This window comes from Schistocerca cancellata, chromosome 8 (genome assembly GCF_023864275.1).
Source record: "Schistocerca cancellata isolate TAMUIC-IGC-003103 chromosome 8, iqSchCanc2.1, whole genome shotgun sequence".
NCBI classification, from domain to species: domain Eukaryota; kingdom Metazoa; phylum Arthropoda; class Insecta; order Orthoptera; family Acrididae; genus Schistocerca; species Schistocerca cancellata.
The window spans coordinates 202,376,738-202,448,826 of record NC_064633.1 but is presented as its reverse complement, the minus strand read 5'-3'; positions in this window follow the sequence as shown (position 1 = coordinate 202,448,826).

The following is a 72,089-nucleotide window of genomic DNA, read 5'->3' as shown; positions in this document are numbered from 1 at the left end:
GCGCGCTCCCTCCCGATTTCACGCCTGCGAGAATGAAATATTCACAACATCCCTCATATCACCTAAACCGCTCGAGACATCGAAACGATATTTTGGCGAATGACAGCACATATCGTGAAGGGTATTTTGCCAATTCCTAAACGCACGGGACTTTCTTATCTACGGCGGTATATCAATTGTTATACTTCCTTTTTCATTTTTTCACTCCAGTGCCTGTAATTTTTATGAGTTATTGACAGCTAGTGAAACAACAGTTTCCTAGTACGAAAACAAACAAGAAATTTCTTCTCTTGTATTACTGCAAACCGACACACTGAGGTTTTTCGTAAGTTATGGAGCTCTCTGGTTGCCAGTTACTTGTTTAATGACGCACTCTGTTTCAGAATTCTGTCGCAATAGCTGCTGTAAGATGAGTTTGTGGAAATTATACTGTGTTTTATCAAAGGAAGTACAATCAATTCTGTCAACAAGAGAAATGTGGCCGTTACTCATAAATGGTGATGCCTCTTCAAATAAGGAACAATTCACACAAAAATAACTTGGCAATTCTTTTGAAATTTTGATTGAATCCCCATAACCCATCGTATTTTCAACACCGAACGACTGGAATGGAAAATTACCAAAGGTTTTTCTTCCTTTTCTTGATCTGAGCAGTATTAAAACAATAACGACCGTACCCTTCAGGCGGAACTACACGTACATGCCAGATACTGGTTACTCACCTACGGCTTGCCAAACTGACAACGTGTGATTCGCGAATAAAATGGTTGTTACTGAGAAAAATAAACAATTTATCTGTCGCACAACACAATGGTCAGTGTATTGTCAGCATCTGAGAATAATGCTCACGACAGGAATGCTGAAGCTGACCACGTGTGCCTTGTGAGCGCGAGTTCATGTCGTTGGAAAAACATTGTCATGAAAGTAGATCTGCTTTTGTCAGCAATAGATTTAAACAAATTAAATATATCATATTAAATATATCAAATCACCGCCCTCTTTCAGGATACTCATAATTTGTAATACTAATGACAATTTTTTCATTTGTGCAGCCTGTTGTATTGTTAGTTTATTAATGCTGATAATGTTCAAGCAACAACTGAAATGCTTTTCCTCGGCAACAACTTAAATGCTTTTTCTAGCCACGGCGAGACAATTAAAACATAGATATTCGTTAGGGCTTCCCGACTGTTTCTAGCTTGCATTGCAAATGTGATGTCCACATGTACATAGTATAATTATCTCTTATTACATCCATACCCACGTAATGACATTGAAACTTAGGTACTTCACATCTTGGACACTTTTTACCAGACGTTCAAAGCGGTCATATCTGCGGAAATTACGCTTTTTCGACTTTTTGCAACACATCGTAGATTCCTTGCTTCCTTATTCACTACCCTCACTATGAATCCTCTGTCGTTCCTTACGATCTGTAAACATTGTGGAGGCAGAAGATCATACTAGTGGCTAATAGCTCACCAGTTATTGAACTGTGCATTGTTCTTGAGAAAAGAACAAACAAAACAAAAGAATTGCACAGATGTATTTAAATTAAAACTGCTACACCAAGAAGAAATGCAGATGATAAACAGGTATTCATTCGACAAATATATTATACTAGAACTGACAAGTGATTACATTTTCACGCAATGTGCATAGACCCTGAGAAATCAGTACCCTGAACAACCACCTCTCGCCGTGATAACGGTCTTGATACGCCTGGGCATTGAGTGAAACAGAGCTTGGATGGCGTATACAGGTACAGCTGTCCATGCAGCTTCAACACGATACCACAGTTCATCAAGAGTAGTGACTGGCGTATTGTGACGAGCCAGTTGCTCGGCCACCATTGACCAGACGTTTTCAGTTGGTGAGAGATCTGGATAATGTGCTAGCTAGGACAGCAGTCGAACATTTTCTGTATTCAGAAAGGTCCGTACAGGATCTGCAACATGCGGTCGTGCATTATCCTGCTGAAATGTAGGGTTTCGCAGGGATAGAATGAAGGGTACAGCCACGGGTCGTAACACATCTGAAATGTAACGTCCACTGTTCAAAGTGCCGTCAATGCGAACAAGAGGTGACCGAGACATGTAACCAGTGGCACCCCATACCATCACGCCGGGTGATACGCCAGTATGGCGGTGACGAATACACGCTTCCAATTTGCGTTCACCTGCTGCAAACGTCGTCGAACTGTTCGTGCTGATGGTTGTCTTGCAGACGTCCCCATCTGTTGACTCAGGAATCGAGACGTGGCTGCACGATCCGTTACAGCCACGCAGATAAGATGCCTTTCATCTCGACTGCTAATGATACGAAGCCGTGGGGATCCAGCACGGCGTTCCGTATTACCCTCCTGAACCAACCGATTCCATATTTTGCTAACAGTCATTGGATCTCGACCAACGCGAGCAGCAATGTACCGATACGATAAACCGCAATCGCGAAAGGCTACAATCCGACCTTTATCAAAGTCGGAAACGTGATGGTACGCATTTCTCGTCCTTACACGAGGCATCACAACAACGTTTCACCAGGCAACGCCGGTCAAATGCTGTTTGTGCATGAGAAATCGGTTGGAAACTTGCCTCATGTCAGCACGTTGTAGGTGGCGCCAACCTTGTGTGAATGCTCTGAAAAGCTGATCATTTGCTTATCACAGCACATTCTTCCTGTCGGTTAAATTTCACGTCTGTAGCACGTCATCTTCTTGGTGTATTACGTACTAACGAAAAGAGGTGGTACGCGTAAACAGTGAAAACCGAAACACTACTCAGTGACAATAAAACTCACTATACTAGAATGCTGTATGTTTCGGATGGACGATACTTTCATTGGCCATAGGCGCCATGCCGAAGTGAGCGAGTGGCAGGACTGCCTCCCCTCTCCCCCAGCTCCACATCTCCCCCCCCCCCCCCCCGTAGTGCTCGCGTGGCGCGCGGAGCGAGATACTATGCCGCAACCTCAACGGCGCGCGACCTGGCACAGGTGTGTGTCGCGTCCCAAATTGTGCGGTCCCATTTGAACATGTGAAGTAACAAAAAAGCGCGGTGCGCTGTCCCGTGCCACACGCGCTATACGCCTCTCAATTTGCACCTAGCGTGACAAGGAGTCCGCGCCTACTCGTCATCACCAGTTTCGTCCACATTTATACTTTAAGTATATGCGGCGTTGAGTCGGAAATGGAAGTGACGGAAGGGGAAGCTCCAAATGATCGAATGTTTAGAAAAAATAGGTACTGTTCGAGTGAGTAATGAGCCATTTGTGTTAGCGTAATTTTGAGACAGCCTTTGGCTCAGTTGAGAATAACTACTGCAACGTATGTCATTCTGAAACTGCTTACTGTCATATCTTGGACTCCATCTACAATTCCCCCCCCCCCCTCCCTACCCGCACACACTTTCCTCCAGTACTCAGCTGGTGATCCCTTGATATCTCAGAATGTGTTCTATCGACTGATCCCTTCTCCTAGTCAGGTCTTTACTCCCCAATTCTGTTCAGTACCTTCAAAAAATGGTTCAAATGGCTCTGAGCACTATGGGACTTAACATCTCAGGTCATCAGTCCCCTAGAACTTAGAACTAATTAAACCTAACTAACCTAAGGACATCACACCCGTCCATGCCCGAAGCAGGATTCTAACCTGCGACCGTAGCAGTCGCGCGGTTCCATACTGAAGCACCTAGAACCGCATGGCCACCGCGGCCGGCTCAGTACCTTCCCATTAGTTATGTGATTTATCCATATAATCTTCAGCATTCTTCTGTAGCACCACATTTCAAAATCTTCTACTCTCTTCTTGTCTAAACCCTTTGCTATCCATGTTTCAATTCTATACATGGCTACATTCCATACAAATATTTCCAGAAAACACTTCTTAACACTTAAAGCTAATCCGATGTTACCAAATTTCTCTTTTTCTGAAACGCTTTTTTTGCCATTGCCTGTCTACATTTTATATTCTCTTTACTTCGGCCATCATTAGTTGTTTTGCTGCCCAAATAGCAAAACTCATCTACTGCTTTAAGAGTATCGTTTCCTAATCTAATTCCCTCAGCATCACCTCATTTAATTCGCCTACATTCCGTTAACCTTGTCTTGTTTTTGTTGGTGTTCATCTTATATCCCCATTTCAAGAGACTGTAAATTCCGTTCAGCTGCTCCTGAAAGTCCTCTGCTGTCTCTGGCGGAATTACAAAGTCATTGGCCAACTTCAAAGCAGTCGTAAAAGACATGGAAAGGTAAGGCAAAGGAAAATTTGTAATTACAAATAATTTCAAAGAAAGGAATGTACTTACAGCGCCCACGAGGTATGTGCAAATAACTTTCCAAGTACGGTTTGTAATTAAAGGGTGCAGTGCTTCGTTTTCCGTTAGTTTCATTACGACCTTTGAGCAGCATTTCCGTGAAAGGAGTATACTTTACAGCGTCCACGAGGACTCTGCAAATAACTTTCCAAGAAGGGATTTAATTAAAGAGTAAAGAATTTCTTATTCCTGCAGCTGCACGTGAACAATAGATTCCCCTGTTTTTACGATCAACATCACCTCATCACGTGTAAATCATGAGATGTAAAATAATAATAGAATTTATTTTTATATACAAAGCTCTAGTGTAAGCATTAGAATATGTCCCAGTAAATTTATTTAGAATTTCAAATTTTCCTTTGCCTTTGCTTTTCATGCCTTTTATGTGCACATTAATAAATACAATACATTGAGTATTATTTCCGATGATTTTCAGTATAAATAACGTAAAATGTGAGAAGAACAAATGTTTCCACATAGGGACGCGACCCCACAACAATGTATTAACGGTCTGAAGTCTTTACGCCTCTCCATCCGCTATCTGGTAACTACCTTAACGGCAAAGGGGTATGCCTCGCCCGACCCGCGCGAAAAATGCTGTTTCTCAATCGGTAAAAACGGAACCTTTACGGGATCACCTCGTTCTCTCTCTATTTCTCTCTCTCTCTCCTCATTCTCTCTGCCTGTCTGTCCGACTGTTAAAAACTCCTTTTCTCGGGAACGAATAGCCGTATCAAGTTGAAACTTATGCTACGTACTCTGGTCTACGATCACTTGACTATGCAAAAGATTCACCCTTCTAAGTCGATAAATCAAAAGATACGGCCACTTATGGTATGTATTTTGACACTAGCAAACTCACTCATCAGAACTTGTATGATACTTCCCGTTGACCTACAAACATTAAATTTGGCAAAAAGCTAGGTTCCACGGTACAACTAAAGGAAAAAAATCCGAAAACTGTTAATTTGTAATTATACCACATTAAAAGAATTTTTTTTTTCGTTTAGACATTTGTTATCCGAGTGTCTCTCAGTGCATCTGTGAAAACCGTCTTTTCTCAGGAAGCGATGGACGCAACAAATGGTTCAAATGCCTCTGAGCACTATGGGACTTAACATCTGTGGTCATCAGTCCCCTAGAACTTAGAACTACTTAAACCTAACTAACCTAAGGACATCACACACATCCATGCCCGAGGCAGGTTTCGAACCTGCGATCGTAGCAGTCGCGCGGTTCCGGACTGCGATGGACGCATCAAGTTGGAGTTTGTCACATACTAAGGTGTGTGCCCCCCCCCCCCCCCCCATGAACCATGGACCTTGCCGTTGGTGGGGAGGCTTGCGTGCCTCAGCGATACAGATAGCCGTACCGTAGGTACAACCACAACGGAGGGGTATCTGTTGAGAGGCCAGACAAACGTGTGGTTCCTGATGAGGGGCAGCAGCCTTTTCAGTAGTTGCAGGGGCAACAGTCTGGATGATTGACTGATCTGGCCTTGTAACAATAACCAAAACGGCCTTGCTGTGCTGGTACTGCGAACGGCTGAAAGCAAGGGGAAACTACGGCCGTAATTTTTCCCGAGGGCATGCAGCTTTACTGTATGGTTAAATGATGATGGCCCCTCTTGGGTAAAATATTCCGGAGGTAAAATAGTCCCCCATTCAGATCTCCGGGCGGGGACTACTCAAGAGGATGTCGTTATCAGGAGAAAGAAAACTGGCGTTCTACGGATCGGAGCGTGGAATGTCAGATCCCTTAATGGGGCAGGTAGGTTAGAAAATTTAAAAAGGGAAATGGACAGGATAAAGTTAGATATAGTGGGAATTAGTGAAGTTCGGTGGTAGGAGGAACAAGACTTCTGGTCAGGTGACTACAGGGTTATAAACACAAAGTCAAATAGGGGTAATGCAGGAGTAGGTATAATAATGAATAGGAAAATAGGAATGCGGGTAAGCTACTACAAAAAGCATAGTGAACGCATTATTGTGGCCAAGATAGATACGAAGCCCACACCTACTGCAGTAGTACAAGTTTATATGCCAACTAGCTCTGCAGATGAAGAAGAAACTTAAGAAATGTATGATGAAATAAAAGAAATTATTCAGATAGTGAAGGGAGACGGAAATTTAATAGTCATGGGTGACTGGAATTCGAGTGTAGGAAAAGGGAGAGAAGGAAACGTAGTAGGTGAATATGGATTGGGGCTAAGAAATGAAAGAGGAAGCCGCCTGATAGAATTTTGCACAGAGCACAACTTAATCATAGCTAACACATGGTTTAAGAATCATGATAGCAGGTTGTATACATGGAAGAACCCTGGAGATATAACTAAAAGGTATCAGACAGATTATATAATGGTAAGACAGAGATTTAGGAACCAGGTTTTAAATTGTAAGACATTTCCAGGGGTAGATGTGGACTCTGACCACAATCTATTGGTTATGACCTGTAGATTAAAACTGAAGAAACTGCAAAAAGGTGGCAATTTAAGGAGATGGGACCTGGATAAACTGAAAGAACTAGAGGTTGTACAGAGTTTCAGGGAGAGCATAAGGGAACAATTGACAGGAATGGGGGAAAGAAATACAGTAGAAGAAGAATGGGTAGCTTTGAGGGATGAAGTAGTGAAGGCAGCAGAGGATCAAGTAGGTAAAAAGACGAGGGCTAGTAGAAATCCTTGGGTAACAGAAGAAATATTGAATTTAATTGATGAAAGGAGAAAATATAAAAATGCAGTAAATGAAGCAGGCAAAAAGGAATACACACGTCTCAAAAATGAGATTGACAGCAGGTGCAAAATGGCTAAGCAGGGATGGCTAGAGGACAAATGGAAGGATATAGAGGCTTATCTCACTAGGGGTAAGATAGATACTGCCTACAGGAAAATTAAAGAGACTTTTGGAGATAAGAGAACCACTTGTATGAACATCAAGAGCTCAGATGGAAACCCAGTTCTAAGCAAAGAAGGGAAAGCAGGAAGGTGGAAGGAGTATATAGAGGGTCTATACAAGGGCGATGCACTTGAGGACAATATTATGGAAATGGAAGAGGATGTAGATGAAGATGAAATGGGACATACGATACTGCGTGAAGAGTTTGACAGAGCACTGAAAGACCTGAGTCAAAACAAGGCCCCGGGAGTAGACAACATTCCATTGGAACTACTGACGGCCTTGGGAGAGCCAGTCCTGACAAAACTCTACCATCTGGTGAGCAAGATGTATGAAACAGACGAGGTGCCCTCGGACTTCAAGAAGAATATAATAATTCCAATCCCAAAGAAAGCAGGTGTTGACAGATGTTAAAACTACCGAACAATCAGTTTAATAAGCCACAGCTGCAAAGTACTAACACGAATTCTATACAGACGAATGGAAAAACTTGTAGAAGCCGACCTCGGGGAAGATCAGTTTGGATTCCGTAGAAAAATGGGAACACGTGAGGCAATACTGACCTTACGACTTATCTTAGAAGAAAGATTAAGGAAAGGCAAACCTACGTTTCTAGCATTTGTAGACTTAGAGAAAGCTTTTGACAATGTTGACTGGAATACTCTCTTTCAAATTCTAAAGGTGGCAGGGGTAAAATACAGGGAGCGAAAGGCTATTTACAATTTGTACAGAAACCAGATGGCAGTTATAAGAGTCGAGGGGCATGAAAGGGAAGCAGTGGTTGGGAAGGGAGTGAGACAGGGTTGTAGCCTCTCCCCGATGTTACTCAGTCTGTATATTGAGCAAGCAGTAAAGGAAACAAAAGAAAAATTTGGAGTAGGTATTAAAATCCATGGAGAAGAAATAAAAACTTTGAGGTTCGCCGATGACATTGTAATTCTGTCACAGACAGCAAAGGACTTGGAAGAGCAGTTGAACGGAATGGATGGTGTCTTGAAGGGAGGATATAAGATGAACATCAACAAAAGCAAAACGAGGATAATGGAATGTAGTCGAATTAAGTCGGGTGATGCTGAGGGTATTAGATTAGGAAATGAGACACTTAAAGTAGTAAAGGAGTTTTGCTATTTGGGGAGCAAAGTAACTGATGATGGTCGAAGTAGAGAGGATATAAAATGTAGACTGGCAATGGCAAAGAAAGCGTTTCTGAAGAAGAGAAATTTGTTAACATCGAGTATAGATTTACGTGTCAGGAAGTCATTTCTGAAAGTATTTGTATGGAGTGTAACCATGTATGGAAGTGAAACATGGACGGTAAATAATTTGGACAAGAAGAGAATAGAAGCTTTTGAAATGTGGTGCTACAGAAGAATGCTGAAGATTAGATGGGTAGATCACATAACTAATGAGGAAGTATTGAATAGGATTGGGGAGAAGAGAAGTTTGTGGCACAACTTGACCAGAAGAAGGGATTGGTTGGTAGGACACGTTCTGAGGCATCAAGGGATCACCAATCTAGTATTGGAGAGCAGCGTGGAGGGTAAAAATCATAGGGGGAGACCAAGAGATGAATACACTAAGCAGATTCAGAAGGATGTAGGTTGCAGTAGGTACTGGGAGATGAAGATGCTTGCACAGGATAGAGTAGCGTGGAGAGCTGCATCAAACCAGTCTTAGTTCTGAGGACCACAACAACAACAACAAGGTGTGTGGTTCTTTGGCGGTGTTAAAATCTTAAGCTTATGAGTAAATGCATAGAACCCTGACAGCACAAGGTCTGCTCGCCCCTGGCCAGTTTTTTTCTGAATGTCTGGAATACCACTTTTTCCAATTTCCGTTTGGCTCAAGCCGAGCATTCGCTATAAATTTGTACGAAGTCGAGTAGGTGCGGTCCCCTTGTAATACATTACATTATTACGCCACACTTGAATGCCTCCATGCATAACGCCTTCCCTGGCAGCGATGGCTCTCCCAGCACGATAACCTATTTGCGTTACAGTGTTTCGAGGATGGTGATAATGAACTCACGTTGATGTCTTGGTCATGAAATTCAGCCGATCTGAACCCAGTGAAAGAGATCTGGGACGCTATCTACAAGTCCATAAACCAGCAGTGGGCAGTTTACTGGAATTTCGTGACTCGTCCCTATCGTCCGTAGATATCTGGTGCTATGCGCTTCCGGAAACCCGCCAAGGACTTGTCGAATCCATGTCACGAAGAATCGCTGCTGTATTGCACTCTAAAAGTTGACCATCCCACTATTAAGCGTGCGGTCGGTATGTTTTGGCTCCCCTGTGCAGTTGAAAGCCAAACACACAAAGTGATGCTTTCGTGCACAAGTCTGAGTGTAGGTGCTCCAGTATGTCTGAAGGCATCCGAATCAACGCCAAAGTAGCAATTCATGAACAAATGTTTGTCTATTACAGCGAATGTCTCTGTGCAGAGCATGCCACAGCCCCAGATTAGGATTCTCGATGGCACCATCCACCATGGGCGATCAATATTACAGCCCTCCAGCAGGTAACAAGGAGACTCTAGCAACGATACAGCCGTCATCACCTTAGCTGCGGCCGGGTCCAAACCGGAGCGTCTCACGCTACTTTGAACTGATGTTCATTTCTACAGGCAGCTCTCCTGTTAAGTGAACAGCAGATTTGACTATTAAGCATATGGACAAAATACACTACTGGCCATTAGAATTGCTACACCAAGAAGAAATGCAGATGATAAACAGGTATTCATTGGACAAATATATTATACTAGAACTGACATGTGATTACATTTTCACTCAATTTGCGTGCATAGATTCTGAGAAATCAGCACCCAGAACAACCACCTCTGGCCGTAATAACGGCCTCGATACGCCTGGGCATTGAGTCAAACAGAGCTTGGATGGGGTGTACAGGTACAGCAGCCCATGCACCAACACGATACCACAGTTCATCAAGAATAGTGACTGGCGTATTGTGACGAGCCAGTTGCTCGGCCACCATTGACCAGACGTTTTCAGTAGGTGAGAGATCTGGAGAATGAGCTAACCAGGGCAGCACTCGAACATTTTATGTATTCAGAAAGGCTCGTACAGGGCCTGCAACATGCGGTCGTGCATTATCCTGCTCCAATGTAGGGTTTCGCAGGGATCGAATGAAGGGTAGAGCCACGGGTCGTAACACATGTGAACTGTAACGTCCACTGTTCAAAGTGCCGCCAATGCGAACAAGACGTGACCGAGACGTGTAACCAATGGCACCCCGTACCATCACGCCAGTTGATACGCCAGCATGGCGATGGCGAATACAACGTGCGTTCACCGCGATGTCGCCAAACACGGATGCGACCATCACGATGCTGTAAACAGAACCTGGGTTCATCCGACGTTTTGCCATTCGTGCACCCAGTTTCGTCGTTGAGTACACCATCGCAGGCACTCCTGTCTGTGATGCAGCGTCAGGCGTAACAACAGCCATGCTCTCCGAGCTGATAGTCCATGCTGCTGCAAACGTCGTCGAACTGTTCGTGCAGATGGTTGTTGTCTTGCAAACTTCCCCATCTGTTGACTCAGGGATCGAGACGTTGCTGCACGATCCGTTACAGCCATGCGGATAAGATACCTGTCATCTCGACTGCTAGTGATACGAGGCCGTTGGGATCCAGCACGGCGGTCCGTCTTATCCTCCTGTACCTAGCGATTCCATATTCTGCAAGCAGTCATTGGATCTCGACCAACGGGAGCAGCAATGTCGCGATACGATAAACCGCAATCGCGATAGGCTACAATCCGATCGTTATCAAAGTCGGAAACGTGATGGTACGCATTTCTTCTCCTTACACGAGGCATCACAACAACGTTACACCAGGCAACGCCGGTCAACTGCTGTTTGTGTATGAGAAATCGGTTGGCAACTTTCCTCATGTCAGCACGTTGTAGGTGTCGCCACCGGAGCCAACCTTGTGTGAATGCTCTGAAAAGTTAATCATTTGCATATCACAGCATCTCCTTCCTGTTGGTTAAATTTCGCGTCTGGAGCACGTCATCTTCGTGGTGTAGCAATTTTAGTGGCCAGTAGTGTACTTTTATGTGGTAATTTCACGTACTGACACGTTCCATGACCTTGGAGATTTGCTCCTCAATTTGGTCCTACGGAACTCATCACAACAACGACTCCACTATTTGCCGCTTTCCCCGACACGAATTATGTAGCCTCCTCCGCTAATGCTGCCAGTTGCCGTCTGTGAGTGGTTATTGCACGTTGTCGCTAACATAGGCGGTCGTCATATTAATGGGACTGGACCGTACATAATGTCCTTCATTCCTTGAAACTAGGTATTTACATGGAAATAAATGTTGTCAGTTTTTCTTCACGGTAAATGATAACAGCCAAACAGTTGCAGAATAAAGATTTATTGAAATCCACGGTTTCGGTATATTAAATATACCTTCATCAGAAGCAAAAATACACTAAAGCACATCCTGCAGTGGAGGTGCATAAAAAAATCATGCCAAAGGCGTCGTCAGTAGTTAAATCATCATACAGCATAATTATAAAGAGGAGCCGGCCTCGGTGGCCGAGCGGTTCTAGCCGCTTCAGTCCGGAACCGCGCGACTGCTATGGTCGCAGGTTCGAATCATGCCCGGGGCATGGATGTGTGTGATGTCCTTAGGTTAGTTAGGTTTAAGTAGTTCTAAGTTCTCGTGGACTGATGACTTCAGATGTTAAATCCCATAGTGCTCAGAGCCATTTGAACCATTTCTATAAGGAGGTGAATTATTGACGACGTCTTTGGCACGATTGTTTTATGCATCTCCACTGCAGGATGTGATTTTAGTGTATTTTTGCTTCTGATGAAGGTATATTTAGACATGCCGAAACCGTGGTCAAGGATTCAATTAATCTTTATTCTGCAACTGTTTGCCTGTTAGCATTTACCGTGAAGATTTTCAACAGTTGCTGCTTCAGCCATGTTTAAAATTTTGCTATCACTTTTTGCATAAAGAAGTATTAATTGAAGCCCAGTCTGGGCTCTAGAGTCCTGCATGACCGAGCAAGCGGTTACAAAATACGAAATGGGGCGAGCACACCCTAACTGGATAGGCTGCCCGCACTGGTTATTGTGACCGAGCATAGAAGCCGTGACCGAATACGTAGCACATAACTTCAAACACATTACACCTGTCATTATCTGTGTGAGACTGCAGCCAGTACGGGCTTCTCATTTGTGGTGTGTCTCTCTCTGTAATCACGCAGCACGAGGAAGCCAGTGCAGTAAAACGTAAGACTGAAACCAATGTTTACAGATTGAAGAAACGAGAAGGTCTAAAAAGCCAAGTATGGAGTACATTTCTGTTGGTTGTAGACGAAAATAGTGCGTCTAATCGGTATGTATCGTGCATACACTACTCCACATTAATGTGTTTCCAGTCGGCAACCACTCACTTAAAGAAAGGCAGCTGCAAGAAACCCCACAAAGATACAGCTCCTTCAGGGATACCGGCAGTAATAAAAAATAGTATTATAGCAAAGTGTGTTGCAATGTGTGCTAAAGATATGAGACCTTTTAATGCTGTTTGCGGTGAAGGTTTCAGAGTACTAGGCCAAGAATAAATACATCTAGGTGCGCATTATGGAGAAGTTAACGTGGCAGATGTCATGCCACATCCCTCTACTATAAGCAGACATGTCAAAGAACAAGCTGATGCAATATGAAACAGCATAATGCCTTTTGTTATTGCGGAGGTTATTAATAAAAAGTGTGCTGCGACAGTTGATATGTGGACTGATTCGCATTATCAGGTGCACTATTTGACGCTTACAACACATTACATTAACACAGATTGGTCTCTTGTGAACAATGTTTTATTTACAACAAAATTCCCGGACGTTAAGAAGACGGGGGTAAATATTATGAAAGAAATGGAAGATGGCTGATTGGGACATTTCGCCGGACATGTTGCACAATTTTGTTTTTGTTTCTGACCAGGGTGCCAATATAATAGAGGCTTTGGAAGATCACGAAGGGATTCCTTGTGCTGCTCATTGTATAAACACAGCACTTAGCCATACATTCGATGAAGATAACTTCTTGTTAAATCATACCCCGAACATCGCATCAACAATAAATACTGCAAAATGCATTGTAAGGTACATTAAGAAAAGTGGTCTCTGCTCGTCTTTGAAGTCATCGTTGAAACAAGAGATCTGCACACGCTGGAACAGCTTGTACACTATGCTGGAATCGTTACGTACTCAGTCTAACGAAGTTGCTGCTTTGCTGATGGAAAAGGACTCCGCTTACAGATTGCAAGGATATGGTAACGAGCTTGCAGGAAAAACTGCGCATTTTCTGAGACCATTTAAAGAGGCCACAGATGAATTAGAAGGCGAAAAAGAACCGACAATCCGGTTAGTTCTTCTTTGGTTTCACAAACTGCAACAAATTTGCAGTGTTGATGACACTGGCTGTCGGTGAGTAATTACTGCAGTTAAAAGTATGTTGCATTATGATACACGATAGATTTATAATTAACTAGCGTAATTGATGCGTAGTAACAGACATGTATTTTTTAACAGGAGGTACAAAGGATGAAACATCGAGCCTTGACATTCGTTTGTGAGAAGATTGTGATGACATCCAGACATAAAATTGCTACGTTTCTTTGGCCGTCTTTCCGTGAAATATGCTTGAAATAAATGAAAAGTAGGAAATTCTTAGCAATGTGCGACAAATGTGTGCTACTTACGCAGGTACAACATGCAATCATTAAAATAATCGTTTTTTCATTGTTAGGGGATAGTGTACTATAGAGAAACGGGAATGCTATAATTCGTATAATATTTCATTAGCGTAAAACGCCTCGTTTTTACGGGAACGTTTCGATTATTTTCACATCAGTTTTGTTTTACTTGTCTCTTTTGTTTAGTATCATAGATCGTTCAATTACTGTGTTACCACCACCCAGAAAGAGAGATCGTTTCAAGGAATTGAGGAAAAACAGATCATCCGCAGCATATGAAGTAGATCTCTACATTTTAATGCACTCCGGAGATGATGATGACATCTTAAAGTGGTGGAGCAGACATGATACAGATCTGCCAGGCCTGGCTGCAGTTGCAAGACGTACTTTATGTATCCCAGCAACAAGCGCACCTTGTGAAAGATGCTTTTGTAAAGCCGGCATGTTACTAACAAATCGCCACAGGCCATTAAATCCGGAACGCGTTAGTGATTTACTGCTGATCAACAATAACTATAATTTTGTTTCTGTTGCAAATAAGTGAAAAGTATGACAAGTTACCTCAGTAAATGTTTAATGTTCTTTGTATGCTTTCTTTATGAAGACGGTTGTCTTCTAGATTACAGGGACATCACTCACTTCTCACGTATTTAATGTTTCCTATTACTGAAAGGAGAAATATATCTTCTGTTTGTAAATGAGACTCGTCTTCTATCCGCGATTTATTGAAATATCATTTTACTTTCCAAGTGCTTTATGAATTTAGCTGTGTCACGTACCCATTCTTGGAAACGTTACTCTTATATTAAAAGATAGAGAGACAGAGATAAATACACAGTGTGTACAGTGCAGTGAACCGAGGCAAGGCGAGGTGAGACGTCAGCGGTGACCGGTCATGCTCGGTTATCCGCGTGTCCGGAATCCGAACAACAGAACATGGGGCGAGTACGTGACCGAGCCGAGTCGTATGGGGCCGGACACGAGCGGCTCGGTCCCCCCGTCAACATGCGAGACGTGGCCGGTCAAACATTGAGCGCTGCAGCACTCTACTGGGCTCTGTCGCCCGTACTTCTTTGGCTGCGAGCACTATGGGACTTAACATCTGAAGTCATCAGTCGAAGTGCTTCTTTACCAGTACAGTTCGTGTATTAAGCATTTTGAACTCAACGGCCCATCTTTCAAGGATATTGAAAGTTTCGACTTTTGTTTAATGAACCTTTGATGCCAGCTGTTTCTGAGAGCATCCGAAAGATATGTCTCAGTAGTGAAACACTGGACTCGCATCTGGGAGGACAGTGATTCAAATTCCCGTCCGAGCATCCAGTCTGACGTTTTAAGTGGTAACCTACCCCCCCCCCCCCCCCACCCCTTCGCCAACGCCGAATCGTTTGAAACACAAGCCGGGATGTGCCTTTGAAAAATATTCGGACTATTTCCTTACAAATATGAAGATGATACGTGTTCTTTCGGACATGGTAACTATATGAAGATGCTACTATATGAAGTTGGTACTATTTCCGAAAGAACAGATACCATCTTCATATAGTTAAGGCTAACCAGCCATTGACCTTCTTCTGTGCTGGATGCACACGCATGCCCGAACTCCTACGGGACTCGGTAAGATTGTCTGCCGCGAGTAATGAGTGTAATGGGTAGGGCGCTAACAAGGGAACATCCCCATCGCACCCCCCTCAGATTTAGTTATAAGTTGCACAGACGATAGGCCTTGAAAAACTGAACACAGATCAATCAAGAAAACAGGAAGAAGTTATGTGGAACTATGAAAAAATAAGCAAAATATACAAAGTGAGTAGTTCATGCGCAAGATAGGCAACATTAAGGAGTGTGTAAGATCAGGAGAGCCGTGGCCCCGTGGTTAGCGTGAGCAGCCGTGGAACCAGAGGTCTTTGGTTCAAGTCTGCTCTCTAGTGAAAGATTTTAATTTTTTTATTTTCAGACAATTATTTATCTGTCCGTCCGTTATGTTTCCATCAGTTTTTTGGGAGTGATTATCACATCCACAAGAAATCCTAAATCGGACAAGGTAGAAGAATCTTTTTACCCATTCGCCATTCGACAACATATTCCTGTCATGTGACGCACATGCCGTCACCAGTGTCATATAGAATATATCAGACGTGTTTTCCTGTAGAGGAATCGGTTGACCTATGACCTTGTGATCAAATGTTTTCGGTTCCCATTGGAGAGGCACGTCCTTTCGTCTACTAATCGCACGGTTTTGCGGTGCGGTCGCAAAACACAGACACTAAACTTATTACAGTGAACAGAGACGTCAATGAACGATAACTTTGCGAAAATAAATAAAGTAAAGTTGTCGCTCGAGGAAAGACTTGAACGAAGGACCTCTTCATCCGCAGCTGCTCACGCTAACCACGGGACCACGCCGTCCCTGGGCTCAGACTATCCTTAATGTTGCCTATCTTGCGCATGGACTACTCAGTTTGTATATTTTGCGTATTTTTTTCATAGTTCCACACAACTTCTTCCTGTTGTCTCGATTGATCTGTGTTCCGTTTTTCAAGGCCTATCCACTGTGCTAACTTATAACTAAATCTGAGGGGGGTCCGATGGGGAGGCTCCCTTGTAAGAATGTAGTGTATGTACATTAAGTTGGGAATGTGGGTCTCACGGGGAGCGCGCAAGGGGTAAATCCCTGCAGTCGCACTATCTTCTGTGCCCTCGGTGGCTCAGATGGATAGAGCGTCTGCCATGTAATCAGGAGATGCCGGGTTCGAGTCCCGGTCGGAGCACACGTTTTCAACTGTCCCAGTTGATGTATATCAACGCTCGTCGACAGCTTAGGGTCTTGATTTAATTATCATTTCATTTCCTTATCCATCCTTCCCCTACCAGTGCCGCGCGGGGTAGACGCGTGGTCTCGGGCGCCTTGACATGCTGTCGGAGGTTCGAGTCCTTCCTCTGTCATGGGTGTGTGTTGTCCTTAGTGTAACTTAGGTTAAGTTACATTAAGTAGTGTGTCACCCTAGGGACCGATGACCTCAGCAGTTCGGTCCCGTAGGAACTTACCACAAATTTCCAATTTCCCCTACCAGCAACTGCGCTCCTTCCATAATAACCAAGTCCTCGACGGCACAATTAAAGCCTAATCTTTGCTCCTGACAGTGGCTCTTCTTAATAGGTTACATGCAGCTGTGACACCCATACTCCAGACTGCAAGGCTACAGATGGTCTGTTAATTTACGCTAGTGGCTTACATTGTCCATGGAAACGATAAGATTATTTTTGATGACCTATTGCAACTCTTCGTTCGTTACATTTCGTAGTGTTACGAATTATGTTTGTCAGAGCTTTACAAACGGCGCTGAATCTCTTCACATCTACACTACTGGCCATTAAAATTGCTACACCACGAAGACGACCTGCTACACGCACGAAATTTAACAGACAGGAAGAAGATACTCTGATATTCAAATGATTAGCTTTTCAGAGCATTCACACAAGGTTGGCGCCGGTGGCGACACCTACAACGTGCTGACATGAGGAAAGTTGCCAACCGATTTCTCATACACAAACAGCAGTTGACCGGCGTTGTCTGGTGAAACGTTGTTGCATTGCCTCGTGTAAGGAAGAGAAATGCGTACCATCACGTTTCCGACTTTGATAAAGGTAGGATTGTAGCCTACAGCGATTGCGGTTTATCGTATCACGACATTGCTGCTCGCTTTGGTCGAGATCCAATGACTGTTAGCAGAGTATGGAATCGGTGGGTTCAGGAGGGTAATACGGAACGCCGTGCTGGATCCCAACGACCTCGTATCACTAGCAGTCAAGATGACAGGCATCTTATCCGCATGGCTGTAACGGATCGTGCAGCCACGTCTCGGTCTCTGAGTCAACAGATGTGGACATTTGCAAGAGAACAACCATCTGCAATAATAGTTCGACGACGGTTGCAGCATCATGGACTATCAGCTCGGAGACCATGGCTGCGGTTACCCTTGACGCTGCATCACAGACAGGAGCGCCAGCGATTGTGTACTCAACAACGAACCTGGGTGCACGAATGGCAAAACGTCGGATGAATCCAGGTTCTGTTTACAGTATCATGATGGTCGCATCCGTGTTTGGCGACATCGCGGTGAACACACACTGGGAGCGTGTATTCGTCATCCCCATATTGGCGTATCACCCGGCGTGATAGTATGGGGTGCCATTGGTTACACATCTCGGTCACCTCTTGTTCGCGTTGACGGCACTTTGAACAGTGGACGTTACATTTCAGATGTGTTACGACCCGTGGCTCTACCCTCATTCGATCCCTGCGAAACCCTACATTTCAGCAGGATAATGCACGACCGCATGTTGCAGGGTCTGTATGGGCCTTTCTGGATACAGAAAATGTTCGACTGCTGTCCTGGCCAGCACATTCTCCATGTCTCTCACCAATTGAAAACGTGTGGTGAATGGTGGCCGAACAATTGGCTCGTCACAATACCCCAGTCACTACTCTTGATGAACTGTGGTATCGTGTTGAAGGTGCAATGGCAGCTGTACCTGTACATGTCATCCAAGCTCTGTTTGACTCAATGCCCAGGCGTATCAAGGCCGTTATTACGGCCAGAGGTGGTTGTTCTGGGTACTGATTTCTCAGAATCTATGCACTCAAATTGCTTGTAAATGTAATTATATGTCAGTTCTAGTATTATATATTTGTCCAATGAATACCCGTTTATCATCTGCATTTCTTCTTGGTGTAGCAATTTTAATGGCCAGTAATGTATATGGTTTCTTATCTTCCATGCCAATGCGCTTTATTTGATGCGTTAAGCGTGACCAAGGGAGTTGTCCTGGTAAGCTCTTAAAGCCTACCACAGTAGCGTGCTGTGATGAGAAAATGCATTGATGTACCACAGCTATTCTCAACTATCTGGAAATAGATAGATGTTTCTTAATTAGTGTCTTAGCCTCCACAGCGCCTTTATGAACTAAACTTAAACTGTGACTTGGTTGTTTTTTTACTCTTCACTGAATACATCACTTACGACGGGTGCTCTGTCATGGCCTTAGACGAAACACTTCCTTAAACCCAGTCCTTTTCCGTTCATAAAATTCAGTTAACTGATGTTCATATGCTAAAGCAGATTGATCTTTGACCTGGGTAACAATGATTCGCCATACCTTTACTTCAGAATTTTTTCCCAAACAATATTTCATCATTTTAACACAGCGAAAGAATTCTCTTGACTGATCGGTTCTATCAAATTTTCCATTTTTCTTTCTCGTTTAAACTTCTCCTTCTTTAGTGTTCTGGGCCTGAATCTGTAAAAAGAAACCTTTATAGAATCGCTTTGTTGTCTGTCTGTCCTACTGTTAAGAACCGTTTTCCTCAGGAAGGAGTAGACGCACCAAATTTAAATTTATGTCATATACTAAGGTCTACTGTTCGTTGGCGGTGCAAAAATTTTAATCTTCTAAGCCAATTCATTCAAAAGATGTGGATATTTATGTCACGTACTTTTATGCTCAAAAACTCAGTCATCAAAACCGATAGAGTGCTTCCCGTTGATCTAGAATCATAAAATTTGGCAAGAACAAAAAATGATCGTGTGGCATTGATGCTCGGGAGATCGCTATACGGGGAAGTTCGGCCGCCGGTTTGCAAGTCCTATTTCAGGTGACGCCACGTTGGGCGACTGGCGTGTGGGTGGTGATGAGGACAACACAACACCCAGTCCAAAGAGAGGAGAAATCCTCCGACCCGGTCGCTACTCGAACGCGAGCCCGCTGCATGGTGGACAATCACGTTACCACTCAGTTACGCAGGCGAACATTTGGCAAGAAGCAAGGTTTCGCAGTACAAGCAAAAGGAAAAAACCCGAAATTGTTAATTTTGAATTATATCACACGAAAAAATATTTCTTTTGTCATTTGTTATCCGGCTTCGAACTTGAAATTAAAACCTTCTCTGAAGTCTTGGAATCTCTATGGCCGACATCCTGCGAGTATCAACATCGATAACAGGAAAAAAATGCATTTCTACGGACCACAACCCCATCTTCCACCCAGCTCTTGCCCAATCTACTACAATACTCGTACTGTACAACACACGCGACCACCAAAGACAGCGCGAAGACCATATATATGATAAACAATTACCTATCATCATTAACACAGTTTACATTGAAAAGTGTATTGGATTTTAATACAATTATTGTAAATGTTTCTATTCAATATTTTGTGTTGCACATTTAACATAATTATTGGTCAAATGTTTGAGCGCATAGATTTTTGTCCAAACTTTTATAGCCAAACGAGGAGTGGGAAATGAACTAATGATATATCAAATTGAACAGCGTGAGGTCTAGGTCTGGGTATAAGTAACTGAGAACAAAATTAGTTATTGATTTGAGGGAAAGTTGAAATATTTCACGGACAGCTGCTGCTAGCTGTGCCAATGAGATGTCAGAAAGTTCACCTCTTATTTGAGCACAAAGAGTTCCATTGGTGCGATATTCAACTGCAAAAAGTTTGAAAATAAAAAAATTGGAAAAAAAAGCCCGGTCCAATGTTTTGCGAAATTGTCTGAAACTAGGTACTAAAGTAAGTTAGAGAAACATTTGAAACTTCCTTGAATGATGCTCTAAATACCCTCGATTCCTGGATTTGATAAACTGGCTCTACGCATAATTAAGTTCGTACGGAACACTCAGTGCGCGAATCCAACTCACACCTGAGCAATTTTTTTCCTCTTATTTTTCCAGAGGCACGTTATTCTCTGGGGAAATAACCTCAACCTTTTCAGCATAATTGTGATCCTGCTTTCATCCCTGCGTAGCTTTTTTAATTGCGTGGTGATCATTTTCCGCATCTCCTCTTAAACAGCAACATATCGCGCCACCCGCAGTTGTCAACAATACAGGGATCCCTGAAGCGGCCGATGCCGTTGCTGCGCAACAGTCTGAGGCGAAGCGACTGGCGAGCGATGTGAATGTGTCCGTGCCCAGTCATCAGAACCTTAAGAAAACCGTGAAATACAGTAAGAGGGCAGAGCAGCAATAGCAGTCAAAAGGTAAGCGACCAATAAACATCTAAGCTTCGCCAATCTGTCGCATGAAAAACACAGGCGTCAAATCGATTGAAACTTACGCGTTGCATTAATTCTCACAGTGACGCATTTTGGTAATTTCCAAAATGTTTGCCTATCGAAGCTGCAGACTGCAAACGATAGATATAGAACGTGTGATGCTAGATCGATCAAACGACAGTGGTGGAGCGATTTATGATAAATTATTTGTGATTTGCTACGAAAACCTGTACGATTTTTGTCGGCACTGAGTTGGGTTTCTGGTATCGTAGACGTTTCTTCGGCGATTGCCTGCCGTGGAAGAATCTAATTCCATGGTTATGTAATGTAGAGAGTAGTTTGAATTTCTGTCGGAAATATGGGCAAATACCGGGTGGCGAAAAGAGGATTGTATAGACTGTAGTGGGGCGAAATCCATAAATGTTCGTAAGAAGAGTTGTGATAGTGAAATACTTTTACAATTTCATTGTGAGAACTGTGGTGAAAGAACGACTATCAGGAAAAATACATGATTTCACTGTACAAAATTATCGATCCAGACCAGTATAATTAGCCGTCCGGTGTGTCCGATCAGTTCTAGGCGCTACAGGCTGGAAACGCGCAATCGCTATGGTCGCAGGTTCGAATCCTCCCTCGGGCATGGATGTGTGTGATGTCCGTAGGTTAGTTAGGTTTAAGTAGTTCTAAGTTCTATGGGACTGGTGACCTCAGAAGTTAAGTCCCATAGTGCTCAGAGCCACTTGAACCATTTTTGAACCAGTAAAATTCCTTTATCTTGCTGGACTAGAGAGTACACCCTGCAAGGTGCAGCATCAGAAAGTGACTTATCTACCTACACTGTCCGCAACTACTTCGGGTTTTGCAGAGAACTCTGTTATGTAATAGTGACGAACGGCAGTGTACCGTTTGGTGCACCAAAAAAGTTGTGCGGGTGCACAAGTCGCACATAGCAAGAACGAAAACCGGAGAGGACGACCTTTAAAGAATGTAATCGAACATATTTGGGTATTCGGTGGCATAAACCAGAGTCCCGGAAGTGCTTTGTTGTAAGTGAGTTCACCAGAGACAAGGTAGCTGTAGTCGGATTGATAAAGCATTTTATACTGCCCGGTAGCAAAGTGTTTACAGATGGCTTTCAACCCTACAAGGCACTAAAAGCAGAAAGATTCAACCACGAGTTGATCATCCTTGTGTAGAGTTCGTGTCTTTCGATGATCCCAGTGTCCAGACGTAGAACATCGAGGGGCTGCGGAAATCAGTGAAATTTTCCCTTAAAAGAGAAGTGCGTCCAGGAGAAAAAGACTAACTCTACTTGTTTCAGTATCTGTATTTCCGTAACTATTGGTTGCGAGGAAAAGTTGACACATATGACACTGTACTCACATTATTACGTGATTTTAGGCAGTATCTATCCAGGTTACAGCGAAAAGGGAAGGCTTCCGTACCATCAAATGGACTTTTTCATGACGACAATGTGGATGACGAGTGTCGTAAATCATTTCGTTTGTAGTTACAAGTATATTAATCAGCATTCTTCTTTTGTCGTTGCTGCAGAAACCACTGCAACCACTGCTCATAACTCCTGCCACCACAGTCGCATTCGCGTTGTTGATTTGAAATTTACGCGATCGATATCTATCGTTTCCGGCCCGCGGCTTCGATAGGCAAACACTCTTGGAAATTACCGAAATTTTTACAGTCGTATATATGTAATGAAAATGGACATCTTGCTCACTGCAGTTTTATGCAGGGCAATTTGATCTTGCAAACCAGTGATACAGGCTGTTTCTCAAGAGATGTCTGAGATAGTTCATGTTAGAGGATCATAAATTTTGTGAATCTTGTAATTACAGGAAAACCAGAATACTACAAACTATACATTATGTAGTTAATTTCTGTGACAAATATCAGAATCGTGCAGATATTTTGTTGTAACAGGTTCTTGTAAAACTTCAAATAAAGCCAATGGTCGTATTTTTGCTAACTAACTTCCATTCGTTGACAAGTAAAGCAAGGCTGTGCCAAAGTAACAGAATATTGCACAATGACTGACATTACGACGTCACATTTGTTAGAGGAGAGCATATCTAGAAAAGCGTCTCCTCGGGATGACAGTACTAAATAAAATCTCTGACCGTGCCTCAGCATCTCAAAAGGGCTGACACTGCAAGTTTCGATTAAATAATTACATTTTGACCTCCTTATCCAGGTGATTAACGAACCACAACATTTGTGATAAAAACTTATCAGATGCTGATTCTTTCATCGTCTACTTCAGTAATTATTTAAACATTATTTGATATGTAACTATAATTTATATATTTTGCATTTTCGAACGCAGGAACTTTAAACTAAGAAGTTGTATCGAAATTCTCTAGACAAAATTACAAATGGTTCAAATGCCTCTAAGCACTATGGGACTTAATATCTGAGGTCATCAGTCCCCTAGAACTTAGAACTACTTAAACCTAATTAATCTAAGGACATCACACACATCCATGCCTGAGGCAAGATTCGAACCTGCGACCGTAGCAGCAGCGCGGTTCTGGACTGAAGCGCCTAGAATCGCTCGGCCACAGCGGCCAGCCGACAAAATTACATTTTAAAGCAAGCTTTCATCTTTATGAGGTTTGTCAAGCATTTTGCATTATTTTAATTGAGCAAAAACCCAAAACCACTAATAGTGTTAACAATTTTATAAATAGTGTGTTCCGTAATTTTTAGTTACGACGCAATTTAAATAATTAATATTTCAGCATTGACACAATCCAGGAATCTGACAAAATACTGTATAAAATGTATTCCCGATACTCCGCCTCCTAAGCTTCCTGTTGAGATGTAAATTGTTAAAAATGTAATTCCTTTTTGTGAGAAGTATGTTTCTAAATTATGTGTTTCGTTAATTTACGTTCCATTTCTATCCTTTAGTATTTAAAATTGCTGTTTAAATGTTGTGGTCAGCATCAGACTGATCTGGGTGCTATTCTGATCTCAATTTAACGGCAATTACTGGTTTTGGATTATTGTGTCTTTTCAAACTTGGAGCCGGCCGGAGTGGCCGTGCGGTTCTAGGCGCTGCAGTCTGGAGCCGAGCGACCGCTACGGTCGCAGGTTCCAATCCTGCCTCGGACATGGATGTGTGTGATGTCCTTAGGTTAGTTAGGTTTAATTAGTTCTAAGTTCTAGGCGACTGATGACCTCAGAAGTTAAGTCGCATAGTGCTCAGAGCCATTTGAACCATTTTTTCAAACTTGGCTGTAACTATAGTTTGTTAATAAACTTTGTTAACTGTAAGTTGACTGTTATGATATTGAATAAGTATAGGTACCACAGATAGTACATCGAAAATTGTCATTTCAATAACAACTATTATTCGCTGAAATAGAGCCTGGAAACTTCAAACGAAGATCGATGCCCAGCGACATGTGATTCCGTGCTCGACAATCTACCCGATTACTTACTGAATCGACCGATATCCAGCCTACAGCGTTATAAGTTGTACACTGTAAATCACTGTGTTGTGTATGGCAAAGGTTGATTAGTTCCCATTGTGCCAAGTAGTATGTAGTATTCTCATGGGGCTTTGATGTAGAAAACATGCCGCGCTTTCGCACATTCTTTCGTGCGTTTTCAGGCGTGGAATTTCCTGTCGTGAGTCATTGCTAATTCAAATGGACTGAAGTACCTACTAACAAGGGAATGTTCAGACTTGTCATGTCGAAACCTGTGTTGCTTTTTTTACCACTGTGAGTTAACATTGCAAGAAGTCTGTATGCAGAATTTCAGCTGCTGACATGACCTGGAAGTCTGTAAACAATTTTATGAAGTAAGACATTATTGTCGCATGGTTTCCGCGCTTATAACTGCCTCTTGTACAACCCTGACCTCTCGCTACGTTATACCAACGCCATCTATGGACAAGGTGGCGTTAGCTACGTGCCGCTCTCTTGCCACAGCAGTGAGAGAGCTGATTCCCCCAGTGAAAGCGATCGTATGATAATTAAACATTCGTTGACAAATATGGCTGATATGTTATCTACAACATTCTTTCCAAATAGCTACGAAATAGACACAAATAAATATACGGTTTAGAACACATCCAAATTTTATTTCTTGTAATCACCGCAAAAATGCGAAATATGGATACAATGTTCAAAACATAGTTTTTTTGTGCACCAAGAACATACAAGCGAAGACGACATATGGCAGCCCTGCGAATCACAGACGTTGTTAGATGTCCGTAGACAAAACTGGGCTCGTGTTAGGAATGAATCAGGCCTAGTATCAGTATATTTCGAGGAGTGCCACGCGTATTTAATCAAATTCTGAAACCGTGGGGAGGAAAACTGATGATGTACTACTGATTGCAGCTTGAGAATATTGTCACGGTGATAGACAGGAAATTGCAGTGATCTGCACACAATAATTTTCTCTGTTAGTTTTCTGTAAAAGGCCTTCCACTGACGAAAAAATTCTCTATCTAAAGGTTGAATTACGTTCGTCGTGCCGGGTGGAATCTGAAATATCTCTACTTCTTTGTTAGGGTGGGCTCGAAATACAGCTTTTAATGATTCAGACCTTTTATGACCTGACCACGAATCTAGAAGGAGAAGAGATTTGTTCCCGCAGAACGGAAGAAAAGCATGACGCATGAAAAGTGTAACGTTTTAATTTCCCGTTTTTCAAGACTTCGATGCGTCTACCACAAGATTGTTTGCGTAGAACATTGTTCTTCTGACACGTGGTCCAAAACGTCCAGTTGGTTCTTGAAGACACACATATAGTTTAGGCAGCAATGAACCATCCAGACTAATTACGGGCATTATAGTGCATGAATGGGTGAGTGCAGTCGTGGACTGCGCAATCACCTCGATATGTTTTTCCCCTTTGAATGACAGTGTTCATTTCGCACGCATTTCTTTTTGAAAACCTGACTGATCTGCATTGTACATGTACGATTCACTAAAACTAGCGATCTTATTTTTTGCATTCGTAAGAAAAGCTTCTATCATTTCGATTTGTGTCACTTCATTTTCCGACCTGTTTCTCGATACAAATTTTGTTATTTTTCTTGCCACAATTTTATGCGATCTTTTGAAGCGACTAATCCAACTTTGAGAAGCTGAAAATTCTTTAGCGCCTATCGCGTTGGCAATTTCTAACGCCCAATCACGCAAAGTTGTATCGCTGACACTAAATGACTGTTGTCTGGCATCGGTAAATAGCTCATAACGTCGCGCATTTATCTCCGTAGCAATTTCCAGTCAACTCTTACGTCGTCCAGTGACTTCCTTTTTCCATCTATACAATTCACGTTCAGAACGGACAAAGCGATACTTATTTTGAACAGTATTGACACGTAGGCGTTTCTTACCACTTTTGTTCAACCAATACGTCACCGCTTTTTCTTTGTCTGATCAGGTAATTGTAGTTGCTGGTGTTACTTTCGGAGATAATTGATGATGGTACGTGGCACTATCACTCGAAGAGTCTTCATGAGTGCAACTTTCGTCGGTGTCTTTGCCTTCTGTAGATTCACGGTCTGCAATATCGAGTGTTTCAGTTGTTTCTAGCCACATGTCTGCGCCATTTACATGCTCGTCTAGAAGTTTAACAACCATGTCGCACAACACATAGTCTTCCGCGTGTTTTCTGTTGATTGCTTCATTTGGCGTCTATGGTATATCTCCATCGCAAGCAGAAAAACATTTATAGGGTTCGCCATCACCTGTGAGGGGAGATTGAATGTTCACCGTAAAGTGGCTTGCGGAGTATAGATGAACATGTACAGAACATCTTTCACATCTCTAACCAGTTTCAGGACGGTATGTTTCGAAATACGTACCAGAAATTAAAAGGACGTGCATGCCACAGAAACGAATATTCGTTTCCCCTTTCCACCAAAACCGTGCAGCGATATTCCTCTTTAGCGAACGCCGCGATAAGACAGCCGCATTCCCCGACCATGCGCACAACGCTCGCGACTCGCCATTTCCAGGGGTGGCCAGCCGTCACTGCAAGCGCCAAGCAGGAAACACAGCCATGTTCGTGATTTTTTTTAGGTGACTTCCAGTTCATGTCAGCAGCTACAATTTTGCACACGGACCTTTTGCACAGTTAAATAACAGTGCTAAAAAAAGCAGTACATGTTTCGGCATGACAAGTCTGACCATTCCCTTGTAAGACGTACCTCTGTTTGTCATGGAAAGCCGACCATGAACGAGCTCTACATACGAAGTAGTCCACTAGCGAGTTTAGGTTGTATTGCTATTTTAGCACAGAGAATGACTCTGGTGACGAACGCAAAACAAAAGCGGAAGAAAAGAGAATTATGGGTTAAGAAGTCGATCTTGAACAGAGTATCAGTATCACACACTAACGCGCCAAAGAAACTAGCATAGGCATGCGTATTCAAATACAGAGATGTGTAAACAGGCAGAATACGGCGCTACGGTCGGCAACCCCTATATAACAGAACAAGTGTCTGGCGCAGTTGTTAGATCGGTAACTTCTGTTACAGTGACAAGTTAGTAAAATTTAAGTGAGTTTGGACGTGGTGTTATAATCGACGCACGAGCGATGTGACACAGCATCTCCGAGGCAGAGATGAAGTGGGGATTTTCCCATACGACCATTTCATGAACGTACCGTGGATATCAGGAATCCGGTACAACATCAAATCTCCGACATCGCTGAGGTCGGAAGAAGGACCTACAAGAACAGGGCCAACGACGACTAAAGAGAATCGTTCAACGTGACAGAAGTGCAACTCTTCCACAAACTGCTGCAGATTTCAGTAAGTGTCAGCGTGCAAACCATTCAATGAAACATCATCGATATGGGCTTTCAGAGTCGAAGGTCCACTCGTGTACCCTTGATGACTGCCCGACACAAAGCCTTACGCCTCGCCTGGGCCCGTCAACAACGACATTGGACTGTTGACGACTGGAAACATGTTTCGTGGTCGGACGAGTCTCGTTTCAAATTGTGTCGAGCAGCTGGACATGTACGGGTATGGAGACAACCTCAAGAATCCATGGACCCTGCATGTCAGCAGGGTACTGTCCAAGCTGGTGGATGCTCCGTAATAGTGTGGAGCGTGTGAAGTTCGAGTGATATGGGACCCCTGATGCGTCTACATACGACTGTGGCAGGTGACACGTATGTAAGCATCCTGTGTGATCACCTGCATCCATTCATGTGCATTGTGCATTCCGACGGAGCTGGGCAATTCCAGCAAGACAGTGCGCCACCATACACTTCCACAAGTGCCACAGAGTGTCTCCAGGAACCTCTTCTGAGTACAAACACTTCCGCTGGCGACCAAACTCCCCCCATATGAGCATTATTGAGCGTATCTGGGATGCGTTGCAACGTGCTGTTCAGAAGAGATCTCTACCCCCTCATACTCTTACGGATTTATGGACAACCCTGCAGGATTCAATGGGCGAATTCCCTCCAGCACTACTTCAGACATTAGCCGAGTCCATGCCACGTCGTGTTACGCCACTTCTGGGTGCTTGCGGTGGCCCTACACGATATGAGGCAGGTGAACCAGTTTCTTTGGCTCTTCAGTGTATAACATGGTTGGTATGGAACCCTGCGACAGGTGCCCAAACGATTTCAAGAATTCACTGCGAGTGTCTCTAGACCAATTTGACCACCTTCTGGAACCCGTTTCAGCACTGACTGCCAAATCAGATTCTAATATAAGACAGGCAATAAGTGAAAAACAAAGCTCCATGTCACTTTTAGCTATTTAGCCCCAGGAGACACATTGATTTACTATTTCGTATTACAAATAATACAGAACAATGAAAGATTCTTTTGGCGGAATCAGAAGACGTTCTACAACTACATCTACGTGATTACTCTGGAATTCACAATTAAGTCCCTAGGAGAGGGTCCATCGAACCACCTTCAAGCTATTTCTCTACCGTTGCACTCTCGAACAGCGTGCGGGAAAAACGAGCACTTAAATGTTTCCGTGGGATCTCTGGTTTCTCTTATTTTATTACAATGGTATCATTTATCCCGATGAAGGTGGGCGCCAACAAAATATCTTTGGATTCGGAGGAGAACGTTGATTATTGAAATTTCATGTGAAAACACTGCCGCAATGAAAACGCCTTTGTTTTAATGATTCGCATGTCATATCTGTGGCACTCTCTTTCCTCTATTCGCGATAATACACAACGAACAACCCTTTGAACAATTTCGATGTCCTCCGTCAATCTTATCTGATGTGGATGCCTTACCGTGCAGAAGATACTCCAGAAGGGATCGGACAAGCATAGTGGAGGCAGTTTCTTTAGAACATCAGTAGCATGGTATAAATATTCTGCGAACAAAACGCAATCTTTGGTTTGCTTTCCCCACAATATTATGTGAACGTTCCAGTTTAAATTATATGTAACTATAATTCCCAAGTATTTATCTGAATTCACAGCCATTATATTTCTGTGCTTTTTGTCTACATTTAGCGAATTCCTTTTAGTACTCGTATGGACGATTTCAAACTTTTCAATATTTAGAGTCAGCTGTCACTTTTCGCACCATACAGATTTCTCGTCTAAATCATTTTGCAGTTAGTTTTGGTCACCTGATTGCTTTGCAAGGTGGTAAATGATAGCAACATCTGCAAACAATCTAAGAAGGCTGATCAGATTGTCTCATTTATGTAGGCCAGGAGAAGCAGAAGGCCTATAACACTTCCTTGGGAAAACTTTTACTCACTTACTTCTATTTTACTCGATGACTTTTTGTCAGTTACTACGAACTGTGACGTTTCTGACAAGAAATCACGAATCCAGTCGCACAACTGAGATATTGCTCCATAGGCACGCTATGTGGTTAGAAGTCGCTTGTGATGAACGGTGTCAAAAACCTTCTGGAAATCTAAAAATATGGAATTAATCTGACGTCTCATGGCGACAGCACTCATTACTATTTGAGAATAAAGAGTTAGTTGGGTTTCACAAGAACGATGTTTTCTGAATCCTATCAGCTATTTGTTGACAAATCGTTTCCTTCGAGGTAATTCATGATGTCCGAGCACAGTGTGTGTTACGGTACGTTACGGTATAGTACAGGTACGCAAACTTCATCAGTTAAGTATCCTGCCCGCTCTGCATCAGATATCTTCTTCAACTCCTGGCAAAGGCTACTCCTCAAGGTTTTAAATGTTGAAATGAATTACGCTACTGGGCATTAAAATTGCTACACCACGAAGCTGACGTGCTACAGACGCGAAATTTAACCGACAGGAAGAAGATGCTGTGATGTGCAAATATTTCTCATACACAAACAGTAGTTCACCGGCGTTGCCTGGTGAAACGTTGTTGTGATGCCTCGTGTAAGGAGGAGAAATCCGTACCATCACGTTTCCGACTTTGATAAAGCTCTGATTGTAGCCTATCGCGATTGCGGTTTATCGTATCCGGACATTGCTGCTCGGTTTGGTCGAGATCCAATGACTGTTAGCAGAATATGGAATCGGTGGCTTCAGGAGGGTAATACGGAACGCCGTGCTGGATCCCAACAGCCTCGTATCACAAGCAGTCGAGATGACAGGCATGTTATCCGCATGGCTGTAACGGATCGTGCAGCCACGTCTCGATCCCTGCGTCAACAAATGGGGGCGTTTGCAAGACAACAACCATCTGCACGAACAGTTCGACGACGTTTGCAGCAGCAAGGACTATCAGCTCGGAGACCGTGGCTGGGGTTGCCCTTGACGCTGCATCAGACAGGAGCGCCTGCGATGGTGTACTCAACGACGAACCTGGGTGCACGAATGGCAAAACCTCATTTTTTCGGATGAATCCAGGTTCTGTTTACAGCATAATGATGGTCGCATTCGTGCTTGGCGACATCGCGGTGAACGCACATTGGAATCGTGTATTCGTCATCGATATGCTGGCGTATCACCCGGCGTGTTGGTATGGGGTGCCATTGTTTACACGTCTCGGTCACCTCTTGTTCGCATTAACGGCGCTTTGAACAATGGATGTTACATTTTAGATGTGTTACGACCCGTGGATCTACCATTCATTCGATCCCTGCGAAACCCTACATTTCAGCAGGATAATGCACGACCGCATGTTGCAAGTCCTGTACGGGCCTTTCTGGATCTCTCACCAATTGAAAACATCTGGTTAATGGTGGCCGAGCAACTGGCTCCTCACAGTACGCCAGTCACTACTCTTGATGAACTGTGGTACCGTGTTGAAGCTGCGTGGGCAAGCTCTGTTTGACTCAATGCCCAGGCGTATGAAGGCCGTTATTACGGCCAGAGGTGGTTGTTCTGGATACTGATTTCTGAGGATCTATGCACCCAAATTGCGTGAAAATGTAATCATACGTCAGTTCTAGTATAATATATTTGTCCAATGAATACGCGTTTATCATCAGCATTTCTTCTTGGTGTAGGAATTTTAGTGGCCAGTAGTGTATTTTAGTTCGAAACTAGTCCAATAAAAATTCTTTTTGCTGCTGTTATATTTACTTGTCTGTCCTATAAAGCTACACGCCTACATCATACACAGTGATTCATCTCCATACGACTGCACAGTTTTACTCTCTTGTAATTTTACCAGCCGACCCGTTGTTGACGTGCAGGAGGCAACCTCACGATTGAGAATCCAACACGGTTGCCTGTGGGGTCACAGGATTTGCCGCGACATTTCGTTCATATGGGTCGTAGTCCACGAAAACGTGCCTGACGCTAGTATGGCAAGCACAGTGGGAACGCATCTTTAGGGCTTCTTTTCGATCCAGTCACGAACGGAGCGTGGGAAGAATCATAGCTTAAAAGACTCTGTGCACGCTATAGTTACAGGGTCATTCGAAAAGAAGGAGCATATCTCAGACATTTATATCTTCCAAATTACAAAAGGTAGCACCATAATTGCAACGTTCCTGGACGGATAACCGTTTAAAATTTGAACAGTCCGGCTAGACGTAGCAGCATGTCTCCAAACCTCACACCTTCCTACATAGACTCAAATGGTTCAAATGGCTCTGAGCACTATGGGACTTAACTTCTGAGGCCATCAGTCCCCTAGAACTTAGAACTTCTTAAACCTAACTAACTTAAGAACATCACACACACCCAAGCCCGAGGCACGATTCGAACGTGCGACCGTAGCGGCCGCGCGGTTCCAGACTGTAGCGCCTAGAACCGCTCGGCCACCCTTTCCTACGTAGGAAATGAGCCACGTCTTGTTGTTTGTCGTGTAACACATGGTGCTCACATAGAACACATAAAAGTTTGAACTTTTCTCCTTCCAGGAACGTTGGAATTGTCTTTCTATCTTTTGTAGTTTGGAAGCAATAAATGTTGGAAATTTGTCCTTGTTGAATAGCCCTGTATTCTAATCTTATGTTCACAGTCAATACACGAGTGACATGTAAGGGTTTGTAGAACACATTTAAATTCCTCACAAAATGCTGTCCTTTTTTCACTTTGTCAGTAGGCTATCACTGAATATTGGCGTCTGTCTTCAAGTGTGTGTCATATCAGGGTTTTCGGCATCTCCGCAACTGTCTCCCCTAGGTCAAGGCCACACTCTCGGGCAATAGTTTAGGGTGCGTCGCACGAGTGTTTCGCAGTAACCTCCTTGGCATCCTTATTGCATTTTCCCATTACCACACCAATGAAGCGAAGTCTACTACTTTTTTTTAGACTGAGCTTGAGCCACCAATCCATTTTATATCTGTAAAAATCTTCCCACAATGGTACTGATGAGTTAAATGATTCCATTTGCAACGCATTTGTTCAAATGGTTCAAATGGCTCTGAGCACTATGGGACTTAATATCTGAGGCCATCAGTCCCCTAGAACTTAGAACTACTTAAACCTAACTAACCGAAGGACATGAAACACACCCATGGCCGAGGCAGGATTCGAACCTGCGACCGTAGCGGTCGCGCGGTTCCAGACTGAAGCGCCTAGAACCGCTCGGCTACTCCGGCCGGCTACGCATTTGTATTATAATCACAAGACACGACATGTTTGCCCATTTTGAAGCTTGGACGTTTACTTTCCTGAATATACGAGTAAGAAGCAAACTGTTAATCTGTGCCCCTGTTTGGAATCTTATGAAGATATGACAGCATATTTGTGCATCTTTTTCAGACAGTATTTCGTTAACATTAACTCCATTATCTGCAAAATATCTGAGGCTACTGTTAATATTTTCTGCCAGGTTATTGATATGCAAAATGAGCAGAAAGAGTCCCAACACATTTCCGTAGGCATACCTGAAGTCACCTGTACATCTGTCGGTGACTGACTAAGATAACATGCTCTATCCCCCGTCCTGAAAAACCATTAGTCTAAGCACAAATTTCATGTGATACTCCTCATGGTAGTCCTTCCATTACTAACTGTTAGTGTCATACTCAGTGGAACGCTTTTAGCAAATCAAGCAATATGAGACATATTCGTCTTTAAAATGTATACACTTTTTTTCTGAAAACATTTGTTCCACTCTTGCGTTGATACGCGATATGAGACTGCGGAAATACCCTCAGACTTCGAGAAGAATGTAATCATTCCAATTACAAAGAAAGCAAGCGCTGACGGTTGTGAATATTATTGAACTATTAGTTCAATAAGTCATGGTTGTGAGATACTGACAGAAATTACAGGAGATCGGAAGAACTGGTAGAAGCCGATCTCGCGGAAGATCGGTTTAGGTGCCTGAGAAATATAGGAACACGCGAGGCAATTTTGGACCAATGACTTACCTTAGAAAATAGGTTAAGGAAAGGCAAACTTATGTTTATAGCATTTGTTGATTTGGAGAACGCTTTTTTAAATAGTAACTGAAAGACACTCTTTAAATTTCTGAAGGTAGAGGCGGTAAATAAAGGGAGCGGAATGCAACTTGTACAGAAAGCAAACGACAGTTGTAAGACATCTTCAACTTTTGTAGTCCTGTCTTCCTCAGTTGCGTGTAATATTACGGTATATTGATAATTTTTACTTATGGACCGTCTGACAGCAACTGAATAAAACACAATTTTAGTGCCATACGCGTTTCGCCTTTATTTTCTGCAAGGCATCGTCAGTGGCATTGCATTGAAACAAGCGTTCAGTTCATAGTGCTGTGAAATGTGGGAAAAAACCGCAAATTGGCATTCCTAAGAAGAAGAACAACACCAAAATGCAACAGGAGCGTAATATGTAAGAAATTGTCCACGCAACCTGCCACTGACGATGCCTTGCAGAAAATAAAGGCGAAACGCACTACAATTGTGTTTTATTCAGTTGCTGTCAGACGGTCCATAAGTAAAAATTATCAATATACAGTTCTAAGAGTCGAAGAGCACGAAATGGAAGCACTGGTTGAGAAAAGAATCAGACAGGGTTTTAGCGTATTCCCAACGTGATTCTGTCTGTACAACGAGCAAGCTGTGAAGGAAACCGAGAAGAAACTGGGAAAGTGAATTAAAGTTCACGGAGAAGAAATAAAAACTTTGCGGTTTGCCGACGACGTTGTCATTCTGTCAAGCAAAGAACTTGGAAGAGCAGCTGAACGAAATTACAGTGTTTTGAAAGGAAGATAACTGAACAGTAACAAAAGCAACAAGGATAATGGAATGTAGTCGAATTAAATCAGGTGATGCTGAGAGAACGACATTATGAAAGGACACACTAAAAGTAGCCGATGAGTTTTGCCATTTCGGCAGTGAAATAACTTGTGACGGCCAAAGCAGAGACGATATGAAATGCAGAATGCCACTGGCAAGAAAACCATTTCTGAAGAACAGAAATTTGTTAACATCGAATATAAATTTAAGTGTTAAAAAGTCTTCTCTCTAGACATTTGTCTGGAGGGTAACCTCGTGTGTGGAAGTGAAACGTGCACGATAGGCAGTTCAGACAAGGAAAGAATAGACTCTTTTGAAGTGTGGTGCTGCAAAAGATTGCTGAAGATTAGATACGGAGACCGCGTAACTAACAGGGAGTTACTTAATAAAACAACCGAGCGGGATGGCGCAGTGGTTAGACACTGGACTCGCATTCGGGAGGACGACGGTTCAATCCCGCGTCTGGCCATCCTGATTTAGGTTTTCCGTGATTTCCCTAAATCACTCCAGGCAAATGCCGGGATGGTTCCTCTGAAAGGGCACGGCCGACTTCCTTCCCAATCCTTCCCTAATCCGATGAGACCGATGACCACGCTGTCTGGTCTCCTTCCCCAAACCAACTAACCAACCAACTTAATACAACTGTGGTGGAGGAAACAAATTTGTGGCGCAACCTGACTAAAGGGGGGATGGGTTGATACGGCACATTCTGAGACATCACAGAATCCTCAGTTTAGTATTGGAGGGAAGTGTGGGACTAAAAATTGCAGAGGGTGTCCGAGATGATGATGAGCGTTTGGCGTCATTGGCCGGGAGGCCCCTCGCGGGGCAGGTCCGGCCGCCTTGGCGCAGGTCTTATCACATTCGGCGTCACATTGGGCGACCTGCACGCCGGATGGGGATGAAATGATGATGAACACAACACAACACCCAGTCCCTGAGCGGAGAAAATCTCCGACCCAGCCGGGAATCGAACCCGGGCCCGGAGGACGGCAATCCGTCACGCTGACCACTCAGCTACTGGGGCGGACGGTGTCCGAGAGACGATTACAGTAAAGAAGATCCAAATGGCTCTGAGTTGCAGTAGCTATTCGGAGATGAACAGGCTTGCACGGGATAGATTAACATAAGGAGCTATCTTCGAACCGAAGCCGACAGCAACAACACATGCTGATACCTCAGAAACATGGTTGTGAAAGATTTCGACAGCCTCCTGAGATGATGCAGACGGCTGTCCACTCATTTTTGTTTCACATAATGCAACACTAACTAGATTTTTTTTCAATGCATGAATTAACTGTTTCATGCGACAGCTGGAATTATCGTGATGATGAATGATACAGCGCGACAAGGTTACAGCATGCTTCAGTTTTTTTTTTTTTTTTTTTTTTTTTTGCACTACGCTATTAATGACGATTCGCTGATGACATTGCTATCCTGAGTCAAAGTGAAGAAGAATTAAATGATCTGCTGAACGGAATGAACAGTCTAATGAGTACACAGTATGGTTTGAGAGTAAATCGGAGAAAGACGAAGGTAATGAGAAGTAGTAGAAATGAGAACAGCGAGAAACTTAACATCAAGACTGATGGTCACGAAGTCAATGAAGTTAAGGAATTCTGCTACCTAGACAGTAAAATAGCCAATGACGGACGGAGCAAGGACGACATCAAAAGCAGACTCGCTATGGCAAAAAAGGCATTTCTGGCCAAGAGAAGTCTACTAATATCGAATACCGGCCTTAATTTGAGGAAGAAATTTCTGAGGACGTACGTCTGGAGTACAGTATTGTATGGTAGTGAAACATGGACTGTGGGAAAACCGGAACAGAAGAGAATCGAAGCATTTGAGATGTGGTGCTATAGACGAATGTTGAAAATTAGGTGGACTGATAAGGTAAGGAATGAGGAGGTTCTACGCAGAATCGGAGAGGAAAGGAATATGTGGAAAACACTGATAAGGAGAAGGGACAGGATGATAGGTCATCTGCTAAGACATGAGGGAATGACTTCCATGGTACTAGAGGGAGCTGTAGAGGGCAAAAACTGTAGAGGAAGACAGAGACTAGAATACGTCAAGCAAATAATTGAGGACGTAGGTTGCAAGTGCTACTCTGAGATGAAGAGGTTAGCGCAGGAAAGGAATTCGTGGCGGGCCGCATCAAACCAGTCAGTAGTCTGATGAAAAAAAAAAAAAAAAGAAAAAAAAACGCTATTAGACATGAAGCAATTGAACAAGTTCAATTTCTTTCTGTTGCATGATTAATTACAACGGTCCTAATTTTAATAAATGACAAAGGACTCATTCATGCAACGGATAACGCGACAAGCACACAAAGGAGTCCCTAGATAACAGGACGCAGCATGTTATTCTCAATGGAGAGAAGTCTTCCGATGTAAGAGTGATTTCAGGTGTGCCGCAGGAGAGTGTCATAGGACCGTTGCTATTCACAATATACATAAATGACCTGGTGGATGACATCGGAAGTTCACTGAGGCTGTTTGCAGATGATGCTGTGGTGTATCGAGAGGTTGTAACAATGGAAAATTGTACTGAAATGCAGGAGGATCTGCAGCGAATTGACGCATGGTGCAGGGAATGCCAATTGAATCTCAATGTAGACAAGTGTAATGTGCTGCGAATACATAGAAAGATAGATCCTTTATCATTTAGCTACAAAATAGCAGGTCAGCAACTGGAAGCAGTTAATACCATAAATTATCTGGGAGTACGCATTAGGAGTGATTTAAAATGGAATGATCATATAATGTTGATCGTCGGTAAAGCAAATGCCAGACTGAGATTCATTGGAAGAATCCTAAGGAAATGCAATCCGAAAACAAAGGAAGTAGGTTACAGTACGCTTGTTCGCCCACTGCTTGAATAGTGCTCAGCAGTGTGGGATGCGTACCAGATAGGGTTGATACAAGACATAGAGAAGATCCAACGGAGAGCAGCGCGCTTCGTTACAGGATCATTTAGTAATCGCGAAAGCGTTACGGAGATGATAGATAAACTCCAGTGGAAGACTCTGCAGGAGAGACGCTCAGTAGCTCGGTACGGGCTTTTGTCAAAGTTTCGAGAACATACCTTCACCGAAGAGTCATTGCTCCCTCCTGCATATATCTCGCGAAGAGACCATGAGGATAAAATCAGAGAGATTAGAGCCCACACAGAGGCATTCCGACAATCCTTCTTTCCACGAACAATACGAGATTGGAATAGAAGGGAGAACCGATAGAGGTACTGAAGGTACCCTCCGCCACACACCGTCAGGTGGCTTGCGGAGTATGGATGTAGATGTAGATGTAGAACCAACGCGCTCAGTAATGGTTGCGTTAAGCTCTCGCTCTACTCAAGTCTGACAGCAAATTTGTACCGAAATTGCGAGGGGGAATGGCTATTTACTCCAGCACCACCTAAGACTGTTACAGGGGGTACCTACATGTGTTCGAACATTATGAATTACCTCGAAGAAAACGGTCTATTGACACACAGTCAGCATGGGCATAGAAAACATAGTTCCTGTGAAACACAACTAGCTCTTTATTCACATCAAGTGTTGAGTGCTATTGACAAGGGATTTCAGATCGTATCCGTATTTCTGGATTTCCGGGAGGCGTTTGACACTGTACCACACAAGCGGCTCGTAGTGAAATTGCGTGCTTATGGAATACCGTCTCAGTTATGTGACTAGATTTGTGATTTCATGTCGGGAGAGGTCATAGAACGTAATAATTGACGGAAAGCCATCGAGTAAAGCAGAAGTGATTTCTGGCGTTCCACAAGGTAGTGTTATAGGCCCTTTGCTGTTCCTTACATATATAGATGATTTGGGAGACAATCTGAACAGCCGTCTTAGGTTGTTTGCAGATGACACTGTCGTTTATCGACTAATAAAGTCATCAGAAGATCAAAACAAACTGCAAAACAATTTAGAAGAAATATCGGAATGGTGCGAAAAGTGGCAGTTGACCGTAAATAACCTAGAAATGTGTGAGGTCATCCACACAAGTACAAAAAGGAACTCGTTAAACTTTGGTTACATAATAAATCAGTATAATCTAAAGGCCGTAAATTCAGCTATTCAACTACGTATTACAATTACGAACAACTTAAAAATGGTTCAAATGGCTCTGAGCACTATGGGACTAACTGCTGTGGTCATCAGTCCCCTAGAACTTAGAACTACTTAAACCTAACTAACCTAAGGAGATCCCACACATCCATGCCCGAGGCAGGATTCGAACCTGCGACCGTAGCGGTCGCGCGGTTCCGGACTGTAGCGCCTAGAACCGCTCGGCCACTCCGGCCGGCCGAACAACTTAAATGAAAGGAATATATAGAAAACGTTGTGGGGAAGGCTAACCAAAGACTGCGTTTTATTAGCAGGACACTTAGAAAATGTAACAGATCTACTAAGGAGACTGCCTACACTACGCTTGTCCGTCCTCTTTTAGAATACTGCTGCGCGGTGTGGGATCCTTACCAGATAGGACTGACGAAGTACATCGAAAAAATTCAAAGAATGGCAGCACGTTTTGTATTATCGCGAAATATGGGAGAGAGTTTCACGGATATGATACGGGATTTGGGCTGGAAATAATTAAAAGAAAGGCGTTTTTCGTTGCGACAGAATCTTCTCACGAAATTCCAATCACCAACTTCCTCCTCTGAATGCGAAAATATTTTGTTGACACCTACCTACATAGGGAGGAACGATAACCACGATAAAATAAGGGAAATCAAAGCTCCTACGGAAAGAAATAGGTGTTCATTCTTTCCGCGCGCTATACTAGATCCGAATTGTGAAGGTGGTTCGATGAACCCTCTGCTAGGTACTTAAATGTGATTTTCAGATTATCGATGTAGATGTACTCCTTTACAGCTCTGAAATGAAATTAATCATCGAGAAATTGGGATAGTATTCCAACACATAGTTTAACGTAACTGAAAATTTATTGCATGTTTGAACATGCCGTAGACTCATTTGGATATACTGTTATTACTTGGATGATGAATTCTGCCTTATGCAAGACACTTTCGTAGTTTTATTTTACCCAGACATTTGGTTACTTTATTTTCGTTCTGTAAAACTGTTATTACGTATTAACGTTTAGAGAAAACATTTGGTACGAAATTTGTAAACGAAGTGATAGTTGTGAAATATTATACATGGTTTGTTTATAGTTCACAGTTGAGATACGTAAAGAAACCATGTATAATACTTGACGACTATCACTTCATTCACAAATGTAAATATTTCGTACCAAATGTTTTCTCTAAACGTCAATATGTAATAACAGTTTGATAGAAAGGAAATAAAATAATCCAAGAAGTGCTGAAAGATGTCTGGGGGAAACAAATCTCCAAGGGTGTCTTGCATCAGGCGGAATTCCTCATCCAGTTTTCTTAGCAAGCATGGACGTAAGAATAACTGCAAAACCACAAGATGATTACTGTTATTACTTGTGATAAGTGATTAAATTCTTAATTAGTCTCCTACGCTATCAATGGTCACACTATAATGAGATCAGAGTGGATTAGTTCTCTCTCTCTCTCTCTCTCTCTCTCTCTCTCTCTCTCTAGAGCATAATACTCCCACGCATCGACATGCTGAAGTATTCAGCGAAGCATTGCGCGAAATATCGCTGCTGTATGAATTAAAGCGATAGCACGATCGCACAGGGATGTGAAGCTGCACACTGAAATCCCTGAGCAGACGCACTATTCATCCGTGCTCGAGAGGCGAGCCAAAAAAGGACTTAACTAATTACACGTTAAGACAACACCAATTTTGATGGATTGTGATAATATGGTTGCACTTCATCAGTGAGAATGATGTTACAGGTTTCTCTCTCATGTAATTCAAATACGCGCTAGCGGCAGCTGTCAAAGCCGTGTTCTATCTTTAAAATATTTCAATAGGATCCGCCAATCAATCGCAATGGGAGGGGGGGGGGGGAGGGAGGTGGCTGAAGGCCATTATCATAGTCAGATTACTGTGAATCATATCGGATTGCATATTCACAAAATTAACGTTCAATAAATTGCTCTTAAAGAGCCATGAAACCCTGCACTTACTTCCTGCCTCATATAATCCAGAGACATACGCACACCACGTGGCGCCAGTATAAAAAAATTTTTTAACATTAACATACAGAAAATCAATAGAAAAGCAATGTTTATTACGCAGAACATTGCTCCTTTAATTCGGAATAAATATGCTAATCCTTCAACCTAATTAAACATTGCACATCCGAGATACTATGGCAGCTACGGCGCTCATTAACACATGGCGCGAACACAAGACTCAAAGAAAATCACCAAAATTCACAGGGTGATTGAAAAAAAGAAAAAAAAAAAAACACACACACACAATCCGGCTTCTATTACCATCAGCAAGCATTTGCTAAATACTTAATTTTCGCACCAAGGGTGCCGCATGGAAATGGAGCGAACATGTGCTCGCGTTATGTTACAAAGGTCAATATTTCTACGTGTGAACTAAACGAGAAAAGTTTTTGCCTCTACTGTTTTGATATAAGGTAAAGGTTGGACAGCCGCCGCACATTTTTTCAAATTAATTTTTATCAATATACAGGGTGTAAATTTTAAGTTGACAAACCAGAATAACTCGAAAAATAAGCTTCACATGAAAAAATGTGTAGAATCCAAAGTTAATTATTTTCGAGGGGGATATCTGCTGGTGCTGTAATTAGCCCGCCACCCCAGCCCCCTGGGGGTGGGGCGGGAGCCAACTTTAAAATTTCAAATGGGAACCCTCATTTTTATCGCAGAATCAGATTCTACATAAAAAGCTACGTACATTTTATCTTAAACATTTGTTTTGATTCTGCGTAGTTGGTGCTGTAATTCAAGAAAATCCGTGTTCTCATTTTCGTGTGGAAAATGGTTACAGATAAATAAAAAATACTTATTTACTTCGTAAATTTTGATTCGCTAAAACTAAAACTCTCCCTCTCTCTCCCCATAGGGTGGGGTTTGAGAGATAATATTTGGGTCAACATTAGTTTTACAAATGTTGACCCAAATATTAATTTTTTCCGAAGATTCGGATAAGTTTTGTTTGTTTCGTGGTCATGAGGCCACACAACTTTTAATTATCAAACAAATCATCTGACTAGCTAACTAACTAACCAAACATCCTACTTACTAACGAGTAAACCCCTTTTTTTTATTTATCCGTAACCATTTTCCACGCAAAAATGAGTACGTGGATTTTATTGAATTACGGCGTCAACTAACAAGAATCAAAACAAATGTTTAAGACAAAATGTACGTAGTTTTTGTGTATAATCTGATTCTGCAATAAAAATGGGGGTTCCCATTTGAAATTTTAAAGTTTCCTCCCGCCCCACCACCAGGGGGCTGGGATGGCCGGCTAATTTTAGCACCAGCAGATGTTCCCTTCGAAAACAATCAACTTTGGATTCTACACATTTTTTCGTGTGAAGCTTATTTTTCGAGTTATTCTGGTTTGTCAACTTAAAATTTACACCCTGTATAAATAAAATTGATGTAGGCAAGATTGCCGATTTGAACATTGTATATTGTTAGAGAAATTATCTTATTACAAAAAATTTTATAACAAAGGAATGATATATAATGGCTTGTAAATTTCAAGAAAGTATTAAATGACGTGTAAGACTCCCCAGAAAGGAGGGACAGATAGCCAATTGCCAAAGACGCTACAAATGACCTTCACTTTGATTTCTTTTTCGAGTTTAGTTTCAAATCATCCACACAAACAACACATGTTCTCATAGAGAGTGAATGATTTATGAAGCCATCTAGATTCTAGAACATCATACACAATAAACTCAACCAGAGGTAGACAACGTTTCTTGATAAAGTTCAAGTCACTCTACACATTCGTTTTCTTCCAAATTAATTCATCGGAGGAACTACTGTGTAGGGAAATAGCATCATCATCTTTTTCTGAAACTATGTCTTCAAACAGACGCTTCTTTTGAAGCTTGTTTCCTCTGGTTTTGGGAATTTGATATCTTTTAGCTACTACATTTTTTGTGCACAGGCCTTTCCTTTCTTCTATCCTTCAGAGATTTTCTTTCTATTCGTTGCTATCAACTCATCGTATGTTTGATTCATTGCTGACTGTTTTCTTTTGGATTTACTTCTCTTAGGTAGTGCAGGAGCAGTTGAAATCTGTTCCAGCAATTCTGAGGGAGTTTCTCTATAAGGAGTCATTGACTTGTCACTTACACTGCAATTGCTGCATGAAGTTGGTCGAACAGTAACTTAATTTGTGCAATGTTTGCAAGTAGAAGAGTGTCCTGTTAAAAAATTTGTTTCAGAAGTTGATGTTGATGGCTGAACTGGATTCATATTATTAGAGAAATCTTGAATAATTGGGAGTTCAGTCTCAGTAATCACCGAAGTTAAGCGCTGTCGGGCGTGGTCGGCACTTGCATGGGTGACCATCCATGCCGCCATGCGCTGTTGCCATTTCTCGGGATGCACTCAGCCTCGTGATGCCAATTGAGGAGCTACTCGACCGAATAGTAGCGGCTTCGGTCAAGAATACCATCATAACGACCGGGAGAGCGGTGTGCTGACCCCACGCCCCTCCTATCCACATCCTCCACTGAGGATGACACGGCGGTCGGATGGTCCCACTAGTAGTCTGAAGACGGAGTGCTTTTTTTCAGTCTCAGTATTATTAGTATCTGAAACAAAGGCATGGTTAGGAATTACTGCTCCGTAAAGTGGGATAATTCTTGCAGCTCTAAATCCTGATACACCATTCTGGACTGCTGCAGCACGAGTCCATGCTTTGAAGAGCAACTCTCCAAGTTGCTACCTTGTAATTCTTCTGCCTTCGCTTGAATTAGCTACAATCCATGAACGACATAATTCTTTAAATTAAGATTATAGCGGCTTGAAAAATGATCGGTCTAGTGGCTGTAAAAATGTGTCGTATGACTAGGCACACAAATTAGCGACACTTCGTTTTGAACAGCTAGATCCAAAAGGGTGACAGAAATCATGTGAGAAGCACGACCATCTAGCCGAAGCAGAACAGGCCCAGACATCTTTCTAGGAAGAAAATGATTTTTGAACCAAGTCACCAAAGTATCAGTGTTGACATAAGCGGATTTTCTTCTCATAACAACAGCTGATCCTGGAGGTATGTTGTCTTCAGAATCTTGGGTGTTTTTTATTTACCTCTTTGTAAATGCAGTAAGGAGGTACGAAATTTCCCTCACCATTACAGCAGGCAATAACTGTTAAACACGGACGTCTGTGCTTGTTTTTGCCTCCACAATCTTCCCATGTTCATTGTTTAACTGTAGACCAGTTTCGTCCACGCTGTAGATACTATCTGGTTCACCAAAAGCCCGTTTTCTGTCAACGTTTTTGTCAATAGATCAAACTAACAACTGATTTCGTCTCTGTTCATTCCAATCACTCTGGCAATAGAGAGCCTTTGCTCTTTTCTGATGCTTAAATCAGTATTGTGTTCTAAAAACGAAAGAAGCTTATCTTTGCTCGCACGTTTCTTTTCTTGACTGAATTTAATTTTCAATCGCATCTGATCAGTTAAATTGAAAGCTATTTGCCTGAGGTTTGACAGTTTGGGAGCAAAGCCATGTGCTTGACAATTCTTTACATGGAAAACTAATTTTCTTTCTGCATCTTCACTCAAATATGATGACGGTCCACACGCTGTTTTCTTGAAATTGCGAGTAGCAAGTCTTCTCCTTAATGTTCGTTCTGGTATGTTTTTCATTCGAGCTCCTATCCTTTTAGAGGTACTTTCCTCTTCTACTAGTTTCACGGCCTCTGTTAAATCTTCTGCAGTCCATTTCCCCCTGTCTGTTGTCCTAATGCGTTTTCTTGGCATTTTTTGGTAAAACAAAGTCGTATGGACTCCTGTTAGCGTTGCAAGCATCGTGGCACCAGTCCCATATTAATGCTGCGCATCTGTCCGTTTCATAGGGACCGATGCCGCCTCCCCATTTCCACCAAAGATGTTAGCGGAAGAAGCCATGACTCGACCCACAGAACCTACAATGTTTCTATTGCACAATCTAGTATTAAGAAGGTATCGTGAAAAGTTTTCATGACCTGCCTTGGTCTCGAAATTCTAATTTTTTAAATGTATCACCTATTTTCCACTGCTGAAGCACAAAAACTTGCGAGTAATTTGATCTCACCAGCCGTTACAACAATAATGAGCGTCGTGCGCACAACAACGTCTGATAAGGAATTCCTTGGAAGTGCGCCGTCTGTTCCCTCCGCATCATCTGTCCCACTTTTATCTTGGCGAAAGGAGCTGATGGCTCATTCTAGAACAAAACAGTTACAGCTCAGCCACGAAGTTCTCTATTCAGTCAAAATAATCACGATTACATCATTACGTACTTCCGTATAAACGACAAACTTAACTAACACGTCGCGAGCACTATCAGTGACGATGTACCGCATTTTTACCACATCTTACCATAATCCAAGCACAGTATCCCCACAGCTGTGTCCTGTCCTTAGCGCATCCTGGCTAACAGTGCCCCATGATAACTGCCTACCGGCCTCTCCGCCCTTTGTTTGAAATGCAACGTTGCTATTGGCTGAAGGCCAACCTCCGCCGTCTACACTCCTCATAACCGATTTTTCTAAGGTGTCTCCAGCAATCCCTGTGCTTGGCTTTCCTAGTTTCTCTTTTAAGAAGTCTACCGCGTCATTTAACTATCTTTGTAACAGCCCATCACCTTTCGAAATCCGTTACACTCATAAAACAGGTCCTCATACGTACTGGGAGAGGTACATACAGGACGAAGAAGTGCGAGACAATGCAAAAGTTCCCAGAATGAGATTTTTCACTCTGCAGCGGAGTGTGCGCTGATATGAAACTTTCTGGCAGATTAAAACTATGTGCCCGACCGAGACTCGAACTCGGGACCTTTGCCTTACGTGGGCAAGTGCTCTACCATCTGAACTACCGAAGCACGACTCACGCCCGGTACTCACAGTTTTACTTCTGCCAGTATCTGTGAGTACCGGGCGTGAGTCGTGCTTCGGTAGCTCAGATGTTAGAGCACTTGCCCACGTAAGGCAAAGGTCCCGAGTTCCAGTCTCGGTCGGGCACACAGTTTTAATCTACCAGAAAGTTTCATATCAGCGCACACTCCGCTGCAGAGTGAAAATCTCATTCAGGAAACATCCCCCTGGCTGTGGCTAAGCCATGTCTCCGTAGTATCCTTTCTTTCAGGTGTGCTAGTTCTGCAAGGTTCGCAGGAGAGCTTCTGTAAAGTTGGAAGGTAGAAGACGAGATACTGGCAGAAGTAAAGCTGTGAGTGCCGGCCGTAAGTCGTGCTTCGGTAGCTCAGATGGTAGAGCACTTGCCCGCGAAAGGCAAAGATCCCGAGTTCGAGTCTCGGTCGGGTACACAGTTTTAATCTGCCAGAAAGTTTCAATGCAAAATTTATTGAAAGACAACACTTAGTGGCCCCTCTCCATGTCCATTAGCCGGGTTTTTTACTTAATGGGTGAGAAGAGAAAAAACCTCTTGTCACATCATATAGCAGTTCTACAATCAGTTAATCAACTTCTGATATCCCTCAACTGGAATTTATGTAAGTGAAGGACGGTTTTCGTTCATGAAGCGTACTCCCAGTCTTGCTTCAACGTTTCCATTTGTTTTTTCTTATTTCGCCAATGACTTGTGGCAAACAAATTGTTGCTTACCATTCACCATTAACTGTTCTTCGATCCGTTGAAGCTGTAGCCACGACTTGTGTAACCAGTAAAATAAACTCTAATTTTCTTGGAAGTGCCCTGTGAATGAATCACTTTCCTTGTTTCGGTTTGTATTGGAACACCCAAACAGTTTATTGCTGCTTAGTTTCCGGGTGGCCGGCCGCGGTGGCCGGCCGCGGTGGCCGTGCGGTTCTAGGCGCTCCAGTCCGGAGCCGCGCTGCTGCTGCGGTCGCAGGTTCGAATCCTGCCTCGGGCATGGGTGTGTGTGATGTCCTTAGGTTAGTTAGGTTTAAGTAGTTCTAAGTTCTAGGGGACTGATGACCACAGATGTTAAGTCCCATAGTGCTCAGAGCCATTTGAACCAGTTTCTGGGTTGTGGGTAGGGCCTATACCCAAGTTTAGTCTCCTTTTAAATACGGATTTTTGTTTTCCGCGGTCAAATTTTTTAGTATTTCCTTACGCTAATAAACTCGAGCCTGTGTTTGTTCTTCAGTCAAACTGTGTGTAATGCATCAGGAAGAGATCTTTTTCACAACTAAACTGTCCAAGTAAACTCGAATGCATTGCAGGCTTCGATATTCCTTAGAACGTCTTTGTCTCACTGAACGGTACATGTATATGACCTTTCATCATGTTTAACAAACACAAAATCGATGGTTATGATTTTAGTTGACCTCCACAACGAAAGCATGACCACAAAGAAATTCTGGAAACCAATTGTGAACAATCTTTTCTGAAGATTAATTATCAAAAGTTCTGCATCTACATCCACATACATACTCCGCAATCCACCATACGGTGCGTGGCGGAGGGTACCTCGTACCACAACTAAAATCTTCTCTCCCTGTTCCACTCTCAAACAGAACGAGGGAAAAATGACTGCCTATATGCCTCTGTACGAGCCCTAATCTCTCTTATCTTATCTTTGTGGTCTTTCCGCGAAATGTAAGTTGGCGGCAGTAAAATTGTACTGCAGTCAGCCTCAAATGCTGGTTCTCTAAATTTCCTCAGTAGCAATTCACGAAAAGAACGCCTCATTTCCTCTAGAGACTCCCACCCAAGTTCCTGAAGCATTTCCGTAACACTCGCGTGATGATCAAACCTACCAGTAACAAATCCAGAAGCCCGCCTCTGAATTGCTTCTATGTCCTCCCTCAATCCGACCTGATAGGGATCCCAAACGCTCGAGCAGTACTCAAGAATAGATCGTATTAGTGTTTTATAAGCTGTCTCCTTTACAGATGAACCACATCTTCACAAACTTCTACCAATGAACCGAAGACGACTATCCGCCTACTCCACAACTGCCATTACATGCTTGTCCCACTTCATGTCGCTCTGCAATGTTACGCCCAAATATTTAATCTACGTGACTGTGTCAAGTGCTACAATACTAATGGAGTATTCAAACATTACGGGAGTCTTTTTCCTATTCATTTGCATTAATTTACATTTATCTATATTTAGAGTTAGCTGCCATTATTTACTCCAATCACAAATCCTGTCCAAGTCATCTTGTATCCTCCTACAGTCACTCAACGACGACACCTTCTCGTACACCACAGCATCATCAGCAAAAAGCCGCACATTGCTATCCACCCTATCCAAAAGATCATTTATGTAGACAGAAAACAACAGCGGACCTACCACACTTCCCTGGGGCTCTCCAGATGATACCCTCACCTCCGATGAACACTCACCATCGAGGACAACGTACTGGGTTCTATTACTTAAGAAGTCAAGAACGAAGAAGTTGAACGAAGCAGTTCGAGGGATCATTGTAAGAGCTTTGCGTGAAGCATAAAAACTCATCCAACGAAAACCGTAACTCGAAATTTTCATTTTCTCACAACACTGTCTTCTAACACTCACTGTTAACGAACTACTAAGACAGTTTCTATGATAGGAATAAGGGGACTTTTCATGGCGTCAAAAACTTGAAGCGGACGTTCGCCATGTTATATGCTACAAACATTTGCTTGTGTGGAAGTTATTCGATCAAAAATTACAGTTTGCATCATTTAAAGAACTACTGATCACTCTGGTTACAGTCTAAGGTGTAAATAAATCACAGAGCATCGATAAGCGGACTCGTTCAAGCGAAATTTCCTTTTATGTACATGAATTTTACTATAGTGGTTTTACTATAGTGTCACTTTACTTTAGGTTTCCTATCAGTCCACCCCGAAAAGCCCTCTGGGTAAACACTGTGAGAAAGCAAGATTGGACACCGACTAAATATAGCAAAATATTGTCTGAACATTTTCGTGAAGAGGACATCGATCGAACATCAGTTTCGTCAGTTCATATTACGGAAAATGCTAGATTACGAAAGCAGTCTTCTCGTACCACATACTTCTCGGTTATTCGGAACGTATAACAAAAAGAAATCTACATCAACGAGGCGAAATGCGTCGTACTAATGGATCAAATATGTATTTAAGACCAGAGAAAACGACTGAAAATGCGTTCCTGACACTGTGTTATTTACGAAAGTACTGTAGCACTTAAACAAATGTTGCGTGCACACGACAGAATTTAAGAGCAAGAAGCAATCGTAAACGGTGATCTGTTACAGGTTTGCGGACGTCTAACATAGAGGCGCCGCCCGCATGTCTGTAACGCCACTTCCCCTTATTACATATCCACGCCAGTTTCTGATTGGCAGTTGTTTCAACATTAACAAATCACAAATTTTAATAACAGTAATGCAACTTCTCAGAAACACCATAGCGGAAGGTGATCCTCGTATAAGCAATTTTTCTTCCAGCACTACTCTACAGAGTGCAACGCAAAAAATACATAGTTCGCAGTATAGTGTTATGAAATGATCCATTACTCGTACCTTTCTAACTGCATTGCTTCCCGTAGAATTAGCTATGACGTCGGCAGCCGCTGTACCGTGGAGCTGAACTGTCGAACTTAGGAGACGATCTGCGATGACGAACTGGGTCCCGAGCGCTGTTGTTGGCGTCCTATATGCCAGCGCCGGAGAGAGCACTGGCTGGCTTTTGACAGCCAGCTCACGAGTGGTGTCTCACGATGTCACCTCGCTTAGAAACACAGTTCTCTTGCGATATACGCTGAAGAGCCAAGGAAACTGGTACTCCTGCCTAATATCGTGTAGGGCCCCCGCGCGTACACAGAAGTGCCGCAACACGACATAGCATGCACTTGGCTAATGTCTAAAGTAGTGCTGGAGGGAACTGACTTCATGAATCCTGCATAGCTGCCCATAAATCCATTGGAGTACAGGGGGGAGGGGGGGGGGGCGTTGAGATCTTTTGTGAACAGCACGTTGCAAGGCATCCCAGATATCCTCAATAATGCTCATGTCTGGGGAGTTTGGTGGTCAGCGGAAGTGTTTAAGCTCAGAAGAGTGTTCCTGCAGCCACTCTGTAGCAGTTCTGGACGTGTGGGGTGTCACATTGTCCTGCTGGAATTGCCCAAGTCCGTCGGACTGTACAATGGACATGAATGGATTCAGGTGATCAGACAGGATGATTACCTACGCGTCACCTATCAGAGTCGTATCTAGACGTATCAGGGGTCCCAAATCACTCCACCTGCACACACCCCGAACCATTACAGAGCCTCCAACAGCTTGAACAGTTCTCTGCTGACATGCAGGGTCCATGGATTCATGAGGTTGTCTCCATATCCGTACTCGTCCCTGCTCTCGATACAATTTGAAACAAGACTCGTCCAACCAAGCAACGTGTTTTCACTCACCAACAGTCCAGTGTCGGTGTTGGCGTGCCCAGCCGAGGCGTAAAGCTTTGCGTCGTGCAGTCGCCAAGGGTACATGAGTGGTCCCCAAAGCCCTTATCAATTATGTTTCGTTGAATGGTTGGCACACCGACATTTGATGATGGTCCAGCGTTGAAATCTGCAGCAATTTGCAGAAGGGTTGCACTTCTGTCGCGTTGAACGATCCTGTTTAGTCGTCGTAGGTCCAGTTCTTGCAGGATATTTTTGCGGCCGCAGCTATGTCGGAGATTTGATGTTTTACCGGATTCCTGATATTCACGGTACACCCGTGAAATGGTATAACGGGAAAATCTCCACTTAATCGCTGCCTCGGAGTGCTGTGCCCCACCGCTCATGCGCCGACTGTAACACCACTTTCAAACTCACTTAAATCTTGATAACCTGCCATTGCAGTAGCAGTTACCGATCTAACAACTGCGCCAGACACTTGTGTTATGTAGGCATTGCCGACCGCAGCGCCGTATTCTGTCTGTTTACATATCTCTGTATTTGAATACGCATGCCTATACCAGCTTCTTTGGCGCTTCAGTGAGTACCACAGTGTGTCAGCGAAATGACGCGGCAATTTGAAACATACTCAAAATTTGAAATAAGCTGGACAGTCCTATTGCTGTTGGTAAGACGTCTAAATTGCACGCAGATTCACCGTAAAATTCTGGCCGTGGCGTGAATAGTGCCAGCAATTTGACTACATCTACATACATACTCCGCAATCCACCATACGGTGCGTGGCGGAGGGTACCTCGTACCACAACTAGCATCTTCTCTCCCTGTTCCACTCTCAAATAGAACGAGGGAAAAATGACTGCCTATATGCCTCTGTACGAGCCCTAATCTCTCTTATCTTATCTTTGTGGTCTTTCCGCGAAATGTAAGTTGGCGGTAGTAAAATTGTACTGCAGTCAGCTTCAAATGCTGGTTCTCTAAATTTCCTCAGTAGCAATTCACGAAAAGAACGCCTCCTTTCCTCCAGAGACTCCCACCAGAGTTCCTGAAGCATTTCCGTAACACTCGCGTGATGATCAAACCTACCAGTAACAAATCCAGAAGCCCGCCTCTGAATTGCTTCTATGTCCTCCCTCAATCCGACCTGATAGGGATCCCAAACGCTCGAACAGTATTCAAGAATAGGTCATATTAGTGTTTTATAAGCGGTCTCCTTTATAGATGAACCACATCTTCCCAAAATTCTACCAATGAACCGAAGACGTCTATCCGCCTTCCCCACAACTGCCATTACATGCTTGCCCCACTTCATATCGCTCTGCAATGTTAGGCCCAAATATTTAATCGACGTGACTGTGTCAAGCGCTACACTACTAATGGAATATTCAGACATTACAGGATTCTTTTTCCTGTTCATCTGCATTAATTTACGTTTATCTATATTTAGAGTTAGCTGTCATTCTATACACCAATCACAAATCCTGTCCAAGTCATCTTGTATCCTCCTACAGTCACTCAACGACGACACCTTCCCGTACACCACAGCATCATCAGCAAACAGCCGCACATTGCTATCCACCCTATCCAAAAGATCATTTATGTAGACAGAAAACCACAGCGGACCTACCATACTTCCATGCTGCACTCCAGATGATACCCTCACCTCCGATGAAGACTCACCATTTAGGACAACCTATTGGGTTCTATTACTTAAGAAGTCTTAGAGCCACTCACATACTTGGGAACCACTACCATATGCTCGTACCTTAGTCAGGAGTCTGCAGTGGGGCACCGAGTCAAACGCTTTCTGGAAGTCAAGGAATATGGCATCCGTCTGATACCCTTCGACCATGGTTCGCAATATATCATGTGAAAAAAGGGCGAGTTGCGTTTCGCAGGAGCGATGCTTTCTAAAGCCGTGCTGATACATGGACAGCAACTTCTCTGTCTCCAGGAAATTCATTATATTCGAACTGAGAATAGGTTCGAGAATCCTGGAACAAACCGATGTTAAGGGTATTGGTCTGTAATTTTGAGGATCTGTCCTTCTACCCTTCTTATATACAGGCGTCACCTGCGCTTTTCTCCAGTAGCTCGGGACTTTACGTTGGGCAAGAGATTCGCGATAAATGCAAGCTAAATAAGGACCCAATGCAGTAAAGTACTCTCTGTAAAACCGAATTGGAATCCCATCAGGACCTGGCGATTTATTTATTTTCGACCTATTCAGCTGCTTCACAACCCCAGGGGTGTCTATTACTATGTCCTCCATACGGGAATCTGTACGAGATACAAACGGCGGTATGTTTGTACGATCCTCCAGCGTGAAAGATTTCTCAAACGCTAAAGTTAAAATTTCAGCTTTCGTTTTGCTGTCTTCCGTTGTCAGGTCATACTGATCAGTGAGTGACTGGATGGAAGCCTTCGACCCGCCTACCGATTTTACGTAAGACCAGAATTTCCTTGGGTTTTCAGCAAGATCTTTTGCTAAGGTATGACGGTGATAGTGGTTGAATGCTTCGCGCATCGCTCATTTTACAGCAGACTACGGCCACATAGTGGTGGGTGACATTGACCAACCATACTGTCCATGTCTTGCACCATGTGATATCCACCTTTTCGGCTCCCTGAAAGAACATTTATTGGGAAAGAAACTTTCCGACGAAGCGGTTCTCGAATGGCTCCCTGACCAAGGAGAGGATTTCTGTCGGCGAGGAACTGAACGGTTGGTAGAACGTTCCGACCTTTATTTACAGAGACTTCGTGACTAAGTTGAAAAGTAGTGTCATGTAACTGTGTTATTCTGAAGTTGAAATTTGGCTGCTAAATCGCCACTGACAATACTCAATAGGTTTCCTATATTATTTTTATTACTTCGAGAAATGGTTATCGCAGCATTACTGGGAAGATGATTCTAAATCGAATGTCGACTGGAAGAAAGGTTTCCTTGAAGGTGTGAGAGTGGAAGGAAACATGCTTTGGGGCGCCTCTGGTAGATCGAGACAGAGGGCTGACCGTTCACAGAGCACTCGGAATTTTGATTTCAAATTCACTCTGCTCTTCTTTACTCTGTTGTGCTTTTGGTTGGTCTGTTGTGGACTGCTGTGATGCGAGAAGATTCAGTGTTGAAGGCGACTTATCGCAGGTTGGCTGTTTGGTGAGATGGTTTATGTTATTTGGCTTATCAGTAGGCACGGAATACTTGCAAAGTTATTTCTTTAATCATTCGTGAGATACTTGTATTCCATTGTTAAATTTTCTCTGATATTTGTTGCGAGATTGGTGTGTTTGGTTACGTTCTACGTTCCATTGCTAATTCATTGTCTTTATGAGGTCATAACCTTCTAAGCTTGGTACAGAATCAGATTTCGGTCACTTAATCTGAAGAGTATTACAGCCAGTTTAGCCATTCTTCGGCTCAGTTTAGGTTCCTAAATACATTGTGTCGTTTATGGAAACTTTGTTCAGACGATGAGTATCCGCTCGGATTTATGCAACAAGGAGGAAGGAAGGAAGATTAGGTTTAACGTTCCACTGACATTGTGATCATTAGAGACGGAGCATAAGCTCAGATTGTGTCAAGGATGGGGAAGGAAATAGGTCATGCCTTTTCAAGGGAACCATCCCGGCATTTACCTGGAGCAATTTAGGGAAATCACGGAAAACCTAAATTTGGATGGCTATACGCGGGTTTGTACCGCTGTCCTCCCGAATGTGAGTCCATTGTGCTAACCACTGCGCCACATCGCTTGGTATTATTATGTTCATTTTAATTTAACAATTCATATATATGCAGCGGCACATAAACATCTTTCTTTATTTTTCTGTCCCTCGCACGTTACTCGTTACGTAGCTGCGTTAATGTTACTGTTACTTAGAGCCATTCTACGATTGCACAATGCAGTACAAACCCTCAGCTACACTGACTAATTCATTCTATGATTATCACATGGTACTTTCATATCCTCCATTTTGGAAATTATGTATTCCGTTCTATGCATATGTTTCCAGTAAATAAGGTGAGTGTCACGCTGATACAACTTGCAGAGGTGCAGTAGTGCTTCTACAAAAGTTAATGTGCCCAGTTTTCTATATTTGACTGTTATAATCGCAAAATTCGGAGTAGGAATTAAAATCCATGGAGAAGAAATAAAAACTTTGAGGTTCGTCGTTGACATTGTAATTCTGTCAGAGACAGCAAAGGACCTGGAAGAGCAGCTGAACGGAATGGACAGTGTCTTGAAAGGAGGATATAAGATGAACATCAATAAAAGCAAAACGAGGATAATCGAATGTAGTCGAATTAAATAGGGTGTGATGCTGCGGGAAATAGATTAGGAAATGAGACGCTTAAAGTAGTAAATGAGATTTGGTATTTGGGGATCAAAATAACTGATGATGGTCGAAGTAGTAGAGGATATAAAATCTAGACTGGCAATGGCAAGCAAAGCGTTTCTGAAGAAGAGAAACTTACTAACATCGAGTATAGATTTAAGTGTCAGGAAGCCGTTTTCTGAAAGTATTTGTATGGAGTGTAGCCATGTTTGGAAGCGAAACATGGACGGTAAATAGTTTGGACAAGAAGAGAATAGAAGCTATCGAAATGTGGTGCTACAGAAGAATGCGGAAGATTAGTTGGGGAGGTTCAAATGTCTCTGAGCACTATGGGACTTAACTGCTGAGGTCATCAGTCCCCTATAACTTAGAACTACTTAAACCTAACTAACCTAAGGACAACACACACATCCATGCCCGAGGCAGGACTCGAACCTGCGACCGTAGCGGTTAGTTGGGGAAGAAAATAACTGATGATGGTCGAAGTAGAGAGGATATAAAATGTAGTCAGGCAATGGCAAGGAAAGAAGAGAAATTTGTTAACATCGAGTACAGATTTAAGTGTCAGGAAATCGTTTCTGAAATTGTTTGTATGGAGTGTAGCCACGTATGGAAGTGAAACGTGGACGATAAATAGTTTAGACGAGAATAGTAGCTTCCGAAATGTAGTGCTACAGAAGAATGCTGAAGATTAGATGGGTAGATCACATAGCTAATGAGGTGGTATTGAACAGAATTGGGGAGAAGAGGAGTTTGTGGCACAACTTGACTAGAAGAAGGGATCGCTTGGTAGAACATATTCTGAGGCATGAAGGGATCACCAGTTTAGTATTGGAGGGCAGCATGGAGGGTAAAAAACGTAGAGGGAGACCAAGAGTTGAATACACTAAACAGATTCAGAAGGATGTAGGTTGCAGTAGGTACTGGGAGATGAAGAAGCTTGCACAGAATAGAGTAGCATGGGAGAGCTGCATCAAACCAGTCAGTGGACTCAAGACCATAACAACAACAACGATCGCTAATCGGGCTTTAGACCCCTTTTGCACAGCGACCGACTGTAAATCAAGTTGGCCAAGCACTTTTATTGTCGTTGAAGTCTTATAGATAATTGTTCGTGTTCAATTGAGTTCAGTTTTCTGCCTGCTAATTATCGTTGTGCTATTTAATCTAAGTGTGAACTGTTCGGATAACTTTGACTTATCTACATCTACATCTATACTCCGCGAGCCACCTTACGGTGTGTGGCGGAGGGTACTTATTGTACCACTATCTGATCCCCCCTTCCCTGTTCCATTCACGAATTGTGCGTGGGAAGAACGACTGCTTGTAAGTCTCCGTATTTGCTCTAATTTCTCGGATCTTTTCGTTGTGATCATTACGCGAGATATATGTGGGCGGTAGTAATATGTTGCCCATCTCTTCCCGGAATGTGCTCTCTCGTAATTTCGATAATAAACCTCTCCGTATTGCGTAACGCCTTTCTTGAAGTGTCCGCCACTGGAGCTTGTTCAGCATCTCCGTAACGCTCTCGCGCTGACTAAATGTCCCCATGACGAATCGCGCTGCTTTTCGCTGGATCATGTCTATCTCTTCTATTAATCCAACCTGGTAAGGGTCCCATACTGATGAGCAATACTCAAGAATCGGACGAACAAGCGTTTTGTAAGCTACTTCTTTCGTCGATGAGTCACATTTTCTTAGAATTCTTCCTATGAATCTCAACCTGGCGCCTGCTTTTCCCACTATTTGTTTTATGTGATCATTCCACTTCAGATCGCTCCGGATAGTAACTCCTAAGTATTTTACGGTCGTTACCGCTTCCAATGATTTACCACCTATGGCATAATCGTACTGGAATGGATTTCTGCCCCTATGTATGCGCATTATATTACATTTATCTACGTTTAGGGAAAGCTGCCAGCTGTCGCACCATGCATTAATCCTCTGCAGGTCTTCCTGGAGTACGTACGAGTCTTCTAATGTTGCTACTTTCTTGTAGACAACCGTGTCATCTGCAAATAGCCTCACGGAGCTACCGATGTTGTCAACTAAGTCATTTATGTATATTGTAAACAATAAAGGTCCTATCGCGCTCTAGTCAGACTGTGTTCGTTAATTAATTACATGAGTCATTACTTTCTCTATGATAGTGCATATCTTTAAGAAATATCGGAGTATTTTAGAATTCACTTGGACTTGTAATCCATTCTAAACGGAGCGCTCCGCTTACGAAGTGTAGTGCAGCAGTCAATAAAAATGACTTGGCTTGTCATGATAATGTGTAACTTACGTTTCAAGTTCCCCTGTAGTTATAACAGCGAGAAGTATTCTGTTCCACAATATTGCTAGTTGCTGCAAAGCCTTCGCGTCAATGGTAAAACAATAGGTGCAGTACCTAACGGCCTACACAGATTAGTTCCCGTGCCCGATGTGCGTCAGTCAGCATGATGTATTACAGATATAATGAGTTTCTGTAGAGCGGGTGGGATGTCTTTCGGAGTGCACGCCGCCTGACATTAGGAGGGAACACGATCCATAACTCCAGTGCCACGAGCCTCGGTGTGTGTTCCGAAGCCACAGAGTGACTGCGGGTAACAAATTAAAGCTGCTCGGGGACAATACCAGATGGAACGTCTGGAATTCCACTTCTTCAGTCTTCTCCACTCTCCTTTCATCTACGTATTTGCCTTCTTCTTACACTGGTTATTCCAGTCTTCCTCGTTCTTGTTTCACCACAAGCATGATATGTCATTTATGACAGGGTGAATGGCGAAATGAAGCGCACAACAATAAAAAAAAGGAAACGCGCCACGGTGAAGAGATCGATCACCTTGCTACAGGTCAAAAGTACGCTGCTGGATATTATTTTTATATTTATTGTGCGCAATGCTCCATTACAATATTTGTATTACTACATACATGTATCGTGTGTGTGTGTGTGTGTGTGTGTGTGTGTGTGAGTGTGAGTGTGTCCTGTTTGATTATGAAGATGATGATGACAATGATGATGATGACGGATCACGACGATGATGAGAGAAGGGAAAGGGTGAAACCCGGTGCCGCCTGTAATATGAATGGGTTTCGGATGCTCTGTATATAAAATATTTGTCATAAAAGAGAAGAACAGCCATCGAGCTGTAGTTGGTAAAATGTTACATTTTTGTAATGTGCGTCTACACAAAGACGCGCGTCCAGTATTAACTGCTTCAAATAAACACTATGACCCGCTGGTCGCAGATATTTAAATCATTGCCGCAGCGCTCGATCGTAATAATATGCGAAACATATCAATGATAAAAATCTATCTTTTGTTATGTATAGTTCTAGAGACTTGATTACCTTTTACTGTTTCGTTGCCGACATGTGAAGAAGTGCAGCGTAGCATCGCTACAAGTTATACTATATTTCGTGTACTAAATATGTAAATCTTCCAACAAACGCTTCGAAAAACCGTGTGACGCAATGAAATACTCACGCACGCGCAAGGACATCTAATTTCAAGAAAATATGGGACAGACAAAACAGGACATTGTTGTACCACGCAATGTCTGAAAGAAATGTCCAGTGTAAGTTCTATGTTCCTTAGATATTTGTTCATGTTCAGTGCTATGGATTCTTTTAGAATATATTGATGAGTCATAACGAAATCTTTTTCTTTCTATTCTTTTCTTTAAGTAAGCTCAGTTCTTTTTATGTATGCTGTGTTACAGGTCAGCTCTTTACAGTGGTATCTCGGTTGTTTTCGGGAGGTACTAATGTATTGAATCTCAGATTTGATAACTATTACCAAAACCCACTTTCGTGTATCCATTTCCATTTCTTCTTTTTAATAATGTTCAATTAGGTCCCTTAGGTATTTGTATCGAAGAATCAGATTGCATGAAGACAACCCGGGTTAAATGTCAGGCTCAAGCCACCGTTGCGTAATCAGACATTATTCCTCCTGAACACAATCGTGAACCGATGCAACGCAGTTCAAAACTGTGCTCTCTCTCTCTCTCTCTCTCTCTCTCTCTCTCTCTCTCTCTCTCTCCGACCTGCACCAAAATCGGCTAAGAAATTGCCGTGAGTGCAGAATCTAGCATAAATTGCATTATCATTGTTATCTGTAATATTATCTAATCACATTACTATCTATATATCACATTATCGCTATCTAACTTTTTTCTTTTTTGCGCGATTTATACTAGACGCCACACAGCCTACTCCTCACAAGTAGCGTGAAGGAGGCGGCCAAGCTTAACGTCTCCATCCGACGGATGGACCACCGTCAACAGCGTTACAGGCCAGTACTTCATCAGACACTATGGGGAGGTTTGGTGTTTAAACCAAGAGATTGACGCAAAGTCTGGTGATCAGGAACTTAACGCCGCCACCTCTCGTCCCCTTGCCGATCAAATACTGGCAGTAAACTTTTTTTCAACACCAGGATTCAAACCGGCTTAGCACCAGGTCGAGCGCCACCGCAAACCATGCGTTAGCGACCTTTTCGTGTGTGTGTGTGTGTGTGTGTGTGAAAATGGGCCAATGAGGGCTCAGGGGTCGAATCTTGACGTCTGGCAGCAGTGTCCCCCTAACCGAACACGGACCCTGAGGGGCATAGGAAAGTGGGAGGCACGGGAATCAACAGAAGTAGAAGGCTAGTTTTTTCATTCATTCATTCTTTATTTTAATTTTTAATTTTTTGTAATTTATTACTACACTACTGGCCATTAAAATTGCTACACCAAGAAGAAATGCAGATGATGGATTCATTGGACAAATATATTATACTAGAACTGACATGTGATTACATTATCACGCAATTTGGGTGCATAGATACTGAGAAATCAGTACCCACAACAACCACCTCTGGCCGTAATAACGGCCTTGTTACGCCTGCGCATTGAGTCAAACAGAGCTTGGATGGCGTGTACAGGTACACAGAGTAGTGGCTAGCGTATTGTGACGAGCCACTTGCTCGGCCACCATTGACCAGACGTTTTCAATTGGTGACAGATCTGGAGAATGTGCTGGCCAGGGCAGCAGTCGAACATTTTCTGTATCCAGAAAGGCCCATACAGGACCTGCAACATGCGGTCTTACATTATCCTACTGAAATGTAGGGTTTCGCAGGGATCGAATGAAGGGTAGAGCCACGGGTCGTAACGCATCTGAAATGTAGCGTCCACTGTTCAAAGTGCCGTCAATGGGAACAAGAGGTGACCGAGACGTGTAACCAATGGCACCCCATACCATCACGCCGGGTGATACGCCAGTATGTCGATGACGAATACACGCTTCCAATGTGCGTTCACCGCGATGTCGCCAAACACGGATGCGACCAGCATGATGCTGTAAACAGAACTTGGATTCATCCGAAAAAATGACGTTTTGCCATTTGTGCACCCAGGTTCGTCGATGAGTACACCATAGCAGACGCTCCTGTCTGTTATGCAGCGTCAAGGGTAACCGCAGCCATGGTCTCCGAGCTGACAGTCCATGCTCTTGCAAACGTCGTCGAACTGTTCGTGCAGATGGTTGTTGTCCTGCAAACGTCCCCATCTGTTGACTCAGGGATCGAGACGTGGCTGCATGATTCGTTACAGCCATGCGGATAAGATGCCTGTCATCTCGACTGCTAGTGATACGAAGCCGTTGGGATCCAGCACGGCGTTCCGTATTACCCTCCTGAACCCAGCGATTCCATATTCTGCTAACAGTCATGGGCTCTCGACCAACGCGAGCAGCAATGTCGCGATACGATAAACCGTAATCGCGATAGGCTACAATCCGACCTTTATCAAAGTCGGAAACGTGATGGTACGCATTTCTGCTACTTACACGAGGCATCTCAACAACGTTTCACCGGGCAACGCCGGTCAACTGCTGTTTGTGTATGAGAAATCGGTTGGAAACTTTCCTCATGTTAGGACGTTGTAGTTGTCGCCACCGGCGACAACCTTGTTTGAATGCTCTGTAAAGCTAATTATTTGCATATCACAGCATTTTCTTCCTGTCGGTTGAATTTCACGTCTGTAGAACCTCATCTTCGTGGTGTAGAAATTTTAATAGCCAGTAATGTATTATTATAAACTGATGTGGAATAGATGTCATCTACACAGAACAAAAAAATACTGGGTAAAAAAAAGAAAGAATCCATGCATTTATGTCGAGCTCTCCCATCTTCGGACGTTGGGGGTAGCGTAGAGCACAGACGGTTCAAACTCACACACTGCCAGCAGGTGCCCTCTGCTTTAGAGAAGGTGAAGTGAAGAAATAACGAAGATCCCCAACTAAGTGGAGATCTGACGAAGTACCCTCGAAGATCGTTGTCAAGTAAAATTCGGTAATGTCGCGTGTGTTCGAGCGTGGAATGGGCTGTTTGTAAATAGGTCCAGAAGTCGAGGCGCGATTTTGCTCTCTCACAGAATAGGTAACTTACCGCCCACCCCTTGACCCATGTAATGGAATGATATTTGGCGGCGGTAAAATATGCATGTATCCTCTGGGTATAGAAATACACGCGGTTCGCTCGTATCTGGTGGCACTCGGATGTAGCAAGCAGTCATTTGCTGCACGAATCGCTAGACATTATGCGAAAAGGCAAAGGAGACAAAGAGGGGAATCCGACAAATCGATGTTGTGCAGCCGCTGTTTAGTGGCAAATTTTCTGTTGACTATGTGATACCCCGTTGCCCAGACATCCTTCGAGAAGAAGGCCTCTGGATGGTACTCCACTGGATGGAGAGATATTGGATCTCCAGCACGTTATGAGGAACACGGTGCAATAGTAAATTGTAAAAACCCTTGGTCCTGAGTGGACAGGTATCTAGGAGCTTGGTATGTGTGCAACTGTAGTCGACGAGAAACGTCGAAACTTGAGACAAATGAGGCGTGATGTGGCCGACAGACAGGTAGATGCAGGCACGAGGACCTCAAGCAAGCTGCTTGTTAGAGATATGTCCATTGTCTTCTCACAGTACTCGTATACAAGGACGCAGCTCACATAGAGATGTTGACGAGTCCAAGGCCGCCGGCCCATGGGGCAGGGAAAGGGTCTCGTAGCGGACTACTTTAAACATGGATACAGCTATAAGGTAATACAAGAGCTGTCTGAAGGTTGCGTCCAATCACCATCTGCAGAGATAGCACCTCTGCAACCTGAACCAATTTTGATGCCACATAACGATTGAGTAAATCAACGCGTTGAAGTGTGTTCTTGCAGCGCAGAAGGTTCTGGCAGACGTCGTTGTGGATGACGTGTAACAGGTGACGGAAATTCGTCACAGCTGTGTATGTGATGGTGGTGATAAAAGTGATGCCCAGGTACCGAAATGTTTGCACCAGCGGCAAAAGTGCCACTTCACCTTTCTAAAGGCCTAGTACATCACAGAAGATTTCGCAACATTCTTGGCACTGCCTGAGGCAGCCGCATAATGCATAATCAGTTCGAGGACGGCTCGAATCTCGGAGCCAGAGCGGACAAGAAGGAGGAAGTCACTAGCATTTGCCCAGCAAGGGTGAGTCTGGAGAGCTCCGTCGTCAGGATCCCAATGAGAGGCTCTAGGGCAATAGCACACAGGACGGTAGAGAGTGGGCACCCTTGCCGAACTGAGCAGCGGATGGGTCCCAACCCCGTTAAACGTCCATTGTCTTGGTCTCATGAACTGGCAATGCTGTAAAGGCGCCGAGGACGTCGACAAAGGGAGGTGCAATGGGCATGCAGGCTGCCACTAAAAATAGGAAACAGTGGCGCAATTTATCGGAGGCGCTATCGAAATCTATCTGCTGCACAGTCTGCAAGTCGCCGCCTTCGCAATTAAGTTGTGGCATTCTCCTGTGGCAGTCTGTATTTAAATTGTCCCCCAGGCGTCGTTTTGCCCTGGGAAAAGACATGAGGGAGTATCGGCCAGAGATGCAGCGCCAGTAAGCGGACGAAGATCTCGTAGTCTTCATTGAGTGGAGTGGGCAGTCTACAGTTCATGACCATCGAACTACGGGCTGGTTTGTGGATAGGAATGACGATGGCCTCAATTATGGTGGGTGGGACTGCTTGGTCAGGCGTCATCAGTTCTTGGAACATAGTCGTCCACCGGTTTCCATGAGCCTCCAGAAGGCTCTTTAAAACTCAGTCAGTAAGCCATCAATGCCAGGTGATTTGTTTACTCCACTCTTATCGATTGCGTCGTCGACTTTGTCTCGTGTGACTGCCACCATTGAAGTATCGGCCTCTTTGTGGGTGAGGGTGCACGTACATCCTCGTGTTTGATGAACGCGTTAACAATGTCATTGTTATTGGTCACCTGCAGGTCATGAGGCGTGACCAAAGCGTCGATGAGCTGTCGACGACACTGTCGTTCGTCGGACACTATATGATGCATGGATGGAATTTTCGAGCCTGCCTGAACATAGTGCCGCGTCCTTGTCACCACCTCCTGCATTTTGCAGCGTGCCAGCGCAGTTATCCTCCCATTAGTTCACTGAAATTCCTTCTCGTTGTCTGTGGTTGGTGGCTGAGTGTCCATATCTCTGAGGATCGCATAGTAGAAGTTCATAGTGTTGTGATACCATTTGGCCAAGTCCTTCCCGTATCTCATTAGTGTCCTCCAAATCGCCAGTTTGACGCAATCCATCCACCTTGTCAATGTCGAGCGGTAGTTGGGCAGGCGTCACTCGCTGGCTGCCCATGTCTCATTAACTTTCTGGTGACAAGTCGGGTCGTGCAGATAAGTATTCTGTTTCCACAGTGCACGACTGCGCCATGCAGATTTTAGCGGAAGGAGGACCATTCAGATGTTAGCTTAATGATCAGTGAAGGCCAGTGGTCAGCATTCAACATCCCATATCACAGGTGTAAGATCACGTGAGACATGTATCCTGTCTAGACGGCTTGCAGAATGATTGGTGAGAAAGGTATGGCCAGAACAGTTGCCATGTTGGACTACTCAGGTATCGCGGAGCAGGAGGTCCTGCACAATCATTCATAGTTTCTGGCACATAGTGTAGTATGGAACCTGATGTTTCAGGTGCAGATAACAGTTAAAAATCATGTCTTAGGAGGCAGTGTTTGTATCGCCCTAAAAACAGGGGGAACATGTCCTCAGAATAAAACTGGGGCAATTCATGTCATTGATTGGTGCCTGATAGGTCGTAGAGATTAATGAAGCAGATAGTGCCTGGCCATGAGCTGATGGATGGAATATGACATCTGTGACAGGAATCCCTTCAAGGATGTAGATGGCCACCCCATAGCCCATGGGTTCACCTTCTGAGGCGTGCTGGGTCTAACCAATGATATCCAGGAGACTGTCCAAGTAAACTTCCTGCAAGAAGGTGAAATCAATAACAGAAGCTCAGAACACCCCTGAATAAGGCGAATTTTGACCCTGTAACTGAAGTTGGTGTTGAGTGTCGCTGTCTGACAGGTCTGGTGGAAGACTGCAGAGGCTGGTCCACTCGGGCGTCAGTGGGAGGACGTGGGCGTCGCGGTGAAACGCCACTCTGCTCGCCCTCTGGGATTCAGGGCAGAGTATGATTAGTGGAGTGATGTCAGCGACGCAGGTTCCCATAACAGGTCTTGCTCTTGGACTTCCTCTTCGTGCCATACCGTGGAGGCATGCACAGGTGTATCGTCCATTTTGTCTTCAGAAGACTGGTTCAAAAAAATGGCACTATGCACTATGGGACTTAACATCTGAGGTCATCAGTCCCCGAGACTTAGAACTACTTTAACCTAACTAACCTAAGGACATCACGCACATCTATGCCAGAGGCAGGATTCGAACCTGCGACCGTAGCAGCAGCGTGGTTCCGGACTGAAGCGCCTCGAACCGCTCGGCCACAGCGGCCGGCAGTACTGGTTCGTGATGTAGTTTTGCCAATGCTATATGCATTAGATAGTTCGCGTCCTGACAGTGCTTCGGGGAGGGGATGGGTGCAGACACACCAGTGGACGTCGCCAGGCTCATATTGTCTCCTTCGGTGGCGGCGGTTTCGTTGGGGTTGATGGCGGCCTAGTCGTTGGTCTGCAACGTGTCCTATTGGCCAGAGAGGTCTCCGCCCCTTCTCTTGCAATGTTTTGGAGAACGTTGTTTCATTAAGCCCTCCTCTTTGTCTGACGAAGGCAAGAAGGCCGCCATAGGGACCATGATCGAGTCGATCTCCATCGCGATGCCGTGCGTTAGGTCAGTGGATGGCATCGTCGGCACTGTCGGAGGGGGTCGGCGGTCGCCCGGGGCGGCGGATCATCCGAGCCGCCCTCCGTTGCAATGTTGTGGCTCAGCTGGGGCGTCTGCGCGTCGTTACGAGGCGGCAGGAGCGAGAGCAGCAGCGTAGGTCCCCGGTAGTACCGTAGTGGTCCCTGGGTGGCTGGAAGTTGCGTAATGCGCGCTGTAGGCATTCAGACCTAAGTGGCCTTCTTTGCTGCAACCGGAAGAGTCCGAGGCTGGCTGTCACATATACACTACTGGCCATTAAAATTGCTACACCAAGAAGAAATGCAGACGATAAGCGGGTATTCGCTGGACAAAAATATTATACTAGAACTGACATGTGATTACATTTTCACGCAATTTGCGTGCATAGATTCTGAGAAATCAGTACCCACAACAACCACCTGTGGCCGTAATAACGGCCTTGTTACGCCTGGGAATTGAATCAAACAGAGCTTGGATGGCGTGTACAGGTACACAGAGTAGTGACTAGCGTATTGTGACGAGCCACTTGATCTGCCACCATTGACCAGACGTTTTCAATTGGTGAGAGATCTGGAGAATGTGCTGGCCAGGGCAGCAGTCGAACATTTTCTGTATTCAGAAAAGTCCATACAGGACCTGCAACATGCGGTCTTACATTATCCTGCTGAAATGTAGGGTTTCGCAGGGATCGAATGAAGGGTAGAGCCATGGGTCGTAACATATGTGAAATGCAACGTCCACTGTTCAAAGTGCCGTCAATGCGCACAAGAGGAGACCGAGACGTGTAACCAATGGCACCCCATACCATCACGCCGGGTGATACTCCAGTATGGGGATGACGAATACACCCTTCCAATGTGCGTTCACCGCGATGTCGCCAAACACGGAAAGATGCTGAACTTGGATTCATCCGAAAAATTGACGTTTTGCCATTTGTGCACCCAGGAACGTCGATGAGTACACCATCGCAACGGTCCTGCCTGTTATGCAGCGTCAAGGGTAACCGCACGCATGGTTTCCGAGCTGACAGTCCATGCTCTTGCAAACGTCGTCGAACTGTTCGTGCAGATGGTTGTTGTCTTGCAAACGTCCCCATCTGTTGACTCAGGGATCGAGACGTGGCTGCACGATTCGTTACAGCCATGCGGATAAGATGCCTGTCATCTCGACTGCTAGTGATACGAAGCCGTTGGGATCCAGCACGGCGTTCCGTATTACCCTCCTGAACCCAGCGATTCCATATTCTGCTAACAGTCATTGGCTCTCGACCAACGCGAGCAGCAATGTCGCGATACGATAAACCGCAATCGCGATAGGCTACAATCCGACCTTTATCAAAGTCGGAAACGTGATGGTACGCATTTCTCCTCCTTACACGAGGCATCACAACAACATTTCACCGGGCAACGCCGGTCAACTGCTGTTTGTGTATGAGAAATCGGTTGGAAACTTTCCTCATGTTAGGACAGGGGCGGGCAGGAATCCTGCAAGTGTGCAGTGCACTTGCACGCGTGCAGTTAACAGGTGTTCCGTGTGCACACAGGGGCAAGCTGGCCACCCGCTTATCTCCCATCCCCACCATACCTTTTGTCCGCTTCTTCCTCTGTAATGCGTTTTGTTTCCTAGCTTGCTTTATTGAGTGAATGAATAAGGTTAGTAGGAGTGCTTGAAAGAAATCATGGTTTGAAAGAGTACCTATTACCTACCATACGTTTTACTTAATTATCACAGGTGGAGTTTACAATACGTTTAACATCTGGAACAAAATTTCAGTGTACAGACAAACACAAAAAGTTACGTAAATTTTCATCACTGATGTTTGCTCTTAACCGAGACTTATTAATTCTGCAAATGGTTTTCCAGCTCTCGCTATATTAAGCGCAGTCTTGTAACTTGCACATACCGCTGGGCTATTATTGTTGTCGTCCTGAAAACTTGAAAACAGTGCTCCATAAAATGTTAAATCAGTTAGATAAGAGACATGACGAGAGAAAGTCGCAGATCTCTCGTGACAACAGCAACTACGACAAATTCAAATGGCTCTGAGCACTTTGGGACTTAAATCCTGTCGTCATCAGTCCCTTAGAACTTAGAACTACTTAAACCTAACTAACGTAAGGACATCACACACATCCATGCCCGAGGCAGGATTCGAACCTGCGACCATAGCGGTCGCGCGTTTCCAGACTGTAGTGCCTAGAACCGCTCGGCCACTCCGGCCGGCCAGCCGCGGTGGCCGTGCGGTTCTAGGCGCTCCTGTCCGGAGGCGCGCTGCTGCTGCGGTCGCAGGTTCGAATCCTGCCTCGGGCATGGGTGTGTGTGATGTCCTTAGGTTAGTTAGATTTAAGTAGTTCTAAGTTCTAGGGGACTGATGACCACAGCAGTTGAGTCCCATAGTGCTCAGAGCCATTTTGAACCACTCTGGCCGGCCAACTACGACAGATTCATCTGGTATCGTCAGATCGCTCTTCTTAAGCTCAGTCAATTCCCCATCCGCTCAGAATCCGACAATAAATTGTACTCGTCCTTGGGAAATTTATTATAATGGCCTTCAATACTAAACTTCCCTTGACCAGCGAGAATACTGCCACATATTAAACATTTCGAATTTTCACGTTTTTGCACAAAGAAAAAATGATTCTCCCATTACTTTTTAAAAGATAGCAAATCTCCACTTCTCCGTTTCTTGAAATACAACGTTCACTACATAGTGCTCGTTTCGCATCAACGTCCGCAGCTTAGCCTGGCACTACACTGCCGCAACCTGCCGGCTGTTGCCACAGCCCCGGTCGACGCCTGCACGCGAGCAGCACACGTGCAGCGCTGTGCGCTCATGAGCCGCGTACAACGTTTGCCCGCCCCTGCGTTAGGACGTTGTAAGTGTCGCCACCGGCGGCAACCTTGTGCGAATGCTCTGAAAAGCTAATCATTTGCATACCACAGCATCTTCTTCCTGTCGGTTACATTTCCCGTCTGTAGCACGTCATCTTCATGGTGTAGCAATTTTAATGGCCAGAAGTGTAATTACTGCACGGCATCCGCCAATCTGTGTACAGGACGGGACGTGGCTTCGGAGAACAATGATGATCTGTCGGACGCCGTTTAGAACGCGATATGTCCGAAATTGGGCCCACGTCTCCACGGTATGGCCGTGGATGGTGCAGGATGGTCGCAGTCCTGGGAACTCTTCCTCTTCAGGAACTTTGAATGGCAATTCCTATCGTAGGCATGCCCAGTTCTGTGTAGACGGCAGTCACTGCCCCGACATTGTATTCAGCCTCGTAGACCGTGATGTTCATGATCGACAAGTGTATTCCTATGATGTCGGCAGCCGGGGTATTGACTTCATCTCGCAGAAAACGCTCCACCTCGAGTTCTTGGGTCAGGCAAAGTCGTTGCAGAAAGTAAATCGGAGTGCAGATTTACTGTAACGATTCGGAATGTATCGTAGAGGCTAAGCCGGCACGTAAGCAACGGCCGTCTGAATATAAACAAGGAGAGCTCTCGCTCCGCATACGGAAACTAACATGTCCGCTCTGTTGCCCTCCTAATGGCATACTGACCTCAGCAACGGAGGGGGGGTATTACTGGAAATTATAGCCAGTATTATACTATACATCTATCGTATACAAGTCTGCACCATCGCCCCAAGCGTAGAAGTCTGGAACTGTCAATTACACTATCGCTAATACACGATATGCCCAATTTGTAAGTCTGTACCAGTGCCCCAAGAGTATATATTCGGAATCACAGTCTTGTTTACGTCGGCTACATCGCTGAGAGTGAACGTTGATATTTTTATAAAGGTGCTGTTAACTTACACTGAAACTTCCGAGAGGTCTATCTTCATATATATTAAGCAGTTATTGTGCAACTGTAATGAGATTACGTGTGATGGGACAGAAATATGGGCTACAGCGTTCGTTTTATGTCATGCTGGTACAAGGAATGTTTACCTTTCACGGAATTTTAGACATGGAGGATGCAATCGTCTATGCAGCATCTGCCGCGACAGTGTCCGCCTTGGACGTTAGGAAAGGAGCAGAATGGCGACATAATTCCTCGAGTAGGAATTGGAATCGACCTTGGCTGGGAAGAAGAAGTAAAGGCAAGGGCGTATACTTCTCCGTTAATAGAGGAGATGAGGCCCCGAGATCGAAAGGATTTCAGCCACTTCGTCAGAATGCATATGACTTGTCGATCGTACATGATGGGATTCGCGCAAGTGACACAGTAATGAGGGAAGCTGTTTCACAACAGTGCTAATGTAAAGACGCAGAACGGCTTTTACAGTTCTCATTTGTCGTTGCCGGCACAACTGCTCTGACACTTGTGGCTATTCCCTCAACCCTACCCTTCCTGGTATTCTGAAATAATACATAAGATGCAATCAAATAAAACACGTGTGGTACTTTTACCAATTAAGGTGTACATGCACATATCGAAAGTAAAATTATCTACATATTTACGTAAACATATTGAAGACATATCTTCTTATGGTAAAGCGTATTTATAAGATCATATAAAGGGTAATTTTTTCCACCGTGTACAAACTCTGGGGATTGATCGATGAGAGGATACGGAACAAAAAAGGTCTTAATCAGCTTATGTCCACAAATGCATGGTTTCCATCCTAGAGACCATTTATTCAATCATACATTGTTACGGAGGCTGCGGTCTAATACACGCTCTACCATGCAGCCAAAGTTACTTTATGTGTTGAAAATGGTTTCCATGTGCCTCAACGCATGTATGTATGCACCGCAGCATGTTCTGTCTCACATGCACACATCGGCCAGGCTGCATCTGACCAGTACCAAAGACAGCTTGAGTACGCTGCTCCAGTCCACATCTGGATTGGGCTCTGCTTACACGATACTTTTGAGATGGATCCCACAACCAGAAATCGCACGGGTTTAGGTCCAGTGAATGAGCAGGTCGTACAACTGGAGCCCCTCGTCCGATCTATCGACCAGGGAAGACACGATTGAGATTGTAACCTCCCCCTCACTTATCGACCTTAATGACAGTGAAAAATTAAACTGCGTGTACCTAATGGAAATTTGGGAAAAGCAATCGTCACCGAAGTTAACCTGTTGGTAAAGAGGGAGGAAAGGGTTACATCTAATTGAAAGGAAAAATGCAAATGAAACAGGTGGAAATTAATTTTGAATACGGGTAAAGTTTATAAAGAAAGTAAATGTGCAGCCGTTACGTTAACAATTAATTGGCGCTAATTAGATATTTGAGATTTGCGGAAAATTACGGTCGCCAGTCCTAAGGACAATTACTATAGTAACTGAAAAAGAAAGGTTATTACACATATAATTAGCACTAGAAGCGTGGCAACTGAAGGTTGACACGTGCAGTGTGAAAACTGAAAGTTTGTCAGAAGTAATAAGTTTCGCTACACTCTGACTTAATTTAGCAAAAGAATTAATAAAACCGGAAAATCGAAAGTTAATTTAGTGACTGAAGTTAATAGACAGCTTTCTTTCTGAAGCACATCGAAATTCAGTAAAATAAGGTTAGTCTTGGACTACCTCAACAATCATTTCAAAAGCTACTTGAATCTACGCAATGTAGAAATAAGAGATTTAACTTTGAACTTGAATTAAATGATTCTGAACAATTAACAATAGTAAAATTTAGTACGTACCAAACTGAGCTGCAGTCACAGGTAAGCTAAAATATGGTAACAAAACTCGCACTCTTAATTTGTGCTTGTGTAATCTAAATATCGTAGCCAGCTATGAATACCTTAACTGAATTTTGAAATTAAAGCAGTGAAATGCTATATTATTACTTTAATGCTGGCGTCTGAATTTCAACGACACTTGGGTTCATTTCGGAAAAGGAAGGGACCCTGCTTGGCAATGCAATTGGGACAATGAGCAACAAAGGTTCATGCTAAGTTGGTGTAATTATAGTTACGAAAATGGTACAGTTTGAAAAGCTGAGGTCTGCCATACAGTTCTACAATTTACGTGCTTCCAGTCTTCCTTGTTGGTTGATTGAAGGTTTGAAGCCGTCGACCGAGGAGGTGGCGACAGTCACTCATTGTCGGCCGTCGCTGTTGCAGAAGCTGGATGTTGGCGCGCCTTCTTCTCGACACGGTCACCGGACGAAACGGGCTCTTGATGTGCGCCAGCTAATGCTTCCCGTCCGCGACACCATGTCAGAAACTATCATCGCAAGTCGATCGCAATTACATGCTGCCAAACGCCGAAAGCGCGGCAACTCGCGGGAGCTTCACACAACACACCTGCTCCACTCGCTACTCCAGCCAGACTCCTGCTCAGCCCGCGCTCCACGCGGCAGAGTTAACACTACCAAAGATCCTACACACTTTGATTCTTCACACGACCTATCGATGTAATCGTTCGATAGCAGTTTTCCCTAGGCAAGACCCAGCGAAAAATACAAATAATATTTACAAAACAACCAATTATACATCGACATAAATGTATAAATATATATATACAAACAGTAAAACAATTACAATATACAAAGAGACAGAAATGTCACATCTTGAGGTAACAAAGCAAGGAAAAAAAATAATAGTACAATAGATGGAAATAGGAGGATATGCATTTCCGGCGTTACAAGATGCGTCCGGACGTTAACGACGAAGTGGGCTGGAGCGCCATCATGTAGCAGCCACATAACCCTTCGAATCATCAATGGGACTTCTCCCAGCAGGGCAGGCAAAGTCATCCACAAGAAACGCCGGTAGTTCCGACTTGTTAGGCGACGTGGAAGGAAGACTGGTCCAAAACTGCAGTCGGCAATTACTCCAGTCACACATTCCGGCTGCACCAATACTGATGATTCGCTGTCATCGTGCCATGGGGGTTCTGAATGCTATCCCACAGATGACTTCTATGAAAGATAGGGACGCCACTCCACATAAAGGTGGCCTCATCTGTGAATAGGATGGATGACACAAATCCTGGAACCGTGATTGCCCGGTGAAGAAATCAGTGACAAAACTGCTCCCGATGTGGAAAGCCTGTCGCTAATAAGGTCATCAGTCTCTAAGCTTACACACTACTTAACCTAAATTATCCTAAGGACAAACACACACACCCATATCCGAGGGAGGACTCGAACCTCCGCCGGGACCAGCCGCACAGACCATAGCTGCATAAACATCATATCGAGAAGCTCTCGATTCAAATACGGAACCACTGTGTACAGAGCTGTCTCACATCCGTTACAAGGTTAGTCAGCAAAAGAAGTGAATCGGACACAACATTACTAATTACTGTGGTAGGAGAGGGCGCTAGGGCATGACGTATGAGGAACAGTACCACCCTCTAGGAGGAAACCATGCCTACTCTTAACTGTGGCTGTGTCGTACAGCGAGTATTAGACTACATTGCCTGTAACAAAGTGTGACTGAATAAAAGATCTTTAGCATGGAAACCATGCATTTCCGAACATAAGTTCATTAGACCTTTTTGTTCCATATCCCCTCATCGATCAATCCCTCGAGTTTGTACACAGTGG